The following is a 72,089-nucleotide window of genomic DNA, read 5'->3' on the forward strand; positions in this document are numbered from 1 at the left end:
TTTCTAGTGTGATTCCTTTCTATGAGAGGAGGTGCAGTCCCCATGGTTCTCAATCAAGCTATCTTGGTAGTTTGTGGTTTACCATATTTTGTACATTGAGGATAAGATAAAGGGTGGAACAGGTGAATTTTCAGTTCTGGGGATCAGAGTGAATGTGTGCAGCACAAGAGAAAACTTGGCTACTCATGGAATCTCTAAGCACAGGTCTCAGACGTGCAGCCTGGGGACACACTACTAAAGGAATGGCAGAACATTCTGTACGTGTGGTAGGTGAAATGATGCCAACTCTGAAGGGACAGACAACGTGGTTGGGTTCAAGGAAACAGGGGGAGCATCTTGACTGCAATGGAGTCGAGCATGCTGCTGGCTCTGCCAGGAAACAATGTCACATGACAGGGACCGGGAATGACTCCTGTGATCTACACTGCAGGGGGCAGAGGGGTCTGCTTCATTGTGAACAGATGGCAGAGACAAGCATGAGATGTGCTGCTTAGGTTGGTGTGCATCTGTCACATTCTTCTGGCAATGACTGAGCACTGGAACCTGAGTGACAAAGCCACACGAGGAATGGGAAGACAGCAAGGCTGGATGGGCCAACCACACCTGTGCAACAGACTGGTTGAAAAAGAACAGATGATGAGAATGTCTCAGACCCTCCCATGTCCAGGAGCCCTCTCAGTCAGGTGGGAGTGATGAGGGCAAGGAGAGTGTGGGCTCCTTGGCCAGCGGAGGGGGTTGTATCACCTCACAGTGGGGGGCTCACCATCTGCATCTGGAACAGAGAGCATGTCCTGATGCTCCAGGGGGCACCAGCTGCTCCACGTGGAATGGTCAGGCTCAGAAATGACCAGAGAAATCGAGGGAGTGAGGTAGCACTCATCCAGCGGGTCACCTGGGTCTTCCTGCTCTTGCTCCTCTGGGAGCTCCCTGCTGAGATGGGAGGGCAGAGACACTGAAGACACACACACAGGTACACAAGTGACTTTGTCATCAGACTACAGGTTAAAATATGGGAGGGATTCTCAAAGGGGGAATATAGAGGGAAACAATGCAAAAGGGAACGTTATGTACAGAGCCATTTCATCATTGGCTGAATGTTCCAAATGGCTCTAGTCACCAGTTTCTCCAGCATTTTGATTCCCTAGTAGTCCATGCTACACTGTCTACTGGGCTTCCCAGTTACCTGGAAGTGTAGGTGACATCTTGCTCTTGTACCTGCACTTCGTGACATAGATTTTCTGCAAACAAATTCAGAGAGATTGACCAGGTTAAGCAGGTTTTGGGTCAGATATGGGTATCCAATGGCCACTACTACCAAGGGGACAGATTGTTCTCGTGTGAGAACAGGATACTGTGATATAAATCCTGCAGGAGCACTAAGTCGACATCAGGAGATGTTCTGCTGAGCCATCCTGGGCAAGGGGTCCAATCTCCCTGTTCACAGTTGGATCACCATCTCAATGACCGTGGCCATGTGGGGAGCAGACCAGAGTATGCAAGAGTTACCTCTCTCTCTCTCCCTGTTTTTCTCCCTAATTCTGCCTTTCTTTTCTTTCTTTCTTTTTTTGACAGGCAGAGTGGACGGACAGTGAGAGAGAGAGAGAGACAGGGAGAAAGGTCTTCCTTGTGCCGTTGGTTCACCCTCCAATGTCCGCCGTGGCCGGCACACTGCGACCGGCACATTGCGCTGATCTGATACCAGGAGCCAGGTGCTTATCCTGGTCTCCCATGGGGTGCAGGGCCCAAGGACTTGGGCCATCCTCCTCTGCACTCCCGGGTCACAGCAGAGAGCTGGCCTGGAAGAGGGGCAACTGGGACAGAATCCGGCACCCCGACCGGGAGAAGAACCCAGTGTGCTGGCACTGCAAGGTGGAGGATTAGCCTATTGAGCCACGGCGCTGGGTAATTCTGCCTTACATTAGATAAAATCAAATGTAAAGTAATATTCTCTGGAGACGCTTGGTTTCTAGTGTGATTCCTTTCTATGAGAGGAGGTGCAGTCCCCATGGTTCTCAATCAAGCTATCTTGGTAGTTTGTGGTTTACCATATTTTGTACATTGAGGATAAGATAAAGGGTGGAACAGGTGAATTTTCAGTTCTGGGGATCAGAGTGAATGTGTGCAGCACAAGAGAAAACTTGGCTACTCATGGAATCTCTAAGCACAGGTCTCAGACGTGCAGCCTGGGGACACACTACTAAAGGAATGGCAGAACATTCTGTACGTGTGGTAGGTGAAATGATGCCAACTCTGAAGGGACAGACAACGTGGTTGGGTTCAAGGAAACAGGGGGAGCATCTTGACTGCAATGGAGTCGAGCATGCTGCTGGCTCTGCCAGGAAACAATGTCACATGACAGGGACCGGGAATGACTCCTGTGATCTACACTGCAGGGGGCAGAGGGGTCTGCTTCATTGTGAACGGATGGCAGAGACAAGCATGAGATGTGCTGCTTAGGTTGGTGTGCATCTGTCACATTCTTCTGGCAATGACTGAGCACTGGAACCTGAGTGACAAAGCCACACGAGGAATGGGAAGACAGCAAGGCTGGATGGGCCAACCACACCTGTGCAACAGACTGGTTGAAAAAGAACAGATGATGAGAATGTCTCAGACCCTCCCATGTCCAGGAGCCCTCTCAGTCAGGTGGGAGTGATGAGGGCAAGGAGAGTGTGGGCTCCTTGGCCAGCGGAGGGGGTTGTATCACCTCACAGTGGGGGGCTCACCATCTGCATCTGGAACAGAGAGCATGTCCTGATGCTCCAGGGGGCACCAGCTGCTCCACGTGGAATGGTCAGGCTCAGAAACGACCAGAGAAATCGAGGGAGTGAGGTAGCACTCATCCAGTGGGTCACCTGGGTCTTCCTGCTCTTGCTCCTCTGGGAGCTCCCTGCTGAGATGGGAGGGCAGAGACACTGAAGACACACACACAGGTACACAAGTGACTTTGTCATCAGACTACAGGTTAAAATATGGGAGGGATTCTCAAAGGGGGAATATAGAGGGAAACAATGCAAAAGGGAACGTTATGTACAGAGCCATTTCATCATTGGCTGAATGTTCCAAATGGCTCTAGTCACCAGTTTCTCCAGCATTTTGATTCCCTAGTAGTCCATGCTACACTGTCTACTGGGCTTCCCAGTTACCTGGAAGTGTAGGTGACATCTTGCTCTTGTACCTGCACTTCGTGACATAGATTTTCTGCAAACAAATTCAGAGAGATTGACCAGGTTAAGCAGGTTTTGGGTCAGATATGGGTATCCAATGGCCACTACTACCAAGGGGACAGATTGTTCTCGTGTGAGAACAGGATACTGTGATATAAATCCTGCAGGAGCACTAAGTCGACATCAGGAGATGTTCTGCTGAGCCATCCTGGGCAAGGGGTCCAATCTCCCTGTTCACAGTTGGATCACCATCTCAATGACCGTGGCCATGTGGGGAGCAGACCAGAGTATGCAAGAGTTACCTCTCTCTCTCTCCCTGTTTTTCTCCCTAATTCTGCCTTTCTTTTCTTTCTTTCTTTTTTTGACAGGCAGAGTGGACGGACAGTGAGAGAGAGAGAGAGACAGGGAGAAAGGTCTTCCTTGTGCCGTTGGTTCACCCTCCAATGTCCGCCGTGGCCGGCACACTGCGACCGGCACATTGCGCTGATCTGATACCAGGAGCCAGGTGCTTATCCTGGTCTCCCATGGGGTGCAGGGCCCAAGGACTTGGGCCATCCTCCTCTGCACTCCCGGGTCACAGCAGAGAGCTGGCCTGGAAGAGGGGCAACTGGGACAGAATCCGGCATCCCGACCGGGAGAAGAACCCAGTGTGCTGGCACTGCAAGGTGGAGGATTAGCCTATTGAGCCACGGCGCTGGGTAATTCTGCCTTACATTAGATAAAATCAAATGTAAAGTAATATTCTCTGGAGACGCTTGGTTTCTAGTGTGATTCCTTTCTATGAGAGGAGGTGCAGTCCCCATGGTTCTCAATCAAGCTATCTTGGTAGTTTGTGGTTTACCATATTTTGTACATTGAGGATAAGATAAAGGGTGGAACAGGTGAATTTTCAGTTCTGGGGATCAGAGTGAATGTGTGCAGCACAAGAGAAAACTTGGCTACTCATGGAATCTCTAAGCACAGGTCTCAGACGTGCAGCCTGGGGACACACTACTAAAGGAATGGCAGAACATTCTGTACGTGTGGTAGGTGAAATGATGCCAACTCTGAAGGGACAGACAACGTGGTTGGGTTCAAGGAAACAGGGGGAGCATCTTGACTGCAATGGAGTCGAGCATGCTGCTGGCTCTGCCAGGAAACAATGTCACATGACAGGGACCGGGAATGACTCCTGTGATCTACACTGCAGGGGGCAGAGGGGTCTGCTTCATTGTGAACAGATGGCAGAGACAAGCATGAGATGTGCTGCTTAGGTTGGTGTGCATCTGTCACATTCTTCTGGCAATGACTGAGCACTGGAACCTGAGTGACAAAGCCACACGAGGAATGGGAAGACAGCAAGGCTGGATGGGCCAACCACACCTGTGCAACAGACTGGTTGAAAAAGAACAGATGATGAGAATGTCTCAGACCCTCCCATGTCCAGGAGCCCTCTCAGTCAGGTGGGAGTGATGAGGGCAAGGAGAGTGTGGGCTCCTTGGCCAGCGGAGGGGGTTGTATCACCTCACAGTGGGGGGCTCACCATCTGCATCTGGAACAGAGAGCATGTCCTGATGCTCCAGGGGGCACCAGCTGCTCCACGTGGAATGGTCAGGCTCAGAAACGACCAGAGAAATCGAGGGAGTGAGGTAGCACTCATCCAGCGGGTCACCTGGGTCTTCCTGCTCTTGCTCCTCTGGGAGCTCCCTGCTGAGATGGGAGGGCAGAGACACTGAAGACACACACACAGGTACACAAGTGACTTTGTCATCAGACTACAGGTTAAAATATGGGAGGGATTCTCAAAGGGGGAATATAGAGGGAAACAATGCAAAAGGGAACGTTATGTACAGAGCCATTTCATCATTGGCTGAATGTTCCAAATGGCTCTAGTCACCAGTTTCTCCAGCATTTTGATTCCCTAGTAGTCCATGCTACACTGTCTACTGGGCTTCCCAGTTACCTGGAAGTGTAGGTGACATCTTGCTCTTGTACCTGCACTTCGTGACATAGATTTTCTGCAAACAAATTCAGAGAGATTGACCAGGTTAAGCAGGTTTTGGGTCAGATATGGGTATCCAATGGCCACTACTACCAAGGGGACAGATTGTTCTCGTGTGAGAACAGGATACTGTGATATAAATCCTGCAGGAGCACTAAGTCGACATCAGGAGATGTTCTGCTGAGCCATCCTGGGCAAGGGGTCCAATCTCCCTGTTCACAGTTGGATCACCATCTCAATGACCGTGGCCATGTGGGGAGCAGACCAGAGTATGCAAGAGTTACCTCTCTCTCTCTCCCTGTTTTTCTCCCTAATTCTGCCTTTCTTTTCTTTCTTTCTTTTTTTGACAGGCAGAGTGGATGGACAGTGAGAGAGAGAGAGAGACAGGGAGAAAGGTCTTCCTTGTGCCGTTGGTTCACCCTCCAATGTCCGCCGTGGCTGGCACACTGCGACCGGCACATTGCGCTGATCTGATACCAGGAGCCAGGTGCTTATCCTGGTCTCCCATGGGGTGCAGGGCCCAAGGACTTGGGCCATCCTCCTCTGCACTCCCGGGTCACAGCAGAGAGCTGGCCTGGAAGAGGGGCAACTGGGACAGAATCCGGCATCCCGACCGGGAGAAGAACCCAGTGTGCTGGCACTGCAAGGTGGAGGATTAGCCTATTGAGCCACGGCGCTGGGTAATTCTGCCTTACATTAGATAAAATCAAATGTAAAGTAATATTCTCTGGAGACGCTTGGTTTCTAGTGTGATTCCTTTCTATGAGAGGAGGTGCAGTCCCCATGGTTCTCAATCAAGCTATCTTGGTAGTTTGTGGTTTACCATATTTTGTACATTGAGGATAAGATAAAGGTTGGAACAGGTGAATTTTCAGTTCTGGGGATCAGAGTGAATGTGTGCAGCACAAGAGAAAACTTGGCTACTCATGGAATCTCTAAGCACAGGTCTCAGACGTGCAGCCTGGGGACACACTACTAAAGGAATGGCAGAACATTCTGTACGTGTGGTAGGTGAAATGATGCCAACTCTGAAGGGACAGACAACGTGGTTGGGTTCAAGGAAACAGGGGGAGCATCTTGACTGCAATGGAGTCGAGCATGCTGCTGGCTCTGCCAGGAAACAATGTCACATGACAGGGACCGGGAATGACTCCTGTGATCTACACTGCAGGGGGCAGAGGGGTCTGCTTCATTGTGAACAGATGGCAGAGACAAGCATGAGATGTGCTGCTTAGGTTGGTGTGCATCTGTCACATTCTTCTGGCAATGACTGAGCACTGGAACCTGAGTGACAAAGCCACACGAGGAATGGGAAGACAGCAAGGCTGGATGGGCCAACCACACCTGTGCAACAGACTGGTTGAAAAAGAACAGATGATGAGAATGTCTCAGACCCTCCCATGTCCAGGAGCCCTCTCAGTCAGGTGGGAGTGATGAGGGCAAGGAGAGTGCGGGCTCCTTGGCCAGCGGAGGGGGTTGTATCACCTCACAGTGGGGGGCTCACCATCTGCATCTGGAACAGAGAGCATGTCCTGATGCTCCAGGGGGCACCAGCTGCTCCACGTGGAATGGTCAGGCTCAGAAACGACCAGAGAAATCGAGGGAGTGAGGTAGCACTCATCCAGCGGGTCACCTGGGTCTTCCTGCTCTTGCTCCTCTGGGAGCTCCCTGCTGAGATGGGAGGGCAGAGACACTGAAGACACACACACAGGTACACAAGTGACTTTGTCATCAGACTACAGGTTAAAATATGGGAGGGATTCTCAAAGGGGGAATATAGAGGGAAACAATGCAAAAGGGAACGTTATGTACAGAGCCATTTCATCATTGGCTGAATGTTCCAAATGGCTCTAGTCACCAGTTTCTCCAGCATTTTGATTCCCTAGTAGTCCATGCTACACTGTCTACTGGGCTTCCCAGTTACCTGGAAGTGTAGGTGACATCTTGCTCTTGTACCTGCACTTCGTGACATAGATTTTCTGCAAACAAATTCAGAGAGATTGACCAGGTTAAGCAGGTTTTGGGTCAGATATGGGTATCCAATGGCCACTACTACCAAGGGGACAGATTGTTCTCGTGTGAGAACAGGATACTGTGATATAAATCCTCCAGGAGCACTAAGTCGACATCAGGAGATGTTCTGCTGAGCCATCCTGGGAAAGGGGTCCAATCTCCCTGCTCACAGTTGGATCACCATCTCAATGACCGTGGCCATGTGGGGAGCAGACCAGAGTATGCAAGAGTTACCTCTCTCTCTCTCCCTGTTTTTCTCCCTAATTCTGCCTTTCTTTTCTTTCTTTCTTTTTTTGACAGGCAGAGTGGATGGACAGTGAGAGAGAGAGAGAGAGACAGGGAGAAAGGTCTTCCTTGTGCCGTTGGTTCACCCTCCAATGTCCGCCGTGGCTGGCACACTGTGACCGGCACATTGCGCTGATCTGATACCAGGAGCCAGGTGCTTATCCTGGTCTCCCATGGGGTGCAGGGCCCAAGGACTTGGGCCATCCTCCTCTGCACTCCCGGGTCACAGCAGAGAGCTGGCCTGGAAGAGGGGCAACTGGGACAGAATCCGGCACCCCGACCGGGAGAAGAACCCAGTGTGCTGGCACTGCAAGGTGGAGGATTAGCCTATTGAGCCACGGCGCTGGGTAATTCTGCCTTACATTAGATAAAATCAAATGTAAAGTAATATTCTCTGGAGACGCTTGGTTTCTAGTGTGATTCCTTTCTATGAGAGGAGGTGCAGTCCCCATGGTTCTCAATCAAGCTATCTTGGTAGTTTGTGGTTTACCATATTTTGTACATTGAGGATAAGATAAAGGGTGGAACAGGTGAATTTTCAGTTCTGGGGATCAGAGTGAATGTGTGCAGCACAAGAGAAAACTTGGCTACTCATGGAATCTCTAAGCACAGGTCTCAGACGTGCAGCCTGGGGACACACTACTAAAGGAATGGCAGAACATTCTGTACGTGTGGTAGGTGAAATGATGCCAACTCTGAAGGGACAGACAACGTGGTTGGGTTCAAGGAAACAGGGGGAGCATCTTGACTGCAATGGAGTCGAGCATGCTGCTGGCTCTGCCAGGAAACAATGTCACATGACAGGGACCGGGAATGACTCCTGTGATCTACACTGCAGGGGGCAGAGGGGTCTGCTTCATTGTGAACAGATGGCAGAGACAAGCATGAGATGTGCTGCTTAGGTTGGTGTGCATCTGTCACATTCTTCTGGCAATGACTGAGCACTGGAACCTGAGTGACAAAGCCACACGAGGAATGGGAAGACAGCAAGGCTGGATGGGCCAACCACACCTGTGCAACAGACTGGTTGAAAAAGAACAGATGATGAGAATGTCTCAGACCCTCCCATGTCCAGGAGCCCTCTCAGTCAGGTGGGAGTGATGAGGGCAAGGAGAGTGCGGGCTCCTTGGCCAGCAGAGGGGGTTGTATCACCTCACAGTGGGGGGCTCACCATCTGCATCTGGAACAGAGAGCATGTCCTGATGCTCCAGGGGGCACCAGCTGCTCCACGTGGAATGGTCAGGCTCAGAAACGACCAGAGAAATCGAGGGAGTGAGGTAGCACTCATCCAGCGGGTCACCTGGGTCTTCCTGCTCTTGCTCCTCTGGGAGCTCCCTGCTGAGATGGGAGGGCAGAGACACTGAAGACACACACACAGGTACACAAGTGACTTTGTCATCAGACTACAGGTTAAAATATGGGAGGGATTCTCAAAGGGGGAATATAGAGGGAAACAATGCAAAAGGGAACGTTATGTACAGAGCCATTTCATCATTGGCTGAATGTTCCAAATGGCTCTAGTCACCAGTTTCTCCAGCATTTTGATTCCCTAGTAGTCCATGCTACACTGTCTACTGGGCTTCCCAGTTACCTGGAAGTGTAGGTGACATCTTGCTCTTGTACCTGCACTTCGTGACATAGATTTTCTGCAAACAAATTCAGAGAGATTGACCAGGTTAAGCAGGTTTTGGGTCAGATATGGGTATCCAATGGCCACTACTACCAAGGGGACAGATTGTTCTCGTGTGAGAACAGGATACTGTGATATAAATCCTGCAGGAGCACTAAGTCGACATCAGGAGATGTTCTGCTGAGCCATCCTGGGCAAGGGGTCCAATCTCCCTGTTCACAGTTGGATCACCATCTCAATGACCGTGGCCATGTGGGGAGCAGACCAGAGTATGCAAGAGTTACCTCTCTCTCTCTCCCTGTTTTTCTCCCTAATTCTGCCTTTCTTTTCTTTCTTTCTTTTTTTGACAGGCAGAGTGGATGGACAGTGAGAGAGAGAGAGAGACAGGGAGAAAGGTCTTCCTTGTGCCGTTGGTTCACCCTCCAATGTCCGCCGTGGCCGGCACACTGCGACCGGCACATTGCGCTGATCTGATACCAGGAGCCCGGTGCTTATCCTGGTCTCCCATGGGGTGCAGGGCCCAAGGACTTGGGCCATCCTCCTCTGCACTCCCGGGTCACAGCAGAGAGCTGGCCTGGAAGAGGGGCAACTGGGACAGAATCCGGCATCCCGACCGGGAGAAGAACCCAGTGTGCTAGCACTGCAAGGTGGAGGATTAGCCTATTGAGCCACGGCGCTGGGTAATTCTGCCTTACATTAGATAAAATCAAATGTAAAGTAATATTCTCTGGAGACGCTTGGTTTCTAGTGTGATTCCTTTCTATGAGAGGAGGTGCAGTCCCCATGGTTCTCAATCAAGCTATCTTGGTAGTTTGTGGTTTACCATATTTTGTACATTGAGGATAAGATAAAGGTTGGAACAGGTGAATTTTCAGTTCTGGGGATCAGAGTGAATGTGTGCAGCACAAGAGAAAACTTGGCTACTCATGGAATCTCTAAGCACAGGTCTCAGACGTGCAGCCTGGGGACACACTACTAAAGGAATGGCAGAACATTCTGTACGTGTGGTAGGTGAAATGATGCCAACTCTGAAGGGACAGACAACGTGGTTGGGTTCAAGGAAACAGGGGGAGCATCTTGACTGCAATGGAGTCGAGCATGCTGCTGGCTCTGCCAGGAAACAATGTCACATGACAGGGACCGGGAATGACTCCTGTGATCTACACTGCAGGGGGCAGAGGGGTCTGCTTCATTGTGAACAGATGGCAGAGACAAGCATGAGATGTGCTGCTTAGGTTGGTGTGCATCTGTCACATTCTTCTGGCAATGACTGAGCACTGGAACCTGAGTGACAAAGCCACATGAGGAATGGGAAGACAGCAAGGCTGGATGGGCCAACCACACCTGTGCAACAGACTGGTTGAAAAAGAACAGATGATGAGAATGTCTCAGACCCTCCCATGTCCAGGAGCCCTCTCAGTCAGGTGGGAGTGATGAGGGCAAGGAGAGTGTGGGCTCCTTGGCCAGCGGAGGGGGTTGTATCACCTCACAGTGGGGGGCTCACCATCTGCATCTGGAACAGAGAGCATGTCCTGATGCTCCAGGGGGCACCAGCTGCTCCACGTGGAATGGTCAGGCTCAGAAACGACCAGAGAAATCGAGGGAGTGAGGTAGCACTCATCCAGCGGGTCACCTGGGTCTTCCTGCTCTTGCTCCTCTGGGAGCTCCCTGCTGAGATGGGAGGGCAGAGACACTGAAGACACACACACAGGTACACAAGTGACTTTGTCATCAGACTACAGGTTAAAATATGGGAGGGATTCTCAAAGGGGGAATATAGAGGGAAACAATGCAAAAGGGAACGTTATGTACAGAGCCATTTCATCATTGGCTGAATGTTCCAAATGGCTCTAGTCACCAGTTTCTCCAGCATTTTGATTCCCTAGTAGTCCATGCTACACTGTCTACTGGGCTTCCCAGTTACCTGGAAGTGTAGGTGACATCTTGCTCTTGTACCTGCACTTCGTGACATAGATTTTCTGCAAACAAATTCAGAGAGATTGACCAGGTTAAGCAGGTTTTGGGTCAGATATGGGTATCCAATGGCCACTACTACCAAGGGGACAGATTGTTCTCGTGTGAGAACAGGATACTGTGATATAAATCCTCCAGGAGCACTAAGTCGACATCAGGAGATGTTCTGCTGAGCCATCCTGGGCAAGGGGTCCAATCTCCCTGTTCACAGTTGGATCACCATCTCAATGACCGTGGCCATGTGGGGAGCAGACCAGAGTATGCAAGAGTTACCTCTCTCTCTCTCCCTGTTTTTCTCCCTAATTCTGCCTTTCTTTTCTTTCTTTCTTTTTTTGACAGGCAGAGTGGACGGACAGTGAGAGAGAGAGAGAGACAGGGAGAAAGGTCTTCCTTGTGCCGTTGGTTCACCCTCCAATGTCCGCCGTGGCCGGCACACTGCGACCGGCACATTGCGCTGATCTGATACCAGGAGCCAGGTGCTTATCCTGGTCTCCCATGGGGTGCAGGGCCCAAGGACTTGGGCCATCCTCCTCTGCACTCCCGGGTCACAGCAGAGAGCTGGCCTGGAAGAGGGGCAACTGGGACAGAATCCGGCATCCCGACCGGGAGAAGAACCCAGTGTGCTGGCACTGCAAGGTGGAGGATTAGCCTATTGAGCCACGGCGCTGGGTAATTCTGCCTTACATTAGATAAAATCAAATGTAAAGTAATATTCTCTGGAGACGCTTGGTTTCTAGTGTGATTCCTTTCTATGAGAGGAGGTGCAGTCCCCATGGTTCTCAATCAAGCTATCTTGGTAGTTTGTGGTTTACCATATTTTGTACATTGAGGATAAGATAAAGGGTGGAACAGGTGAATTTTCAGTTCTGGGGATCAGAGTGAATGTGTGCAGCACAAGAGAAAACTTGGCTACTCATGGAATCTCTAAGCACAGGTCTCAGACGTGCAGCCTGGGGACACACTACTAAAGGAATGGCAGAACATTCTGTACGTGTGGTAGGTGAAATGATGCCAACTCTGAAGGGACAGACAACGTGGTTGGGTTCAAGGAAACAGGGGGAGCATCTTGACTGCAATGGAGTCGAGCATGCTGCTGGCTCTGCCAGGAAACAATGTCACATGACAGGGACCGGGAATGACTCCTGTGATCTACACTGCAGGGGGCAGAGGGGTCTGCTTCATTGTGAACAGATGGCAGAGACAAGCATGAGATGTGCTGCTTAGGTTGGTGTGCATCTGTCACATTCTTCTGGCAATGACTGAGCACTGGAACCTGAGTGACAAAGCCACACGAGGAATGGGAAGACAGCAAGGCTGGATGGGCCAACCACACCTGTGCAACAGACTGGTTGAAAAAGAACAGATGATGAGAATGTCTCAGACCCTCCCATGTCCAGGAGCCCTCTCAGTCAGGTGGGAGTGATGAGGGCAAGGAGAGTGTGGGCTCCTTGGCCAGCGGAGGGGGTTGTATCACCTCACAGTGGGGGGCTCACCATCTGCATCTGGAACAGAGAGCATGTCCTGATGCTCCAGGGGGCACCAGCTGCTCCACGTGGAATGGTCAGGCTCAGAAACGACCAGAGAAATCGAGGGAGTGAGGTAGCACTCATCCAGCGGGTCACCTGGGTCTTCCTGCTCTTGCTCCTCTGGGAGCTCCCTGCTGAGATGGGAGGGCAGAGACACTGAAGACACACACACAGGTACACAAGTGACTTTGTCATCAGACTACAGGTTAAAATATGGGAGGGATTCTCAAAGGGGGAATATAGAGGGAAACAATGCAAAAGGGAACGTTATGTACAGAGCCATTTCATCATTGGCTGAATGTTCCAAATGGCTCTAGTCACCAGTTTCTCCAGCATTTTGATTCCCTAGTAGTCCATGCTACACTGTCTACTGGGCTTCCCAGTTACCTGGAAGTGTAGGTGACATCTTGCTCTTGTACCTGCACTTCGTGACATAGATTTTCTGCAAACAAATTCAGAGAGATTGACCAGGTTAAGCAGGTTTTGGGTCAGATATGGGTATCCAATGGCCACTACTACCAAGGGGACAGATTGTTCTCGTGTGAGAACAGGATACTGTGATATAAATCCTGCAGGAGCACTAAGTCGACATCAGGAGATGTTCTGCTGAGCCATCCTGGGCAAGGGGTCCAATCTCCCTGTTCACAGTTGGATCACCATCTCAATGACCGTGGCCATGTGGGGAGCAGACCAGAGTATGCAAGAGTTACCTCTCTCTCTCTCCCTGTTTTTCTCCCTAATTCTGCCTTTCTTTTCTTTCTTTCTTTTTTTGACAGGCAGAGTGGATGGACAGTGAGAGAGAGAGAGAGACAGGGAGAAAGGTCTTCCTTGTGCCGTTGGTTCACCCTCCAATGTCCGCCGTGGCTGGCACACTGCGACCGGCACATTGCGCTGATCTGATACCAGGAGCCAGGTGCTTATCCTGGTCTCCCATGGGGTGCAGGGCCCAAGGACTTGGGCCATCCTCCTCTGCACTCCCGGGTCACAGCAGAGAGCTGGCCTGGAAGAGGGGCAACTGGGACAGAATCCGGCATCCCGACCGGGAGAAGAACCCAGTGTGCTGGCACTGCAAGGTGGAGGATTAGCCTATTGAGCCACGGCGCTGGGTAATTCTGCCTTACATTAGATAAAATCAAATGTAAAGTAATATTCTCTGGAGACGCTTGGTTTCTAGTGTGATTCCTTTCTATGAGAGGAGGTGCAGTCCCCATGGTTCTCAATCAAGCTATCTTGGTAGTTTGTGGTTTACCATATTTTGTACATTGAGGATAAGATAAAGGTTGGAACAGGTGAATTTTCAGTTCTGGGGATCAGAGTGAATGTGTGCAGCACAAGAGAAAACTTGGCTACTCATGGAATCTCTAAGCACAGGTCTCAGACGTGCAGCCTGGGGACACACTACTAAAGGAATGGCAGAACATTCTGTACGTGTGGTAGGTGAAATGATGCCAACTCTGAAGGGACAGACAACGTGGTTGGGTTCAAGGAAACAGGGGGAGCATCTTGACTGCAATGGAGTCGAGCATGCTGCTGGCTCTGCCAGGAAACAATGTCACATGACAGGGACCGGGAATGACTCCTGTGATCTACACTGCAGGGGGCAGAGGGGTCTGCTTCATTGTGAACAGATGGCAGAGACAAGCATGAGATGTGCTGCTTAGGTTGGTGTGCATCTGTCACATTCTTCTGGCAATGACTGAGCACTGGAACCTGAGTGACAAAGCCACACGAGGAATGGGAAGACAGCAAGGCTGGATGGGCCAACCACACCTGTGCAACAGACTGGTTGAAAAAGAACAGATGATGAGAATGTCTCAGACCCTCCCATGTCCAGGAGCCCTCTCAGTCAGGTGGGAGTGATGAGGGCAAGGAGAGTGCGGGCTCCTTGGCCAGCGGAGGGGGTTGTATCACCTCACAGTGGGGGGCTCACCATCTGCATCTGGAACAGAGAGCATGTCCTGATGCTCCAGGGGGCACCAGCTGCTCCACGTGGAATGGTCAGGCTCAGAAACGACCAGAGAAATCGAGGGAGTGAGGTAGCACTCATCCAGCGGGTCACCTGGGTCTTCCTGCTCTTGCTCCTCTGGGAGCTCCCTGCTGAGATGGGAGGGCAGAGACACTGAAGACACACACACAGGTACACAAGTGACTTTGTCATCAGACTACAGGTTAAAATATGGGAGGGATTCTCAAAGGGGGAATATAGAGGGAAACAATGCAAAAGGGAACGTTATGTACAGAGCCATTTCATCATTGGCTGAATGTTCCAAATGGCTCTAGTCACCAGTTTCTCCAGCATTTTGATTCCCTAGTAGTCCATGCTACACTGTCTACTGGGCTTCCCAGTTACCTGGAAGTGTAGGTGACATCTTGCTCTTGTACCTGCACTTCGTGACATAGATTTTCTGCAAACAAATTCAGAGAGATTGACCAGGTTAAGCAGGTTTTGGGTCAGATATGGGTATCCAATGGCCACTACTACCAAGGGGACAGATTGTTCTCGTGTGAGAACAGGATACTGTGATATAAATACTCCAGGAGCACTAAGTCGACATCAGGAGATGTTCTGGTGAGCCATCCTGGGAAAGGGGTCCAATCTCCCTGCTCACAGTTGGATCACCATCTCAATGACCGTGGCCATGTGGGGAGCAGACCAGAGTATGCAAGAGTTACCTCTCTCTCTCTCCCTGTTTTTCTCCCTAATTCTGCCTTTCTTTTCTTTCTTTCTTTTTTTGACAGGCAGAGTGGATGGACAGTGAGAGAGAGAGAGAGAGACAGGGAGAAAGGTCTTCCTTGTGCCGTTGGTTCACCCTCCAATGTCCGCCGTGGCTGGCACACTGTGACCGGCACATTGCGCTGATCTGATACCAGGAGCCAGGTGCTTATCCTGGTCTCCCATGGGGTGCAGGGCCCAAGGACTTGGGCCATCCTCCTCTGCACTCCCGGGTCACAGCAGAGAGCTGGCCTGGAAGAGGGGCAACTGGGACAGAATCCGGCACCCCGACCGGGAGAAGAACCCAGTGTGCTGGCACTGCAAGGTGGAGGATTAGCCTATTGAGCCACGGCGCTGGGTAATTCTGCCTTACATTAGATAAAATCAAATGTAAAGTAATATTCTCTGGAGACGCTTGGTTTCTAGTGTGATTCCTTTCTATGAGAGGAGGTGCAGTCCCCATGGTTCTCAATCAAGCTATCTTGGTAGTTTGTGGTTTACCATATTTTGTACATTGAGGATAAGATAAAGGGTGGAACAGGTGAATTTTCAGTTCTGGGGATCAGAGTGAATGTGTGCAGCACAAGAGAAAACTTGGCTACTCATGGAATCTCTAAGCACAGGTCTCAGACGTGCAGCCTGGGGACACACTACTAAAGGAATGGCAGAACATTCTGTACGTGTGGTAGGTGAAATGATGCCAACTCTGAAGGGACAGACAACGTGGTTGGGTTCAAGGAAACAGGGGGAGCATCTTGACTGCAATGGAGTCGAGCATGCTGCTGGCTCTGCCAGGAAACAATGTCACATGACAGGGACCGGGAATGACTCCTGTGATCTACACTGCAGGGGGCAGAGGGGTCTGCTTCATTGTGAACAGATGGCAGAGACAAGCATGAGATGTGCTGCTTAGGTTGGTGTGCATCTGTCACATTCTTCTGGCAATGACTGAGCACTGGAACCTGAGTGACAAAGCCACACGAGGAATGGGAAGACAGCAAGGCTGGATGGGCCAACCACACCTGTGCAACAGACTGGTTGAAAAAGAACAGATGATGAGAATGTCTCAGACCCTCCCATGTCCAGGAGCCCTCTCAGTCAGGTGGGAGTGATGAGGGCAAGGAGAGTGCGGGCTCCTTGGCCAGCAGAGGGGGTTGTATCACCTCACAGTGGGGGGCTCACCATCTGCATCTGGAACAGAGAGCATGTCCTGATGCTCCAGGGGGCACCAGCTGCTCCACGTGGAATGGTCAGGCTCAGAAACGACCAGAGAAATCGAGGGAGTGAGGTAGCACTCATCCAGCGGGTCACCTGGGTCTTCCTGCTCTTGCTCCTCTGGGAGCTCCCTGCTGAGATGGGAGGGCAGAGACACTGAAGACACACACACAGGTACACAAGTGACTTTGTCATCAGACTACAGGTTAAAATATGGGAGGGATTCTCAAAGGGGGAATATAGAGGGAAACAATGCAAAAGGGAACGTTATGTACAGAGCCATTTCATCATTGGCTGAATGTTCCAAATGGCTCTAGTCACCAGTTTCTCCAGCATTTTGATTCCCTAGTAGTCCATGCTACACTGTCTACTGGGCTTCCCAGTTACCTGGAAGTGTAGGTGACATCTTGCTCTTGTACCTGCACTTTGTGACATAGATTTTCTGCAAACAAATTCAGAGAGATTGACCAGGTTAAGCAGGTTTTGGGTCAGATATGGGTATCCAATGGCCACTACTACCAAGGGGACAGATTGTTCTCGTGTGAGAACAGGATACTGTGATATAAATCCTGCAGGAGCACTAAGTCGACATCAGGAGATGTTCTGCTGAGCCATCCTGGGCAAGGGGTCCAATCTCCCTGTTCACAGTTGGATCACCATCTCAATGACCGTGGCCATGTGGGGAGCAGACCAGAGTATGCAAGAGTTACCTCTCTCTCTCTCCCTGTTTTTCTCCCTAATTCTGCCTTTCTTTTCTTTCTTTCTTTTTTTGACAGGCAGAGTGGACGGACAGTGAGAGAGAGAGAGAGACAGGGAGAAAGGTCTTCCTTGTGCCGTTGGTTCACCCTCCAATGTCCGCCGTGGCCGGCACACTGCGACCGGCACATTGCGCTGATCTGATACCAGGAGCCAGGTGCTTATCCTGGTCTCCCATGGGGTGCAGGGCCCAAGGACTTGGGCCATCCTCCTCTGCACTCCCGGGTCACAGCAGAGAGCTGGCCTGGAAGAGGGGCAACTGGGACAGAATCCGGCACCCCGACCGGGAGAAGAACCCAGTGTGCTGGCACTGCAAGGTGGAGGATTAGCCTATTGAGCCACGGCGCTGGGTAATTCTGCCTTACATTAGATAAAATCAAATGTAAAGTAATATTCTCTGGAGACGCTTGGTTTCTAGTGTGATTCCTTTCTATGAGAGGAGGTGCAGTCCCCATGGTTCTCAATCAAGCTATCTTGGTAGTTTGTGGTTTACCATATTTTGTACATTGAGGATAAGATAAAGGGTGGAACAGGTGAATTTTCAGTTCTGGGGATCAGAGTGAATGTGTGCAGCACAAGAGAAAACTTGGCTACTCATGGAATCTCTAAGCACAGGTCTCAGACATGCAGCCTGGGGACACACTACTAAAGGAATGGCAGAACATTCTGTACGTGTGGTAGGTGAAATGATGCCAACTCTGAAGGGACAGACAACGTGGTTGGGTTCAAGGAAACAGGGGGAGCATCTTGACTGCAATGGAGTCGAGCATGCTGCTGGCTCTGCCAGGAAACAATGTCACATGACAGGGACCGGGAATGACTCCTGTGATCTACACTGCAGGGGGCAGAGGGGTCTGCTTCATTGTGAACGGATGGCAGAGACAAGCATGAGATGTGCTGCTTAGGTTGGTGTGCATCTGTCACATTCTTCTGGCAATGACTGAGCACTGGAACCTGAGTGACAAAGCCACACGAGGAATGGGAAGACAGCAAGGCTGGATGGGCCAACCACACCTGTGCAACAGACTGGTTGAAAAAGAACAGATGATGAGAATGTCTCAGACCCTCCCATGTCCAGGAGCCCTCTCAGTCAGGTGGGAGTGATGAGGGCAAGGAGAGTGCGGGCTCCTTGGCCAGCGGAGGGGGTTGTATCACCTCACAGTGGGGGGCTCACCATCTGCATCTGGAACAGAGAGCATGTCCTGATGCTCCAGGGGGCACCAGCTGCTCCACGTGGAATGGTCAGGCTCAGAAACGACCAGAGAAATCGAGGGAGTGAGGTAGCACTCATCCAGCGGGTCACCTGGGTCTTCCTGCTCTTGCTCCTCTGGGAGCTCCCTGCTGAGATGGGAGGGCAGAGACACTGAAGACACACACACAGGTACACAAGTGACTTTGTCATCAGACTACAGGTTAAAATATGGGAGGGATTCTCAAAGGGGGAATATAGAGGGAAACAATGCAAAAGGGAACGTTATGTACAGAGCCATTTCATCATTGGCTGAATGTTCCAAATGGCTCTAGTCACCAGTTTCTCCAGCATTTTGATTCCCTAGTAGTCCATGCTACACTGTCTACTGGGCTTCCCAGTTACCTGGAAGTGTAGGTGACATCTTGCTCTTGTACCTGCACTTCGTGACATAGATTTTCTGCAAACAAATTCAGAGAGATTGACCAGGTTAAGCAGGTTTTGGGTCAGATATGGGTATCCAATGGCCACTACTACCAAGGGGACAGATTGTTCTCGTGTGAGAACAGGATACTGTGATATAAATCCTCCAGGAGCACTAAGTCGACATCAGGAGATGTTCTGCTGAGCCATCCTGGGCAAGGGGTCCAATCTCCCTGTTCACAGTTGGATCACCATCTCAATGACCGTGGCCATGTGGGGAGCAGACCAGAGTATGCAAGAGTTACCTCTCTCTCTCTCCCTGTTTTTCTCCCTAATTCTGCCTTTCTTTTCTTTCTTTCTTTTTTTGACAGGCAGAGTGGATGGACAGTGAGAGAGAGAGAGAGACAGGGAGAAAGGTCTTCCTTGTGCCGTTGGTTCACCCTCCAATGTCCGCCGTGGCCGGCACACTGCGACCGGCACATTGCGCTGATCTGATACCAGGAGCCAGGTGCTTATCCTGGTCTCCCATGGGGTGCAGGGCCCAAGGACTTGGGCCATCCTCCTCTGCACTCCCGGGTCACAGCAGAGAGCTGGCCTGGAAGAGGGGCAACTGGGACAGAATCCGGCATCCCGACCGGGAGAAGAACCCAGTGTGCTAGCACTGCAAGGTGGAGGATTAGCCTATTGAGCCACGGCGCTGGGTAATTCTGCCTTACATTAGATAAAATCAAATGTAAAGTAATATTCTCTGGAGACGCTTGGTTTCTAGTGTGATTCCTTTCTATGAGAGGAGGTGCAGTCCCCATGGTTCTCAATCAAGCTATCTTGGTAGTTTGTGGTTTACCATATTTTGTACATTGAGGATAAGATAAAGGGTGGAACAGGTGAATTTTCAGTTCTGGGGATCAGAGTGAATGTGTGCAGCACAAGAGAAAACTTGGCTACTCATGGAATCTCTAAGCACAGGTCTCAGACGTGCAGCCTGGGGACACACTACTAAAGGAATGGCAGAACATTCTGTACGTGTGGTAGGTGAAATGATGCCAACTCTGAAGGGACAGACAACGTGGTTGGGTTCAAGGAAACAGGGGGAGCATCTTGACTGCAATGGAGTCGAGCATGCTGCTGGCTCTGCCAGGAAACAATGTCACATGACAGGGACCGGGAATGACTCCTGTGATCTACACTGCAGGGGGCAGAGGGGTCTGCTTCATTGTGAACAGATGGCAGAGACAAGCATGAGATGTGCTGCTTAGGTTGGTGTGCATCTGTCACATTCTTCTGGCAATGACTGAGCACTGGAACCTGAGTGACAAAGCCACATGAGGAATGGGAAGACAGCAAGGCTGGATGGGCCAACCACACCTGTGCAACAGACTGGTTGAAAAAGAACAGATGATGAGAATGTCTCAGACCCTCCCATGTCCAGGAGCCCTCTCAGTCAGGTGGGAGTGATGAGGGCAAGGAGAGTGCGGGCTCCTTGGCCAGCGGAGGGGGTTGTATCACCTCACAGTGGGGGGCTCACCATCTGCATCTGGAACAGAGAGCATGTCCTGATGCTCCAGGGGGCACCAGCTGCTCCACGTGGAATGGTCAGGCTCAGAAACGACCAGAGAAATCGAGGGAGTGAGGTAGCACTCATCCAGCGGGTCACCTGGGTCTTCCTGCTCTTGCTCCTCTGGGAGCTCCCTGCTGAGATGGGAGGGCAGAGACACTGAAGACACACACACAGGTACACAAGTGACTTTGTCATCAGACTACAGGTTAAAATATGGGAGGGATTCTCAAAGGGGGAATATAGAGGGAAACAATGCAAAAGGGAACGTTATGTACAGAGCCATTTCATCATTGGCTGAATGTTCCAAATGGCTCTAGTCACCAGTTTCTCCAGCATTTTGATTCCCTAGTAGTCCATGCTACACTGTCTACTGGGCTTCCCAGTTACCTGGAAGTGTAGGTGACATCTTGCTCTTGTACCTGCACTTCGTGACATAGATTTTCTGCAAACAAATTCAGAGAGATTGACCAGGTTAAGCAGGTTTTGGGTCAGATATGGGTATCCAATGGCCACTACTACCAAGGGGACAGATTGTTCTCGTGTGAGAACAGGATACTGTGATATAAATCCTGCAGGAGCACTAAGTCGACATCAGGAGATGTTCTGCTGAGCCATCCTGGGCAAGGGGTCCAATCTCCCTGTTCACAGTTGGATCACCATCTCAATGACCGTGGCCATGTGGGGAGCAGACCAGAGTATGCAAGAGTTACCTCTCTCTCTCTCCCTGTTTTTCTCCCTAATTCTGCCTTTCTTTTCTTTCTTTCTTTTTTTGACAGGCAGAGTGGACGGACAGTGAGAGAGAGAGAGAGACAGGGAGAAAGGTCTTCCTTGTGCCGTTGGTTCACCCTCCAATGTCCGCCGTGGCCGGCACACTGCGACCGGCACATTGCGCTGATCTGATACCAGGAGCCAGGTGCTTATCCTGGTCTCCCATGGGGTGCAGGGCCCAAGGACTTGGGCCATCCTCCTCTGCACTCCCGGGTCACAGCAGAGAGCTGGCCTGGAAGAGGGGCAACTGGGACAGAATCCGGCATCCCGACCGGGAGAAGAACCCAGTGTGCTGGCACTGCAAGGTGGAGGATTAGCCTATTGAGCCACGGCGCTGGGTAATTCTGCCTTACATTAGATAAAATCAAATGTAAAGTAATATTCTCTGGAGACGCTTGGTTTCTAGTGTGATTCCTTTCTATGAGAGGAGGTGCAGTCCCCATGGTTCTCAATCAAGCTATCTTGGTAGTTTGTGGTTTACCATATTTTGTACATTGAGGATAAGATAAAGGGTGGAACAGGTGAATTTTCAGTTCTGGGGATCAGAGTGAATGTGTGCAGCACAAGAGAAAACTTGGCTACTCATGGAATCTCTAAGCACAGGTCTCAGACGTGCAGCCTGGGGACACACTACTAAAGGAATGGCAGAACATTCTGTACGTGTGGTAGGTGAAATGATGCCAACTCTGAAGGGACAGACAACGTGGTTGGGTTCAAGGAAACAGGGGGAGCATCTTGACTGCAATGGAGTCGAGCATGCTGCTGGCTCTGCCAGGAAACAATGTCACATGACAGGGACCGGGAATGACTCCTGTGATCTACACTGCAGGGGGCAGAGGGGTCTGCTTCATTGTGAACAGATGGCAGAGACAAGCATGAGATGTGCTGCTTAGGTTGGTGTGCATCTGTCACATTCTTCTGGCAATGACTGAGCACTGGAACCTGAGTGACAAAGCCACACGAGGAATGGGAAGACAGCAAGGCTGGATGGGCCAACCACACCTGTGCAACAGACTGGTTGAAAAAGAACAGATGATGAGAATGTCTCAGACCCTCCCATGTCCAGGAGCCCTCTCAGTCAGGTGGGAGTGATGAGGGCAAGGAGAGTGCGGGCTCCTTGGCCAGCGGAGGGGGTTGTATCACCTCACAGTGGGGGGCTCACCATCTGCATCTGGAACAGAGAGCATGTCCTGATGCTCCAGGGGGCACCAGCTGCTCCACGTGGAATGGTCAGGCTCAGAAACGACCAGAGAAATCGAGGGAGTGAGGTAGCACTCATCCAGCGGGTCACCTGGGTCTTCCTGCTCTTGCTCCTCTGGGAGCTCCCTGCTGAGATGGGAGGGCAGAGACACTGAAGACACACACACAGGTACACAAGTGACTTTGTCATCAGACTACAGGTTAAAATATGGGAGGGATTCTCAAAGGGGGAATATAGAGGGAAACAATGCAAAAGGGAACGTTATGTACAGAGCCATTTCATCATTGGCTGAATGTTCCAAATGGCTCTAGTCACCAGTTTCTCCAGCATTTTGATTCCCTAGTAGTCCATGCTACACTGTCTACTGGGCTTCCCAGTTACCTGGAAGTGTAGGTGACATCTTGCTCTTGTACCTGCACTTCGTGACATAGATTTTCTGCAAACAAATTCAGAGAGATTGACCAGGTTAAGCAGGTTTTGGGTCAGATATGGGTATCCAATGGCCACTACTACCAAGGGGACAGATTGTTCTCGTGTGAGAACAGGATACTGTGATATAAATCCTGCAGGAGCACTAAGTCGACATCAGGAGATGTTCTGCTGAGCCATCCTGGGCAAGGGGTCCAATCTCCCTGTTCACAGTTGGATCACCATCTCAATGACCGTGGCCATGTGGGGAGCAGACCAGAGTATGCAAGAGTTACCTCTCTCTCTCTCCCTGTTTTTCTCCCTAATTCTGCCTTTCTTTTCTTTCTTTCTTTTTTTGACAGGCAGAGTGGACGGACAGTGAGAGAGAGAGAGAGACAGGGAGAAAGGTCTTCCTTGTGCCGTTGGTTCACCCTCCAATGTCCGCCGTGGCCGGCACACTGCGACCGGCACATTGCGCTGATCTGATACCAGGAGCCAGGTGCTTATCCTGGTCTCCCATGGGGTGCAGGGCCCAAGGACTTGGGCCATCCTCCTCTGCACTCCCGGGTCACAGCAGAGAGCTGGCCTGGAAGAGGGGCAACTGGGACAGAATCCGGCATCCCGACCGGGAGAAGAACCCAGTGTGCTGGCACTGCAAGGTGGAGGATTAGCCTATTGAGCCACGGCGCTGGGTAATTCTGCCTTACATTAGATAAAATCAAATGTAAAGTAATATTCTCTGGAGACGCTTGGTTTCTAGTGTGATTCCTTTCTATGAGAGGAGGTGCAGTCCCCATGGTTCTCAATCAAGCTATCTTGGTAGTTTGTGGTTTACCATATTTTGTACATTGAGGATAAGATAAAGGGTGGAACAGGTGAATTTTCAGTTCTGGGGATCAGAGTGAATGTGTGCAGCACAAGAGAAAACTTGGCTACTCATGGAATCTCTAAGCACAGGTCTCAGACGTGCAGCCTGGGGACACACTACTAAAGGAATGGCAGAACATTCTGTACGTGTGGTAGGTGAAATGATGCCAACTCTGAAGGGACAGACAACGTGGTTGGGTTCAAGGAAACAGGGGGAGCATCTTGACTGCAATGGAGTCGAGCATGCTGCTGGCTCTGCCAGGAAACAATGTCACATGACAGGGACCGGGAATGACTCCTGTGATCTACACTGCAGGGGGCAGAGGGGTCTGCTTCATTGTGAACAGATGGCAGAGACAAGCATGAGATGTGCTGCTTAGGTTGGTGTGCATCTGTCACATTCTTCTGGCAATGACTGAGCACTGGAACCTGAGTGACAAAGCCACACGAGGAATGGGAAGACAGCAAGGCTGGATGGGCCAACCACACCTGTGCAACAGACTGGTTGAAAAAGAACAGATGATGAGAATGTCTCAGACCCTCCCATGTCCAGGAGCCCTCTCAGTCAGGTGGGAGTGATGAGGGCAAGGAGAGTGTGGGCTCCTTGGCCAGCGGAGGGGGTTGTATCACCTCACAGTGGGGGGCTCACCATCTGCATCTGGAACAGAGAGCATGTCCTGATGCTCCAGGGGGCACCAGCTGCTCCACGTGGAATGGTCAGGCTCAGAAACGACCAGAGAAATCGAGGGAGTGAGGTAGCACTCATCCAGCGGGTCACCTGGGTCTTCCTGCTCTTGCTCCTCTGGGAGCTCCCTGCTGAGATGGGAGGGCAGAGACACTGAAGACACACACACAGGTACACAAGTGACTTTGTCATCAGACTACAGGTTAAAATATGGGAGGGATTCTCAAAGGGGGAATATAGAGGGAAACAATGCAAAAGGGAACGTTATGTACAGAGCCATTTCATCATTGGCTGAATGTTCCAAATGGCTCTAGTCACCAGTTTCTCCAGCATTTTGATTCCCTAGTAGTCCATGCTACACTGTCTACTGGGCTTCCCAGTTACCTGGAAGTGTAGGTGACATCTTGCTCTTGTACCTGCACTTCGTGACATAGATTTTCTGCAAACAAATTCAGAGAGATTGACCAGGTTAAGCAGGTTTTGGGTCAGATATGGGTATCCAATGGCCACTACTACCAAGGGGACAGATTGTTCTCGTGTGAGAACAGGATACTGTGATATAAATCCTCCAGGAGCACTAAGTCGACATCAGGAGATGTTCTGCTGAGCCATCCTGGGCAAGGGGTCCAATCTCCCTGTTCACAGTTGGATCACCATCTCAATGACCGTGGCCATGTGGGGAGCAGACCAGAGTATGCAAGAGTTACCTCTCTCTCTCTCCCTGTTTTTCTCCCTAATTCTGCCTTTCTTTTCTTTCTTTCTTTTTTTGACAGGCAGAGTGGACGGACAGTGAGAGAGAGAGAGAGACAGGGAGAAAGGTCTTCCTTGTGCCGTTGGTTCACCCTCCAATGTCCGCCGTGGCCGGCACACTGCGACCGGCACATTGCGCTGATCTGATACCAGGAGCCCGGTGCTTATCCTGGTCTCCCATGGGGTGCAGGGCCCAAGGACTTGGGCCATCCTCCTCTGCACTCCCGGGTCACAGCAGAGAGCTGGCCTGGAAGAGGGGCAACTGGGACAGAATCCGGCATCCCGACCGGGAGAAGAACCCAGTGTGCTGGCACTGCAAGGTGGAGGATTAGCCTATTGAGCCACGGCGCTGGGTAATTCTGCCTTACATTAGATAAAATCAAATGTAAAGTAATATTCTCTGGAGACGCTTGGTTTCTAGTGTGATTCCTTTCTATGAGAGGAGGTGCAGTCCCCATGGTTCTCAATCAAGCTATCTTGGTAGTTTGTGGTTTACCATATTTTGTACATTGAGGATAAGATAAAGGGTGGAACAGGTGAATTTTCAGTTCTGGGGATCAGAGTGAATGTGTGCAGCACAAGAGAAAACTTGGCTACTCATGGAATCTCTAAGCACAGGTCTCAGACGTGCAGCCTGGGGACACACTACTAAAGGAATGGCAGAACATTCTGTACGTGTGGTAGGTGAAATGATGCCAACTCTGAAGGGACAGACAACGTGGTTGGGTTCAAGGAAACAGGGGGAGCATCTTGACTGCAATGGAGTCGAGCATGCTGCTGGCTCTGCCAGGAAACAATGTCACATGACAGGGACCGGGAATGACTCCTGTGATCTACACTGCAGGGGGCAGAGGGGTCTGCTTCATTGTGAACAGATGGCAGAGACAAGCATGAGATGTGCTGCTTAGGTTGGTGTGCATCTGTCACATTCTTCTGGCAATGACTGAGCACTGGAACCTGAGTGACAAAGCCACATGAGGAATGGGAAGACAGCAAGGCTGGATGGGCCAACCACACCTGTGCAACAGACTGGTTGAAAAAGAACAGATGATGAGAATGTCTCAGACCCTCCCATGTCCAGGAGCCCTCTCAGTCAGGTGGGAGTGATGAGGGCAAGGAGAGTGCGGGCTCCTTGGCCAGCGGAGGGGGTTGTATCACCTCACAGTGGGGGGCTCACCATCTGCATCTGGAACAGAGAGCATGTCCTGATGCTCCAGGGGGCACCAGCTGCTCCACGTGGAATGGTCAGGCTCAGAAACGACCAGAGAAATCGAGGGAGTGAGGTAGCACTCATCCAGCGGGTCACCTGGGTCTTCCTGCTCTTGCTCCTCTGGGAGCTCCCTGCTGAGATGGGAGGGCAGAGACACTGAAGACACACACACAGGTACACAAGTGACTTTGTCATCAGACTACAGGTTAAAATATGGGAGGGATTCTCAAAGGGGGAATATAGAGGGAAACAATGCAAAAGGGAACGTTATGTACAGAGCCATTTCATCATTGGCTGAATGTTCCAAATGGCTCTAGTCACCAGTTTCTCCAGCATTTTGATTCCCTAGTAGTCCATGCTACACTGTCTACTGGGCTTCCCAGTTACCTGGAAGTGTAGGTGACATCTTGCTCTTGTACCTGCACTTCGTGACATAGATTTTCTGCAAACAAATTCAGAGAGATTGACCAGGTTAAGCAGGTTTTGGGTCAGATATGGGTATCCAATGGCCACTACTACCAAGGGGACAGATTGTTCTCGTGTGAGAACAGGATACTGTGATATAAATCCTGCAGGAGCACTAAGTCGACATCAGGAGATGTTCTGCTGAGCCATCCTGGGCAAGGGGTCCAATCTCCCTGTTCACAGTTGGATCACCATCTCAATGACCGTGGCCATGTGGGGAGCAGACCAGAGTATGCAAGAGCTACCTCTCTCTCTCTCCCTGTTTTTCTCCCTAATTCTGCCTTTCTTTTCTTTCTTTCTTTTTTTGACAGGCAGAGTGGACGGACAGTGAGAGAGAGAGAGAGACAGGGAGAAAGGTCTTCCTTGTGCCGTTGGTTCACCCTCCAATGTCCGCCGTGGCCGGCACACTGCGACCGGCACATTGCGCTGATCTGATACCAGGAGCCAGGTGCTTATCCTGGTCTCCCATGGGGTGCAGGGCCCAAGGACTTGGGCCATCCTCCTCTGCACTCCCGGGTCACAGCAGAGAGCTGGCCTGGAAGAGGGGCAACTGGGACAGAATCCGGCATCCCGACCGGGAGAAGAACCCAGTGTGCTGGCACTGCAAGGTGGAGGATTAGCCTATTGAGCCACGGCGCTGGGTAATTCTGCCTTACATTAGATAAAATCAAATGTAAAGTAATATTCTCTGGAGACGCTTGGTTTCTAGTGTGATTCCTTTCTATGAGAGGAGGTGCAGTCCCCATGGTTCTCAATCAAGCTATCTTGGTAGTTTGTGGTTTACCATATTTTGTACATTGAGGATAAGATAAAGGGTGGAACAGGTGAATTTTCAGTTCTGGGGATCAGAGTGAATGTGTGCAGCACAAGAGAAAACTTGGCTACTCATGGAATCTCTAAGCACAGGTCTCAGACGTGCAGCCTGGGGACACACTACTAAAGGAATGGCAGAACATTCTGTACGTGTGGTAGGTGAAATGATGCCAACTCTGAAGGGACAGACAACGTGGTTGGGTTCAAGGAAACAGGGGGAGCATCTTGACTGCAATGGAGTCGAGCATGCTGCTGGCTCTGCCAGGAAACAATGTCACATGACAGGGACCGGGAATGACTCCTGTGATCTACACTGCAGGGGGCAGAGGGGTCTGCTTCATTGTGAACAGATGGCAGAGACAAGCATGAGATGTGCTGCTTAGGTTGGTGTGCATCTGTCACATTCTTCTGGCAATGACTGAGCACTGGAACCTGAGTGACAAAGCCACACGAGGAATGGGAAGACAGCAAGGCTGGATGGGCCAACCACACCTGTGCAACAGACTGGTTGAAAAAGAACAGATGATGAGAATGTCTCAGACCCTCCCATGTCCAGGAGCCCTCTCAGTCAGGTGGGAGTGATGAGGGCAAGGAGAGTGCGGGCTCCTTGGCCAGCGGAGGGGGTTGTATCACCTCACAGTGGGGGGCTCACCATCTGCATCTGGAACAGAGAGCATGTCCTGATGCTCCAGGGGGCACCAGCTGCTCCACGTGGAATGGTCAGGCTCAGAAACGACCAGAGAAATCGAGGGAGTGAGGTAGCACTCATCCAGCGGGTCACCTGGGTCTTCCTGCTCTTGCTCCTCTGGGAGCTCCCTGCTGAGATGGGAGGGCAGAGACACTGAAGACACACACACAGGTACACAAGTGACTTTGTCATCAGACTACAGGTTAAAATATGGGAGGGATTCTCAAAGGGGGAATATAGAGGGAAACAATGCAAAAGGGAACGTTATGTACAGAGCCATTTCATCATTGGCTGAATGTTCCAAATGGCTCTAGTCACCAGTTTCTCCAGCATTTTGATTCCCTAGTAGTCCATGCTACACTGTCTACTGGGCTTCCCAGTTACCTGGAAGTGTAGGTGACATCTTGCTCTTGTACCTGCACTTCGTGACATAGATTTTCTGCAAACAAATTCAGAGAGATTGACCAGGTTAAGCAGGTTTTGGGTCAGATATGGGTATCCAATGGCCACTACTACCAAGGGGACAGATTGTTCTCGTGTGAGAACAGGATACTGTGATATAAATCCTCCAGGAGCACTAAGTCGACATCAGGAGATGTTCTGCTGAGCCATCCTGGGCAAGGGGTCCAATCTCCCTGTTCACAGTTGGATCACCATCTCAATGACCGTGGCCATGTGGGGAGCAGACCAGAGTATGCAAGAGTTACCTCTCTCTCTCTCTCCCTGTTTTTCTCCCTAATTCTGCCTTTCTTTTCTTTCTTTCTTTTTTTGACAGGCAGAGTGGATGGACAGTGAGAGAGAGAGAGAGAGACAGGGAGAAAGGTCTTCCTTGTGCCGTTGGTTCACCCTCCAATGTCCGCCGTGGCTGGCACACTGTGACCGGCACATTGCGCTGATCTGATACCAGGAGCCCGGTGCTTATCCTGGTCTCCCATGGGGTGCAGGGCCCAAGGACTTGGGCCATCCTCCTCTGCACTCCCGGGTCACAGCAGAGAGCTGGCCTGGAAGAGGGGCAACTGGGACAGAATCCGGCACCCCGACCGGGAGAAGAACCCAGTGTGCTGGCACTGCAAGGTGGAGGATTAGCCTATTGAGCCACGGCGCTGGGTAATTCTGCCTTACATTAGATAAAATCAAATGTAAAGTAATATTCTCTGGAGACGCTTGGTTTCTAGTGTGATTCCTTTCTATGAGAGGAGGTGCAGTCCCCATGGTTCTCAATCAAGCTATCTTGGTAGTTTGTGGTTTACCATATTTTGTACATTGAGGATAAGATAAAGGTTGGAACAGGTGAATTTTCAGTTCTGGGGATCAGAGTGAATGTGTGCAGCACAAGAGAAAACTTGGCTACTCATGGAATCTCTAAGCACAGGTCTCAGGCGTGCAGCCTGGGGACACACTACTAAAGGAATGGCAGAACATTCTGTACGTGTGGTAGGTGAAATGATGCCAACTCTGAAGGGACAGACAACGTGGTTGGGTTCAAGGAAACAGGGGGAGCATCTTGACTGCAATGGAGTCGAGCATGCTGCTGGCTCTGCCAGGAAACAATGTCACATGACAGGGACCGGGAATGACTCCTGTGATCTACACTGCAGGGGGCAGAGGGGTCTGCTTCATTGTGAACAGATGGCAGAGACAAGCATGAGATGTGCTGCTTAGGTTGGTGTGCATCTGTCACATTCTTCTGGCAATGACTGAGCACTGGAACCTGAGTGACAAAGCCACACGAGGAATGGGAAGACAGCAAGGCTGGATGGGCCAACCACACCTGTGCAACAGACTGGTTGAAAAAGAACAGATGATGAGAATGTCTCAGACCCTCCCATGTCCAGGAGCCCTCTCAGTCAGGTGGGAGTGATGAGGGCAAGGAGAGTGCGGGCTCCTTGGCCAGCGGAGGGGGTTGTATCACCTCACAGTGGGGGGCTCACCATCTGCATCTGGAACAGAGAGCATGTCCTGATGCTCCAGGGGGCACCAGCTGCTCCACGTGGAATGGTCAGGCTCAGAAACGACCAGAGAAATCGAGGGAGTGAGGTAGCACTCATCCAGCGGGTCACCTGGGTCTTCCTGCTCTTGCTCCTCTGGGAGCTCCCTGCTGAGATGGGAGGGCAGAGACACTGAAGACACACACACAGGTACACAAGTGACTTTGTCATCAGACTACAGGTTAAAATATGGGAGGGATTCTCAAAGGGGGAATATAGAGGGAAACAATGCAAAAGGGAACGTTATGTACAGAGCCATTTCATCATTGGCTGAATGTTCCAAATGGCTCTAGTCACCAGTTTCTCCAGCATTTTGATTCCCTAGTAGTCCATGCTACACTGTCTACTGGGCTTCCCAGTTACCTGGAAGTGTAGGTGACATCTTGCTCTTGTACCTGCACTTCGTGACATAGATTTTCTGCAAACAAATTCAGAGAGATTGACCAGGTTAAGCAGGTTTTGGGTCAGATATGGGTATCCAATGGCCACTACTACCAAGGGGACAGATTGTTCTCGTGTGAGAACAGGATACTGTGATATAAATCCTGCAGGAGCACTAAGTCGACATCAGGAGATGTTCTGCTGAGCCATCCTGGGCAAGGGGTCCAATCTCCCTGCTCACAGTTGGATCACCATCTCAATGACCGTGGCCATGTGGGGAGCAGACCAGAGTATGCAAGAGTTACCTCTCTCTCTCTCCCTGTTTTTCTCCCTAATTCTGCCTTTCTTTTCTTTCTTTCTTTTTTTGACAGGCAGAGTGGACGGACAGTGAGAGAGAGAGAGAGACAGGGAGAAAGGTCTTCCTTGTGCCGTTGGTTCACCCTCCAATGTCCGCCGTGGCCGGCACACTGCGACCGGCACATTGCGCTGATCTGATACCAGGAGCCAGGTGCTTATCCTGGTCTCCCATGGGGTGCAGGGCCCAAGGACTTGGGCCATCCTCCTCTGCACTCCCGGGTCACAGCAGAGAGCTGGCCTGGAAGAGGGGCAACTGGGACAGAATCCGGCATCCCGACCGGGAGAAGAACCCAGTGTGCTGGCACTGCAAGGTGGAGGATTAGCCTATTGAGCCACGGCGCTGGGTAATTCTGCCTTACATTAGATAAAATCAAATGTAAAGTAATATTCTCTGGAGACGCTTGGTTTCTAGTGTGATTCCTTTCTATGAGAGGAGGTGCAGTCCCCATGGTTCTCAATCAAGCTATCTTGGTAGTTTGTGGTTTACCATATTTTGTACATTGAGGATAAGATAAAGGGTGGAACAGGTGAATTTTCAGTTCTGGGGATCAGAGTGAATGTGTGCAGCACAAGAGAAAACTTGGCTACTCATGGAATCTCTAAGCACAGGTCTCAGACGTGCAGCCTGGGGACACACTACTAAAGGAATGGCAGAACATTCTGTACGTGTGGTAGGTGAAATGATGCCAACTCTGAAGGGACAGACAACGTGGTTGGGTTCAAGGAAACAGGGGGAGCATCTTGACTGCAATGGAGTCGAGCATGCTGCTGGCTCTGCCAGGAAACAATGTCACATGACAGGGACCGGGAATGACTCCTGTGATCTACACTGCAGGGGGCAGAGGGGTCTGCTTCATTGTGAACAGATGGCAGAGACAAGCATGAGATGTGCTGCTTAGGTTGGTGTGCATCTGTCACATTCTTCTGGCAATGACTGAGCACTGGAACCTGAGTGACAAAGCCACACGAGGAATGGGAAGACAGCAAGGCTGGATGGGCCAACCACACCTGTGCAACAGACTGGTTGAAAAAGAACAGATGATGAGAATGTCTCAGACCCTCCCATGTCCAGGAGCCCTCTCAGTCAGGTGGGAGTGATGAGGGCAAGGAGAGTGCGGGCTCCTTGGCCAGCGGAGGGGGTTGTATCACCTCACAGTGGGGGGCTCACCATCTGCATCTGGAACAGAGAGCATGTCCTGATGCTCCAGGGGGCACCAGCTGCTCCACGTGGAATGGTCAGGCTCAGAAACGACCAGAGAAATCGAGGGAGTGAGGTAGCACTCATCCAGCGGGTCACCTGGGTCTTCCTGCTCTTGCTCCTCTGGGAGCTCCCTGCTGAGATGGGAGGGCAGAGACACTGAAGACACACACACAGGTACACAAGTGACTTTGTCATCAGACTACAGGTTAAAATATGGGAGGGATTCTCAAAGGGGGAATATAGAGGGAAACAATGCAAAAGGGAACGTTATGTACAGAGCCATTTCATCATTGGCTGAATGTTCCAAATGGCTCTAGTCACCAGTTTCTCCAGCATTTTGATTCCCTAGTAGTCCATGCTACACTGTCTACTGGGCTTCCCAGTTACCTGGAAGTGTAGGTGACATCTTGCTCTTGTACCTGCACTTCGTGACATAGATTTTCTGCAAACAAATTCAGAGAGATTGACCAGGTTAAGCAGGTTTTGGGTCAGATATGGGTATCCAATGGCCACTACTACCAAGGGGACAGATTGTTCTCGTGTGAGAACAGGATACTGTGATATAAATCCTCCAGGAGCACTAAGTCGACATCAGGAGATGTTCTGCTGAGCCATCCTGGGCAAGGGGTCCAATCTCCCTGTTCACAGTTGGATCACCATCTCAATGACCGTGGCCATGTGGGGAGCAGACCAGAGTATGCAAGAGTTACCTCTCTCTCTCTCCCTGTTTTTCTCCCTAATTCTGCCTTTCTTTTCTTTCTTTCTTTTTTTGACAGGCAGAGTGGACGGACAGTGAGAGAGAGAGAGAGACAGGGAGAAAGGTCTTCCTTGTGCCGTTGGTTCACCCTCCAATGTCCGCCGTGGCTGGCACACTGCGACCGGCACATTGCGCTGATCTGATACCAGGAGCCAGGTGCTTATCCTGGTCTCCCATGGGGTGCAGGGCCCAAGGACTTGGGCCATCCTCCTCTGCACTCCCGGGTCACAGCAGAGAGCTGGCCTGGAAGAGGGGCAACTGGGACAGAATCCGGCATCCCGACTGGGAGAAGAACCCAGTGTGCTGGCACTGCAAGGTGGAGGATTAGCCTATTGAGCCACGGCGCTGGGTAATTCTGCCTTACATTAGATAAAATCAAATGTAAAGTAATATTCTCTGGAGACGCTTGGTTTCTAGTGTGATTCCTTTCTATGAGAGGAGGTGCAGTCCCCATGGTTCTCAATCAAGCTATCTTGGTAGTTTGTGGTTTACCATATTTTGTACATTGAGGATAAGATAAAGGGTGGAACAGGTGAATTTTCAGTTCTGGGGATCAGAGTGAATGTGTGCAGCACAAGAGAAAACTTGGCTACTCATGGAATCTCTAAGCACAGGTCTCAGACGTGCAGCCTGGGGACACACTACTAAAGGAATGGCAGAACATTCTGTACGTGTGGTAGGTGAAATGATGCCAACTCTGAAGGGACAGACAACGTGGTTGGGTTCAAGGAAACAGGGGGAGCATCTTGACTGCAATGGAGTCGAGCATGCTGCTGGCTCTGCCAGGAAACAATGTCACATGACAGGGACCGGGAATGACTCCTGTGATCTACACTGCAGGGGGCAGAGGGGTCTGCTTCATTGTGAACAGATGGCAGAGACAAGCATGAGATGTGCTGCTTAGGTTGGTGTGCATCTGTCACATTCTTCTGGCAATGACTGAGCACTGGAACCTGAGTGACAAAGCCACACGAGGAATGGGAAGACAGCAAGGCTGGATGGGCCAACCACACCTGTGCAACAGACTGGTTGAAAAAGAACAGATGATGAGAATGTCTCAGACCCTCCCATGTCCAGGAGCCCTCTCAGTCAGGTGGGAGTGATGAGGGCAAGGAGAGTGCGGGCTCCTTGGCCAGCGGAGGGGGTTGTATCACCTCACAGTGGGGGGCTCACCATCTGCATCTGGAACAGAGAGCATGTCCTGATGCTCCAGGGGGCACCAGCTGCTCCACGTGGAATGGTCAGGCTCAGAAACGACCAGAGAAATCGAGGGAGTGAGGTAGCACTCATCCAGCGGGTCACCTGGGTCTTCCTGCTCTTGCTCCTCTGGGAGCTCCCTGCTGAGATGGGAGGGCAGAGACACTGAAGACACACACACAGGTACACAAGTGACTTTGTCATCAGACTACAGGTTAAAATATGGGAGGGATTCTCAAAGGGGGAATATAGAGGGAAACAATGCAAAAGGGAACGTTATGTACAGAGCCATTTCATCATTGGCTGAATGTTCCAAATGGCTCTAGTCACCAGTTTCTCCAGCATTTTGATTCCCTAGTAGTCCATGCTACACTGTCTACTGGGCTTCCCAGTTACCTGGAAGTGTAGGTGACATCTTGCTCTTGTACCTGCACTTCGTGACATAGATTTTCTGCAAACAAATTCAGAGAGATTGACCAGGTTAAGCAGGTTTTGGGTCAGATATGGGTATCCAATGGCCACTACTACCAAGGGGACAGATTGTTCTCGTGTGAGAACAGGATACTGTGATATAAATCCTCCAGGAGCACTAAGTCGACATCAGGAGATGTTCTGCTGAGCCATCCTGGGCAAGGGGTCCAATCTCCCTGTTCACAGTTGGATCACCATCTCAATGACCGTGGCCATGTGGGGAGCAGACCAGAGTATGCAAGAGTTACCTCTCTCTCTCTCCCTGTTTTTCTCCCTAATTCTGCCTTTCTTTTCTTTCTTTCTTTTTTTGACAGGCAGAGTGGATGGACAGTGAGAGAGAGAGAGAGACAGGGAGAAAGGTCTTCCTTGTGCCGTTGGTTCACCCTCCAATGTCCGCCGTGGCCGGCACACTGCGACCGGCACATTGCGCTGATCTGATACCAGGAGCCAGGTGCTTATCCTGGTCTCCCATGGGGTGCAGGGCCCAAGGACTTGGGCCATCCTCCTCTGCACTCCCGGGTCACAGCAGAGAGCTGGCCTGGAAGAGGGGCAACTGGGACAGAATCCGGCATCCCGACCGGGAGAAGAACCCAGTGTGCTGGCACTGCAAGGTGGAGGATTAGCCTATTGAGCCACGGCGCTGGGTAATTCTGCCTTACATTAGATAAAATCAAATGTAAAGTAATATTCTCTGGAGACGCTTGGTTTCTAGTGTGATTCCTTTCTATGAGAGGAGGTGCAGTCCCCATGGTTCTCAATCAAGCTATCTTGGTAGTTTGTGGTTTACCATATTTTGTACATTGAGGATAAGATAAAGGGTGGAACAGGTGAATTTTCAGTTCTGGGGATCAGAGTGAATGTGTGCAGCACAAGAGAAAACTTGGCTACTCATGGAATCTCTAAGCACAGGTCTCAGACGTGCAGCCTGGGGACACACTACTAAAGGAATGGCAGAACATTCTGTACGTGTGGTAGGTGAAATGATGCCAACTCTGAAGGGACAGACAACGTGGTTGGGTTCAAGGAAACAGGGGGAGCATCTTGACTGCAATGGAGTCGAGCATGCTGCTGGCTCTGCCAGGAAACAATGTCACATGACAGGGACCGGGAATGACTCCTGTGATCTACACTGCAGGGGGCAGAGGGGTCTGCTTCATTGTGAACAGATGGCAGAGACAAGCATGAGATGTGCTGCTTAGGTTGGTGTGCATCTGTCACATTCTTCTGGCAATGACTGAGCACTGGAACCTGAGTGACAAAGCCACACGAGGAATGGGAAGACAGCAAGGCTGGATGGGCCAACCACACCTGTGCAACAGACTGGTTGAAAAAGAACAGATGATGAGAATGTCTCAGACCCTCCCATGTCCAGGAGCCCTCTCAGTCAGGTGGGAGTGATGAGGGCAAGGAGAGTGCGGGCTCCTTGGCCAGCGGAGGGGGTTGTATCACCTCACAGTGGGGGGCTCACCATCTGCATCTGGAACAGAGAGCATGTCCTGATGCTCCAGGGGGCACCAGCTGCTCCACGTGGAATGGTCAGGCTCAGAAACGACCAGAGAAATCGAGGGAGTGAGGTAGCACTCATCCAGCGGGTCACCTGGGTCTTCCTGCTCTTGCTCCTCTGGGAGCTCCCTGCTGAGATGGGAGGGCAGAGACACTGAAGACACACACACAGGTACACAAGTGACTTTGTCATCAGACTACAGGTTAAAATATGGGAGGGATTCTCAAAGGGGGAATATAGAGGGAAACAATGCAAAAGGGAACGTTATGTACAGAGCCATTTCATCATTGGCTGAATGTTCCAAATGGCTCTAGTCACCAGTTTCTCCAGCATTTTGATTCCCTAGTAGTCCATGCTACACTGTCTACTGGGCTTCCCAGTTACCTGGAAGTGTAGGTGACATCTTGCTCTTGTACCTGCACTTCGTGACATAGATTTTCTGCAAACAAATTCAGAGAGATTGACCAGGTTAAGCAGGTTTTGGGTCAGATATGGGTATCCAATGGCCACTACTACCAAGGGGACAGATTGTTCTCGTGTGAGAACAGGATACTGTGATATAAATCCTCCAGGAGCACTAAGTCGACATCAGGAGATGTTCTGCTGAGCCATCCTGGGCAAGGGGTCCAATCTCCCTGTTCACAGTTGGATCACCATCTCAATGACCGTGGCCATGTGGGGAGCAGACCAGAGTATGCAAGAGTTACCTCTCTCTCTCTCCCTGTTTTTCTCCCTAATTCTGCCTTTCTTTTCTTTCTTTCTTTTTTTGACAGGCAGAGTGGACGGACAGTGAGAGAGAGAGAGAGACAGGGAGAAAGGTCTTCCTTGTGCCGTTGGTTCACCCTCCAATGTCCGCCGTGGCCGGCACACTGCGACCGGCACATTGCGCTGATCTGATACCAGGAGCCAGGTGCTTATCCTGGTCTCCCATGGGGTGCAGGGCCCAAGGACTTGGGCCATCCTCCTCTGCACTCCCGGGTCACAGCAGAGAGCTGGCCTGGAAGAGGGGCAACTGGGACAGAATCCGGCATCCCGACCGGGAGAAGAACCCAGTGTGCTGGCACTGCAAGGTGGAGGATTAGCCTATTGAGCCACGGCGCTGGGTAATTCTGCCTTACATTAGATAAAATCAAATGTAAAGTAATATTCTCTGGAGACGCTTGGTTTCTAGTGTGATTCCTTTCTATGAGAGGAGGTGCAGTCCCCATGGTTCTCAATCAAGCTATCTTGGTAGTTTGTGGTTTACCATATTTTGTACATTGAGGATAAGATAAAGGGTGGAACAGGTGAATTTTCAGTTCTGGGGATCAGAGTGAATGTGTGCAGCACAAGAGAAAACTTGGCTACTCATGGAATCTCTAAGCACAGGTCTCAGACGTGCAGCCTGGGGACACACTACTAAAGGAATGGCAGAACATTCTGTACGTGTGGTAGGTGAAATGATGCCAACTCTGAAGGGACAGACAACGTGGTTGGGTTCAAGGAAACAGGGGGAGCATCTTGACTGCAATGGAGTCGAGCATGCTGCTGGCTCTGCCAGGAAACAATGTCACATGACAGGGACCGGGAATGACTCCTGTGATCTACACTGCAGGGGGCAGAGGGGTCTGCTTCATTGTGAACAGATGGCAGAGACAAGCATGAGATGTGCTGCTTAGGTTGGTGTGCATCTGTCACATTCTTCTGGCAATGACTGAGCACTGGAACCTGAGTGACAAAGCCACACGAGGAATGGGAAGACAGCAAGGCTGGATGGGCCAACCACACCTGTGCAACAGACTGGTTGAAAAAGAACAGATGATGAGAATGTCTCAGACCCTCCCATGTCCAGGAGCCCTCTCAGTCAGGTGGGAGTGATGAGGGCAAGGAGAGTGCGGGCTCCTTGGCCAGCGGAGGGGGTTGTATCACCTCACAGTGGGGGGCTCACCATCTGCATCTGGAACAGAGAGCATGTCCTGATGCTCCAGGGGGCACCAGCTGCTCCACGTGGAATGGTCAGGCTCAGAAACGACCAGAGAAATCGAGGGAGTGAGGTAGCACTCATCCAGCGGGTCACCTGGGTCTTCCTGCTCTTGCTCCTCTGGGAGCTCCCTGCTGAGATGGGAGGGCAGAGACACTGAAGACACACACACAGGTACACAAGTGACTTTGTCATCAGACTACAGGTTAAAATATGGGAGGGATTCTCAAAGGGGGAATATAGAGGGAAACAATGCAAAAGGGAACGTTATGTACAGAGCCATTTCATCATTGGCTGAATGTTCCAAATGGCTCTAGTCACCAGTTTCTCCAGCATTTTGATTCCCTAGTAGTCCATGCTACACTGTCTACTGGGCTTCCCAGTTACCTGGAAGTGTAGGTGACATCTTGCTCTTGTACCTGCACTTCGTGACATAGATTTTCTGCAAACAAATTCAGAGAGATTGACCAGGTTAAGCAGGTTTTGGGTCAGATATGGGTATCCAATGGCCACTACTACCAAGGGGACAGATTGTTCTCGTGTGAGAACAGGATACTGTGATATAAATCCTCCAGGAGCACTAAGTCGACATCAGGAGATGTTCTGCTGAGCCATCCTGGGCAAGGGGTCCAATCTCCCTGTTCACAGTTGGATCACCATCTCAATGACCGTGGCCATGTGGGGAGCAGACCAGAGTATGCAAGAGTTACCTCTCTCTCTCTCTCCCTGTTTTTCTCCCTAATTCTGCCTTTCTTTTCTTTCTTTCTTTTTTTGACAGGCAGAGTGGATGGACAGTGAGAGAGAGAGAGAGAGACAGGGAGAAAGGTCTTCCTTGTGCCGTTGGTTCACCCTCCAATGTCCGCCGTGGCCGGCACACTGCGACCGGCACATTGCGCTGATCTGATACCAGGAGCCAGGTGCTTATCCTGGTCTCCCATGGGGTGCAGGGCCCAAGGACTTGGGCCATCCTCCTCTGCACTCCCGGGTCACAGCAGAGAGCTGGCCTGGAAGAGGGGCAACTGGGACAGAATCCGGCATCCCGACCGGGAGAAGAACCCAGTGTGCTGGCACTGCAAGGTGGAGGATTAGCCTATTGAGCCACGGCGCTGGGTAATTCTGCCTTACATTAGATAAAATCAAATGTAAAGTAATATTCTCTGGAGACGCTTGGTTTCTAGTGTGATTCCTTTCTATGAGAGGAGGTGCAGTCCCCATGGTTCTCAATCAAGCTATCTTGGTAGTTTGTGGTTTACCATATTTTGTACATTGAGGATAAGATAAAGGGTGGAACAGGTGAATTTTCAGTTCTGGGGATCAGAGTGAATGTGTGCAGCACAAGAGAAAACTTGGCTACTCATGGAATCTCTAAGCACAGGTCTCAGACGTGCAGCCTGGGGACACACTACTAAAGGAATGGCAGAACATTCTGTACGTGTGGTAGGTGAAATGATGCCAACTCTGAAGGGACAGACAACGTGGTTGGGTTCAAGGAAACAGGGGGAGCATCTTGACTGCAATGGAGTCGAGCATGCTGCTGGCTCTGCCAGGAAACAATGTCACATGACAGGGACCTGGAATGACTCCTGTGATCTACACTGCAGGGGGCAGAGGGGTCTGCTTCATTGTGAACAGATGGCAGAGACAAGCATGAGATGTGCTGCTTAGGTTGGTGTGCATCTGTCACATTCTTCTGGCAATGACTGAGCACTGGAACCTGAGTGACAAAGCCACACGAGGAATGGGAAGACAGCAAGGCTGGATGGGCCAACCACACCTGTGCAACAGACTGGTTGAAAAAGAACAGATGATGAGAATGTCTCAGACCCTCCCATGTCCAGGAGCCCTCTCAGTCAGGTGGGAGTGATGAGGGCAAGGAGAGTGCGGGCTCCTTGGCCAGCAGAGGGGGTTGTATCACCTCACAGTGGGGGGCTCACCATCTGCATCTGGAACAGAGAGCATGTCCTGATGCTCCAGGGGGCACCAGCTGCTCCACGTGGAATGGTCAGGCTCAGAAACGACCAGAGAAATCGAGGGAGTGAGGTAGCACTCATCCAGCGGGTCACCTGGGTCTTCCTGCTCTTGCTCCTCTGGGAGCTCCCTGCTGAGATGGGAGGGCAGAGACACTGAAGACACACACACAGGTACACAAGTGACTTTGTCATCAGACTACAGGTTAAAATATGGGAGGGATTCTCAAAGGGGGAATATAGAGGGAAACAATGCAAAAGGGAACGTTATGTACAGAGCCATTTCATCATTGGCTGAATGTTCCAAATGGCTCTAGTCACCAGTTTCTCCAGCATTTTGATTCCCTAGTAGTCCATGCTACACTGTCTACTGGGCTTCCCAGTTACCTGGAAGTGTAGGTGACATCTTGCTCTTGTACCTGCACTTCGTGACATAGATTTTCTGCAAACAAATTCAGAGAGATTGACCAGGTTAAGCAGGTTTTGGGTCAGATATGGGTATCCAATGGCCACTACTACCAAGGGGACAGATTGTTCTCGTGTGAGAACAGGATACTGTGATATAAATCCTCCAGGAGCACTAAGTCGACATCAGGAGATGTTCTGCTGAGCCATCCTGGGCAAGGGGTCCAATCTCCCTGCTCACAGTTGGATCACCATCTCAATGACCGTGGCCATGTGGGGAGCAGACCAGAGTATGCAAGAGTTACCTCTCTCTCTCTCTCCCTGTTTTTCTCCCTAATTCTGCCTTTCTTTTCTTTCTTTCTTTTTTTGACAGGCAGAGTGGATGGACAGTGAGAGAGAGAGAGAGAGACAGGGAGAAAGGTCTTCCTTGTGCCGTTGGTTCACCCTCCAATGTCCGCCGTGGCCGGCACACTGCGACCGGCACATTGCGCTGATCTGATACCAGGAGCCAGGTGCTTATCCTGGTCTCCCATGGGGTGCAGGGCCCAAGGACTTGGGCCATCCTCCTCTGCACTCCCGGGTCACAGCAGAGAGCTGGCCTGGAAGAGGGGCAACTGGGACAGAATCCGGCACCCCGACTGGGAGAAGAACCCAGTGTGCTGGCACTGCAAGGTGGAGGATTAGCCTATTGAGCCACGGCGCTGGGTAATTCTGCCTTACATTAGATGAAATCAAATGTAAAGTAATATTCTCTGGAGACGCTTGGTTTCTAGTGTGATTCCTTTCTATGAGAGGAGGTGCAGTCCCCATGGTTCTCAATCAAGCTATCTTGGTAGTTTGTGGTTTACCATATTTTGTACATTGAGGATAAGATAAAGGGTGGAACAGGTGAATTTTCAGTTCTGGGGATCAGAGTGAATGTGTGCAGCACAAGAGAAAACTTGGCTACTCATGGAATCTCTAAGCACAGGTCTCAGACGTGCAGCCTGGGGACACACTACTAAAGGAATGGCAGAACATTCTGTACGTGTGGTAGGTGAAATGATGCCAACTCTGAAGGGACAGACAACGTGGTTGGGTTCAAGGAAACAGGGGGAGCATCTTGACTGCAATGGAGTCGAGCATGCTGCTGGCTCTGCCAGGAAACAATGTCACATGACAGGGACCGGGAATGACTCCTGTGATCTACACTGCAGGGGGCAGAGGGGTCTGCTTCATTGTGAACGGATGGCAGAGACAAGCATGAGATGTGCTGCTTAGGTTGGTGTGCATCTGTCACATTCTTCTGGCAATGACTGAGCACTGGAACCTGAGTGACAAAGCCACACGAGGAATGGGAAGACAGCAAGGCTGGATGGGCCAACCACACCTGTGCAACAGACTGGTTGAAAAAGAACAGATGATGAGAATGTCTCAGACCCTCCCATGTCCAGGAGCCCTCTCAGTCAGGTGGGAGTGATGAGGGCAAGGAGAGTGCGGGCTCCTTGGCCAGCGGAGGGGGTTGTATCACCTCACAGTGGGGGGCTCACCATCTGCATCTGGAACAGAGAGCATGTCCTGATGCTCCAGGGGGCACCAGCTGCTCCACGTGGAATGGTCAGGCTCAGAAACGACCAGAGAAATCGAGGGAGTGAGGTAGCACTCATCCAGCGGGTCACCTGGGTCTTCCTGCTCTTGCTCCTCTGGGAGCTCCCTGCTGAGATGGGAGGGCAGAGACACTGAAGACACACACACAGGTACACAAGTGACTTTGTCATCAGACTACAGGTTAAAATATGGGAGGGATTCTCAAAGGGGGAATATAGAGGGAAACAATGCAAAAGGGAACGTTATGTACAGAGCCATTTCATCATTGGCTGAATGTTCCAAATGGCTCTAGTCACCAGTTTCTCCAGCATTTTGATTCCCTAGTAGTCCATGCTACACTGTCTACTGGGCTTCCCAGTTACCTGGAAGTGTAGGTGACATCTTGCTCTTGTACCTGCACTTCGTGACATAGATTTTCTGCAAACAAATTCAGAGAGATTGACCAGGTTAAGCAGGTTTTGGGTCAGATATGGGTATCCAATGGCCACTACTACCAAGGGGACAGATTGTTCTCGTGTGAGAACAGGATACTGTGATATAAATCCTCCAGGAGCACTTAGTCGACATCAGGAGATGTTCTGGTGAGCCATCCTGGGCAAGCTGTCCAATCTCCCTGTTCACAGTTGGATCACCATCTCAATAACCTCTGTCCATTAACCTTAGAAACAGCCGGCCTTGGTCCTCAGGGATTCTAATCTCACAGCCCAAGAACTTTCTAGGAGGCAAACTGCTGTCTTCTGACTGCTCTCATTAAAGGACTCAGGCTGCTTACTGTGGAGAGGAGGTAGAACTGTGCGAGAGAGCTATGCATGGATTCTTCATGCCCTGGAATTGAAACCTGTTTGATGCCACACAGAATCTTGGCTATTCTAAGAGTGGCTCATGAATGATCTCCCTCTTGTCTATGGGAACAATACAAGCAATTCAAGAGATCTCTCCCCAGGCCCTTTAGGACTTATTGATCTAAAATCTATTAGTGTTGCTATAATACTGACTCATCCTATCAGACTGATCATGGTGAATAAGGGTAGAGGAGTTTCTATAGAAGGCTGAATGAACTCCATAACACCTCGCATAAATAAATCTATGCAGTTATAGAGAAACATTTAACATTGATTTTGTAGGGATGTTCCTGAAACCAGCTATGTTTTTTGGAACCATACAAGAAAGTGCACAATTAAAGACTTAATGTCCTGGTTTTGAGATGATTGCATAGCTAAGATAAGCTGTCTTAAAGGAGATAGAGACTAGGGATGGAAGTAGGGGAACTAGGATCACAACTTTGCCCCCACATGGGAAGTGTTACCAAAAGCCTGCATGGGGCTAGAACTCCTGGGATGCAGTAGGAGAACAGAATGATATCACTGCAGGTGACAGCAGGCATTATTTCTAAGTTAGAGTGTCTGAAAGGCACTTCCTCCACAGGGCCTCTGTATGTTCCTATAGGCTAGGGTGCAGTGAGACAAACAGCATTTGAGGGGAGGGAAGCTCCTTGACTTCCTGATGTCTATGTTCAGTGCCACAACCTGGACCCTCATTGAAACCAACTTGTGTCTGCAGGGCCTGTGCTCAAAAGTGACCCTCATCAACCCAAGAGCCACTGTGTACAAAGAATGGAGAGGCTACCTGGGAAAATGGTGACAGGTTCTTCTTTCTTGTGTGAACAAGCATGTTCCCCGTCTACACCTAGCACACCGTGGGTGTCCTCAGCATCAGGAGACATTTGCACAGTGCCCTCAGTGAGGCAGGAGTCACTCGGCAGGTGGTCAACAGCACCAGTGATAGATGTTTCCTGCTGTGAACTTTGTGGGGTTTCCATTTCATTTACTTCCAAGAGCTCCCTGAGAAGCCAGGTGGGATAAGGATGACAGAGATTAAACCAAGAAGGAAGAGACACCAGGGAGTTGGCTGGTTTGGATGAGGTGCATAAGGGATTGGGCATGGACAGCATAGAGGCGGTTCCCTCCATTCTGGACTCCGTGTGGCTGCCTAGGGGGGGAGGGCCTGGGCAGAGATCAGACTCTGATCATCACGGTCAATGCACAGCAGCTAATGACAAAGCAGCCTCCACTGTCGCTGCATGCTACAGTCACAGCACAAGCACACGTTGACAGCCGCCGGCCTGACACCCTGTGCTCAGCTTGAGTTGTTGCAGTGTCCTGCAGCCATGTGATCAAGGTTCTAGGGACTTGGCAGATTCCAGAGATGTGCTACCTTCTGGGCCTTCTCTTAACCAAGTCACAGGACAGCAAACATGGTTTTGTAGAGGTGCTTTTCTGCAGTTGAACTTGGCTGGATTCTTCCTAACTGCTCCCTTTGCATATTGCCTCTTTGCTAGTTTTCTCTGATGAAAACTTCAACTAACCTTATAGAGAGCTGATGCGCATCTTCCTCTGCTTTTCCAGAAAGCAGAGAACAGGGGTTCCCTTTGTGTGCAGGCAACACCTAAGGCTGTGAGTTCATGATGGATCCTATCAGCAACTAGGACCAGGACAACAGACAACCACTTTAGCAGGGGGATTTCCTAGTTAGCAAGGAAGGACTCAGCACAATCTGCAGTTGTGTTTATGTGTGCGTCTCAACTCCATGACTGTCTCAGCCCCTTTTTTGTTATTTAGGAGACCCTGTGCTTCCTTCATCCATTTGTTGCCAGCTCTTAATCATTCACTATTACCTGTCAGCAACAGGTCCTTGTGCTGGTGTTTCCTCCTCTTCAATATTTTCTGCAAACAAATTCAGAAATGTCCAATCAGATATTATCACCTCCCCCCCACTACAGTCGAGGTGGCCTCTGTGTGCATATGAATATCTACATATGGGCCACTAGTGGACAAAAACTTCAAATGTTCTGTGTTTAAAGAAACGCCTTGCCATTCTCTTGTGGTCCATCAGGCTTTGTGTCTCTGCACTTGGAGATCAGAATCATGGCAGATTCTGCCTGAAATTAGGCCACCATCCTTTGCTCCCATATCACTGGAAGCTTCTCAAGCTTCCCTGGGACTTCTGCCTGTTATCCCTCATCCTGCCACTAGTGGGAGTCCAAGCCATGGGTTCTATGTTCCCATGGGTCTCACAGCGAACCTCCATCTGTCTTGAAGAAGCAAAGAACCCAACTTCCATCCCTCTCTCACAGGCCCTCCAAGGTTTTTCTGGCTGTATCATTAGAGGAAATTCTCTCTTTGCTATGAGTTCCCTTCTCAACAGCTTTCCTCACTTAAGTTCTACTAACTCTAGTGCCTGGTCTGACACTCTCAGGGAGAGGAGGGCCTTTGTCCTATTGGGAAACATACAAGCAACAGCCACCTTTGATGGTTACATCTGCTCCGCACCCGATTTTTTGGTCCATTTAGTGAATGAGGAGAGAGAAATCCCAGATGGAGAAAGCAATCCCCTGTCTATACCTTGAAAACCACACTGAGCACAGAGCTGGAGACTTCCATTTTTACTTAGCTCGGTAACTTTGTTCAGCCTAACAGTGGCCTCACTTCACAAGGTCTTTCTGGTCTTGATATGAGGATGGACACTGCCTCTTGCCCCAAAGGACAACCACAATCAGGAAGGGAGGAGACCTTTGGGATACTGCAAGCTTGAAAGACTTATCTGCCCCTATCTGTTTTTCCCAAGCAGTGCTGACCTTCTCATGGCACACATGTTCAGCACCAAGAAGAGCTGAGGCATATGCCCATGATAGAGAGATGAATGCATCTGAACCCTCGAGGCTTTCTCAAATGACAGCCTGTGCCCAGCTTACCTGCTCCAAGCAGGTCCTCAAGGCACGCTGACAGCCGGACAGCCTCAGTGAGTAGTCGTCGGAAGCCCTGCCCCTTGCAGGTCTCAGGGTCATGCAGGGTGAGCACGTCCTTCAGGTACTGCTGCAAGATGTGGGCTAGATTTCTCCCCCTTTGGACCTTGGGACGTAACTGGGAAAGTTCTTGGTCCTGATCTTCAAGGATGCCACGGCAATGCCTAAGGTGCAAGAGTGGAGAAGGTTCTAGATGGGAAGGGATGAGTGTTAAGTTCTCTGTGTTTCAACAGATTTCCATAACAATGCCTTATAGAACCCTCCACCAGCATCACCACTCAGGCTTGGAGAAATACCTGTGCCAAGACAAGCAAAGGGCAAAACAAGGCCTTGCTCCCACTTTTAGAGAAAGATCTCGTCACAATTCCTGAGATTCCATTCGGGTCATGTTCTATCCACAGTGCAAAGATTCTTCCTTCCTCGCCTTCATAAAGGTGCTAATTCAGTTCCTCCTTCCAGCCACAGGCATTTCCATGAAGGAAGACACACAGTGTACAGTGCAGGGACTGGAAACCATGGTGCAGGCAGGGGTTACATGGCAAGAAACAAGAATGAAGGTCTGGCAGGGCCAAGCTAAGCATCAGTCTTCTATATCAGGAGATGATGGTGACTAAGGGTCAATGAGGATTGATTGCAAGATGACCAAACAGAGGAGCCCAGCATCCCCTCCACCTCCCCTGAGAAGGCCCAATGCAGCTCCATCTCAAGGTGAGTGCCCACAGAAAAGCACCTCCACACTAAGGGATCCCTGAGAACATGGGAGGAACAGAGAACAGGCATAGCACCACCTACAGAGGACCAAAGCTAACTGGTGACTGGATTCCCAGAAACACAGCCACGGGGATTTCCTGTTGCAGAAGAGAGAGTCAACAGGAGGGCCCCATGGGAGCCCATCCACCTGAACACCTTCCTTACAGACTCTCCACACTTGCAGCTCTGAATTCAGATTCCTCTGCTCCCTCCTTGTTTCAGAACATCTGAGACACGGGGCTTTGCTCTAACTGTCTGCCCTTGTTTGGCACAGGCTGCCTCAGTTTTTGATTTGGGCTGCCCACTAGTGAAACCCATCCCCCCCTGCCTGCCCTACACAGAGAGCCTTACCTGAGCAGCTCAGCAGACCTGGGCTGCTTTGGCAGGGGCTGTCAACGTGTAGCTTCTTGGTCAACATGGACTCCATACTGTCTTTTTTTTATTATCTATTCATACCATTTTATTTGAGTAATAAACAGTAATTGAGGAGGGAAAAATATATTTTCATTTTAATTTCTCCTAAACAGGAGAATTTTTTCAAAGTATCTATTCACTTTTACTTTCATTATAAAATTATTTTTTACCATTTCTTTTTAAAAATTTATTCATTCATTTACTTTAAGGAATATACATTTCATAAGACAACTTTAGGAATATAGTTATTCTCCCCATACCCAGGGTACCACCCACACTGCCAGCCCAGCATCTCTTCCCTCTCTACTTCTCAATCTCACTCTCCATTAAGATGCATTTTCAATAAACTTTGTACACAGAAGTCCAACTCTATATTAAGTAACGATTTCAACAATTTGCACACACACCCACACAAGAATAAAAACTGTTTGAGAAATATTTCACTGTAACTCTCTTACTACAACTCATTGAGGACAGAGGTCCTGCATGGGGAGTCAGTGCACAGTGACTCCTGCTGTTAATTTAATAATTAGCACTCCTCTGTATGTTGTTAGGAACCACACAAGGCTCATGACATGAGCTGATTAGGCTACAGAAGCAATTTGAAAACTCTGTCCGTATTTAGACAAGGCCATCAGCAAAGTGGAAGTTCTCTCTTCCCTTAGAGAAAAGTGCATCCTCCTTTGATGGCCACTTCTTTGTCTGGGGTCCCCAGTGATCCTACATGGAGAACATTGTCTGCCACAGTGCCTTGGCTTTCCATGCCTGAGATGCCTCAGTTCTCCCTTCTGAGCTGCCCCATTGGAGACACCCACATACCTCCCCACCTGCCTGCCCCACACAGAGACCCTTACCTGAGCAGCTCTGGGACTGTGGGCTTCTCTGCCAGCGGCTCCTCAATGTGGAACTTCTTGGTCAGTATGGACTCAATGATGTTTTTAAACTTCTCACAATCTGGGGAAAGACAGACACACAGAACTAAGGGAGGTGCTTTTGTAGTCAGTGACTGCTGGAGAGCAAAAGAACTCCAGGGTCAGGCTCCAGACTGGGGGATTCACATCTGTATTTCATCACCTCACTACATAGCATCTGAAATTTCCTATTTTTAAAAGATTTATTTATTTATTTGAAAGTCAGAGTTACAGAGAGACATAGGCAGAGAGAGAGAGAGAAAGAGAGAGATTGAGAGAGAGAGATTGAGAGAGAGAGAGAGAGAGAGAGAGACTCCATCACCTGGTTCACTCCCCAAATGGCTGCAAGGTTGGAGCTGCACCAATCTGAAGCCAGGAACCAAGGCTGTTTCTAGGTCGCCCATGTGGATGCAGGGGCCTAAGCATGTGGGTTATCTTCTACTGCTTTTTTAGGCCATAGCAGAGAGCTGGATTGGTAGTGGACCAGTAGAATTGAACTAGCACCCATATGGGATGCCAGCACTGCAGGCAGCAGCTTTACCTGCTAACCCACAGCGCTGGCCCTGCTATTTCCCAATAAAATGAGAAAAAAGGACTTCAAAGATAGAGAAAGTGACTTGACAAGGTGATTGCACCAGTGTTTACAGAATCAGAATTCCCAGCCCCGGAGCTCAGACTGAAACATGAGCCACTGGACTCAGCAAGCCTTGTAGCCTCTCAGGTCAAACACAAACCTGGGGCATGACGTTGTCACTCTCTGTATGTTTGGGAGCTTGATAAGGACTGTTTCCTTGCATTGGGAAAGATTTCAAGTGTTTGTTGTTTCAGACTTAAAGGACCATCTTTCATGGAACTGTGTAGAATACAATGTATAACAAAGTAAGACCCTGTGGCAATATGGCCCAATAAAAGTATAGTTCCTGCTAAATTAGAAACAGTACAACAAGGGCCTCATGGATACTGTTGATCCTGAGCAAGGAACCATCCTTGGAGTTGTATAGGAAAGAAGGAGCGCATTTGGTTGGGACAATCTACAGAGGCAGGAATTATGATAGCACCTATGAATGGGAGAGAAATCCAAGTTTCAGAGAAGGTGGGCAATGGGGGGCACCCAGGCGAGTGGCCCTGATTCCCCACCCTACACCCTGTGCTTGCTCCCACTCCCAGGTCTCAGGCACCGTCTTCCTCTTCTGGAAGAAGAACTTGTGCTCCAGGAGCAGGACTTTTTCTCCCAGTGGGAAGGCCGTGTCATGAGGGTGTTCCCATGGATACCAGAGTTCCAGTGCACAGGAGACTCTCTGTCTCTCTGGAAGCACATCCTGCTCACTCTGAACACACGTCCACTTCTGGACCTAGGACAGTGCTTTGCCAATGGGAACTCAACAGAAGCCTGAACTGAGTGACATGCGTTAGTCCCAGCAATGAGGCCCACAGGGATGGTATAAGGCTGCAGGAGCTGACACAGACAGGATGATCACAAACATGCACTCAATATGGTGGAGCCTGACCCTGAGGACAACAGGCAGCTCTATGCCTCATCAGGAATCCATGACAGATTTAGCACTCCTGTCACCCTACACCTCACTGCTAACTTGGAAAACTCATGAAACCCTGTGTGTCAGCTTGGGAGTGTGGACAGGAGGAAATTAAGTTCAGCAAAAAGAAGACAAAAATCAAGTAGTGAGGCCATTTAGTTCCTCAGGAGAAGATACAGGACAATCATCACTGTGGTGAAATGACCCAAGAGAACTTACTGTATTTTTTCAGCTCCTTGGCCAGGGCAAAGTTTGTGGCCTCAGCTATGAGAAACTTCTCCTGGAGCTCCCAGTAGTCCTGTTGGCTCTTTGCCAGCTGGGATCGCAATTGCTGGCATTCGAGGTCCACAGGATCTGATGCAGGGCTGTGGGATCCTGCCATGCTGATGGTGTGTCACAGCAGGACCACAGGGACTGGGGAGAGGAAACCCAAACAGAGGAGAGGTTGAAACAAATGACATCCAACAGTTTCAGGTAGGCTTGAGGGGTGACAATAACTGTCAAGCTTCACTTACTGATGTGAAACACCTGATCCACAGCCAGACAACACTGGGAAGTTCTTCACTGGACAAACAAGGATAAAACTGCCAAAGCCTAGATTGAAGGCACTGCCTGTAGCTCAGTCTCTGCTAGGACTGGCTGTTGTGTGGCAGCTAATGGTCTGCTGTTGCCATCACAGAATTAGAAGGTGGAGAGCATCACGGAATCTTTGGAACTCTGCCTTCCAGGGGCCTAAGCTAGGTTGAGGCACAAGACCCCCACTGGTGGGGACAACCTACCCATCTGCCAGTCTCATAGTTATAGATCCTGCGCTGACACCACAGATTGTGTCCCCAAATCACCTAAACATGTATCGCTCGTATGTATAGTCATGTATGTGTATGAAAATACCAAGGCAGAAAATGTGTCCCAACAAGCCTTCCCTTCTCAAGGCTGTTAGGAAGCACCCCTCCTGCTGTTTAAGAGATCACAAGGCTTTTCTGTTTGAAATGTTGAGTTTTATGTTTCCATGATAAATGGGTCATTTCATTTTTCTGAATGAAATTTTGAGAGCTCTTTTAGTTCTCTGAAAAGAATTGTTATATCAGGTATGTAATTTCAAAATGTTTTCTCCCTATGTTGGCCTGTCTATTCATCTTCTTATCAATGACTTTGAACAGGAAATTTGAACATATTGGGGCATTTATGAATTTATTCTTTTATTATGTATAGTTTGGGCATAATACCTAAAAAATGTAATCTAATTCAAGTTGAAAGACTTTGTACTGTTTTTTCTTCTAAGAGGTTGAAATTGGCACAAGCGTTTGGCACAGCAGTTAAGATGCCTCCTGGGGTACCCACACCTGGATCAGAGTGCCTGGGACCAAGTCCTTGCTGTGTTCCCCTCTCCAGCTTCCTGGTAGTGCACACACTATGAGGCAGCAGTGACGGCTCCAGTACTTGTGTCACTGCAGTCTATGTGGGAGATCCTGATGGACCCAGTCCTAGCTTCAGCCTGGCCAGGCCCAGTTTAGCTCAGGCCTCCTAGGTTCACACCAGTCAATGGGAGATCTCTTTTCTCTGTCTTTTTGCCCTTTGAATAAAACAAGTAATTTATAAGATGAAACATATTATGAAAATGAAAATTTTTTGTTTAATTATGCTTATTTGAGATATAGAGATGCAGATGTAGAGAGACATACACACAGAGAAACACAACCAAGGCTATGTGTTCCATCACTATTTCAGTCCCCAAATGCATGCAACAGTCAGGCTTGGCCAGGGTGACACTTGGTGTCCAGAACTCCAATTTGTTCTGCCAATGTGTGTGAAGAACCTAATGCTTTTTAATATTATATTTATATTTAATTATTGCAACTAATTTTATAATGATGGGAAACATATTTTGAGGAATATGGGTGTTACATATTTGAAGTAGTTTTTCAAATTAACTTCTTTATTTAATGCTGTATCTGTGGCATAAATGCAACATTCAGAACATAGTCCTTCTTCCCACTTACCTGCCCTCCCACCTATTCTCCCCCTCTCCCTCCTCCAACTCTCCTCTTTAGTCTAAGAAAGAAAAAAAGACAGAATGGAACAAGAAAACTAAGAGAACTGTTACTCAACAGCCTAGCAAAAGGCTGCCCAAGGGTATTGCTTCTCAACGATGATTTCACTTTTTGCCCCCTTCTGCTATTCCCTTCCTTCTTCCCCCTTCTTTCCTTTTAGAAACTTAATTGTCTTCAAAGAAGAACCCATGGATGATACATCTGTTGTGAGCTCTTAGACAGAACTATAACCTATGAGACATAAGAATATCCTCCATTTAATGCACTAAAGGGAAGTGATTCTGGAGAACAGTTCTGCTATTAAGTCCCTTGATACAGCTTTGAGGACAGAGGGCAGTGAACAGTGGCTCTCACTGTGTCTTTAACAAATCACACTCTTATGTCTGACATCAGTGCTCACCCAGGGCGCTTGTCATGAGCTGTCTCGGCTACAGAAGCCTTCTGGATCCACCTAGCTCGACAAGGCCATAAGCAAAGAGGAAGCTCTCTCCTCCCTTCAGGGAATGTGTATCCTTCATAGTGGCCACTTCTTTCCACTTCAGTCTCACCCACAGGTGTCCTATATGTAGGGCATTTTTTTTGCCAAAGGGTCTTAGATTTCCATGCCTGAAGTGCTCTTGTGGGCTTTCCAGCCAGACTGGAATGCCTTAGGGGGATATTTTGAGTTCACAGTGCTACTCATTCTAAGAGTCTGCTGTCTTTTCTTATTAGACTCTTCACTCCTTTGGAATTCTATTATTGTTTCCAAACACTTTGTCCTATTTAGATGATCACTTTAACACTTGATCCCATCTATATGTTCACTTTACCACTTAATCCTATCCATTTACTTTATAACACTGAAGCTGCTCTTTTTATCAGAAGCTTAAGGCAATTTGTTAAACTGTACCCTTAGAACTAAGAGATCTAATACTTGTTCCATCACATGCTGCATCCTAGGGTGCACATTAGCAGGAATCTGGACAGGAAACCCTTTGGTGACTCAAACCCCACCACTCAAATATAGGATGTGAGCATTGCAAAAGCCACTTAACTGCTGAACGAAATGCCAGTCCCCAAAGCTGCAAATTTTAAGGTTTCCATTTGAGTGGATGATCAACACTGGGATTTTTTTTGAAATTTTAAAATCTGATGTCTAAATAGATGTAGGAGTCTCCACTGTGTCATAGTTGGTTAAGCCACCACTTGAGACACTGGTCTCCTCTATGAGTGCTGGTGGAGTCCTAGTGGCTCTACTTTGAGCTGACCCAGCTCCTTGTTGATGTGCCAGGAAAAGCAGTGGAACATGGCTTATGTCCTTGGCCTTTAAGCTCTTGTGAGATACCCAGATGGCATTTTGGGCTCCTGGCTTTGGCCTGGCTCAGCCCTGGCTGTCACAGCCACTTGGGGAGTGATACAGAAGATGCAAGGGCTCTTCCTCTCAATGTGTAACTCTGCTTTTCAAATAGAATAATACATCTTTTAAAATAATTATTAAAATATTCAAAAATGATATTGTAATGTACATATCCATAGTGTAATGATGACTCTAGACCAGTAAATAAAATATTCATCATCTCACAGTTAGCCTTTATGTGCCTGCACATGGTAAGAACCCACGAAATCTACTCTCAGACTTTCTAATTCTAATGGAGAATAAAATGCTCCACGAATAACTCAGATTCTCGTGCTTAACTTCAGAACCCTAGATTTAGTTCTTCTCTATAACTACTACTTTGTACTCTTGGGTCAACATCTCTCTATTCTTCCCACCAGACTCCACCATCTTGATGACCTCTCTTATATTCTCTGTTTCAACATATTCAACAATTTTCTGTTTATTCTTTCAGACTCCACACATAACAGACTTCATGCAGTGTTATTATTTCTATATCTGGTTTATTTCACTTACCATAATGTCCTCCAATTTCATCCATTTTATCACAAATAACAGGAGTTCCTTTATCTTGTTTTGAACAGCATCCATCATGTAAATATATATAAGTATAATCATACATCTATCATGTATAATGTATTGTTACACTATATATATATACATACACAGAAATGTATAAGAATGATTCAAAATCTTCAAGTGATTCCAAAGTGCCATGGAAAGTCTGTAGTATCCTTTTATTAAAATATACTTTTCAAGCCATATGTATAGCTAGCAAGATTTCTTAACCAGCCTTCTGTTGATGGATATTTAGGCAGTTTGCATCTTGGCTACTGCGAATAAGGCATCAACTAGGGATTGCAGGTATCTCTACTAAATGCTGATACCTTTTTTTTCTTTCTTTGCACATATACCCATAAGGAGGATGGATGGGTCATTTGACAGTTCTAGTTTAACATTTCAAACATATTTCAATAGTGTTTTCTGTTTTGGCCATACCACTCAACATTTTCACACATAATGTAAAATTGTTTCCTTTTCGGCACACCCTTGCCCACATTTATTCTCTCTTGTCTTTGTGACAAAGCTAACCATATGGTTCTGAGGGGATATCCCTCTGTGGTTTGGAATGGTGTTTCCCTGATGAGTACTGATAATGGGCAACTTGTCATAAACCTGGTGGCAATGGGTATTCCTTTCATGGAGTAATGTCTACTCAGGTCCTTTGCCAATTTCTCAGATGAATGATTAATTATTTTGGCTACTGAGTTCTGTGAGTGCTTTCACACTATAGCACAGAGAAAGCAAAAGCATTGTGAACAATGTACATAGGTCTTGTCCCCATGTGGGGACCATGGGGATCCTTACTTTGGGGCCATGGGACTGCACCACTGCCATTTTATTGGATTGTGCAGTGTGTTGCATGGCAGAATTGAGCATGGGTGGAAAAATGTACCTAGCTGAAGAGGGCAGGAAGGCTGTGGTTTCTCTCTCTCTCGATCTCTAGTTTGCATGGAAAGCTTTTGTTCAGCATAAACCTACTCTGATTCCATCCAGGGATCTCACTGGCCAGGTGCACAGGTTCACTATGGAGTCAGTTTCTCTCCTGACCTCAGCGCTCATGGAAGGTGGCTCCTTCAGGGGCTGGACAGTGGAGTAGGCCTTTCTGAGTATCCCCTGAGGTTTCCAACACAATGTGTCCTTCATCTCACTCACAGTTGGTTTCACCCTAACATTACCTTGTCATTCTTTGGGTCATTCTCATGTCCCAGAGAGCTGCTCCTCTTCCTTCATCTGCACCTTCAGTTCTGGCTTCTCAGGATGTGGACTCAGCTCCAGATCTGGGAGGAGACACAGAGGAGGGACTAGGTCAGGTCTCAGCCTCAGTTCCCAGGGCACGTGTGGTTCCCCAGGGACTCCGAGGAACCTAAGCAGCAGGACCTCAGAGAGGAACAATACACACTTTACCTCACTGTTGAGGAACCTGAGGTCCATAGAGACTAAGAGGTTGTGTCAGCACCACAGCACTTGATGGAAGGAGGGCCACCCCATGAGCTTTGACCTCCAGCTTCCCTTTCCCAAGCATGGCTCTTGTCTTCCAAGAATGCATTGTTGAGTTTTGTGGACTTTGGATAAAGCACTGCTATTTCTGCTGCTAAAAACAAAGAAACAAAAGTATGAGGGTCATTCCTTGGACACAGCTTTTCCCACATTTCTATTGTCCCATTATTTATTCTCTGTCTGTTTTCCATCACTGGGTGATAGAATGGGAGCAGAGAACACACAAGGTGAACGAGTATTTAACACAGCCCTGCCTGTCCTGTGTGGTCCCTTACCTCTGGAATTCTCCCTCAGGCTCTCCCTCTGCTGCAGTGCTGGAGAGTGTCAGACCTCATGGAGGTCATTTCTGTGTGGAGACCCACGTTCTTCTTTTTATCCCCTGGTGCAGGGCGAGTAGAGATTCCTTCTGGACCTCTGTGGACCCAGCTTTTCTGCTAGGCAATGCTGCTAGTTGCAAAGATAAAAAAGTAAACTCCACAATGACCAATGGAAATCAGGTCAATAAAGATTTTCCAGAGGTTCCTGAGATCATGAGGACAGCCCCTGGTAGAAAGTGGTCAGAGCCTAGCACAGGGTGTTGGCAGGCTGACTCAGGTAAGGTGTATGTGCAAAGCAACCAAGAGAAGGCTGCTGACACCAGGAAGAATACACACATCAGAGGAGTGTGAGAAGAAAGGACAATTACTGGCTCAAATGAAGATGGAAGTATCCCAGGCTGAGACCCAGAAGCAAGGCCCCACATCACAGAGGATTAGTCCTCGGCCTTGAAACCTATCCCAGGAACTCCTGATGAACATGCCCATCTCAACTTGAAAACTTTTGGATCCATGACTTCCTTGTAGCCTCCATTTTTGCCCTTGCTGAATTAGAGTCACTGTCATTGTCCCCCTATGTCCCCTGTACATGGGGGCAGATAAGCAGTGTGTTTAATGTCAGAGTAGCACAGATGGAAGGAATCACACACAGCATCCACATGTAACAAATGCCTCCAACACCTCATTCACATCTCCCTTCATGACCCAGGGAAATCCCACATTCCTGCTGTGAGGTGTCTACCTGACAGGGGAAGTGTTTCCATTCCTCATATGTTCTGGATTATTAATTCTTTTTTAGCTACACAGTTTGGAATTCCAAAATCAATGGTCTTGTTATATACTCACAACTACCTTGATGAGAATTGGTGAGTGCTACCCAATTCTATACAGATACAAAAAATTAAATACCTTGTGATAAGTTCAACCAGGATGTGAAAGTCCTCTTCAATGAAAATTCAAACACATTGAATCTAATGAAAGAAAATGAAGAAGACACAAAATAATGGAATTCCCTAATATATTCTTGATTTGGAAGAATTAATATTATTAAAATATCAAAACTACCCAAAACAATTTAGAGATTTAATGTAGTCCTCATCAAAATATTGACGACATCCTCACAGAATAAGAAAAAATCTTAAAATTCTTATGAAAACACAAAAACCTAGGAATACTCAAAATATTCTTAACAGAATGAAGCCAAAGCTGAAGGCACCACAGTTCAAAATTAAAGATATGCCACAAGGCTATTGAGACCAAAACAGTATAGTACCAGCATAGCAATAGACACATAGGACAATGGAAAAAAAGAGAACCCCTAGAAATTCATGCACCTACATCCCATTTACTATTGACAAAGGAGTGGAAAACAATACCTGGAGATATGCACATCTGTTTTAATGGGACTGGGAAAATTGGATTTTAATTTACAAAAATCAACTCAAAATGGATCATGATCTAAATCTAAAATCTGTAACTATGAAACTAATAGAGGAAAACATAGCACAAATGTTCTAAGAGATAGGCAGCATCAACACAGTTTTTGGGCTAAGACCAAAAGAACATGGACAGCAAAAGCAAATTGTAAAAATCTGATGTTATCAAACCAAGAAGTTTCTGCCCAAGTAGATACATTTTTACAGGTTGGGTAAGTGCACCTAATGCTGTGAAATGCAAGGAACTGACTAAAGAAACACACTGGCAAAGACAGAGACTGTCTTTGGGAAAGGATGGGAAAAGTTGCTTATGCTAATGGATACTAGATGTGAGCAAGAGTACCTATGGTTGGATCAGATAAAATAGTTTTGGTGATAAAAACTGCAACAAGAGACGACGGTTGCTATAAAATGATCAAGGGTTTGATTCAACAAGAAAATGTGACAATGGTAAGTGCAAATGTACCCATTGCTGCAGCACCCTAATTTATAAAACAAAACTATTACATCTAAAGGACACATGAATGCTAATGCAGTAATAGTGGCGGACTTCAACACTCACCTTTCTTCAACAGAAAGAGATCACCTGGAAAAAAAATTAACAAATATCAGAGAGAAACTACTACAGACCAAATGGCCATAACAGATGACTACAGAATATTTCACTCCACAGCTCCAGAATACACATTCTTTTCATCTGCACATGGAACATGGATGCTATAATACAAGAAATAAACAACACAAGAACCCCCAAAGTTATGCAAATACATAAAGGCTGGACAAGAAACCAAGAGGGAAATTTAAAAATCCATGAATCCAATTAAAATGGAAGCACAACACACTGAATCTGATGGGAAATTCTAAAAGTAGTACTCAGAGGAATGTTTATGGGATTAAGTTCCTACATCAAATAATTAGAAAGACTTCAAATAACCTAACAAAGTATCTCAAAAATCCTAGTAAAACAGGAGCAGACCAATCCCAAGTCAGTGGAAAGAAAGAATAAGGATGCAAGCAGAAAGAAAGGAAAGAGCAACAGAGAAACGAGGGCCTCACACACAAAATCCAGAACATGGCAGGAACCCAACATGCAGGGGCATCCACCATGCAAGACTTGTGTGCTCGCATTGCTGTTGTCTGATTATCTCAGAATAGAACAGTCATCAAATACAAGAGAACACAGACCATCCCATTGATCGCAGCCTTTCCAGGCCTATTGAGTGTAATCTGAGTTGATAAAATCTCACAATAAAGAGTTAAGTGCTGGCAAAAGTTAACAGAAGGTAACAGGGGCTGTCTAGTTTCTGCAAGGGGGTATAGAAAAGAACATTCTCATCAGTGGCTGCGAATGTGAACAGGAAAATCTTCTTGCCAGGCAATGGGGCCAGAACAGCACCATCAGGAATGTACCAGAACTTTGATCTTGCAATTGCCATTACAGGATTACAACCTGGAGAAGTACTTTCACAATCAATAAGGGACATACCAAATAGATGTAGATGATGCCCCTTGAGACATTATTAATAATACCAAAGATTTGAATCATTTGAGGAACATTAAGATATGTGAGTAGAATGGTCCATTACACCATGAAGAGTTATCCATGTGTCTAAGGCAATGAGGAGATTCTGAAAGAGCAGATGGTGATGGACTGGTAAGAACTAATGTGACTGAGCAGTTACTGTGTGCTAGACACAGACAGACCTCAATGCTTTGCCCCCACATCTCATTAAAACGTTTGCCAAGCCATGTAGAAAGTACTCCTACTTGTCCATTTCTTAGTGTTTTCTCTACCATGACTATTAGGAAATATCAGTGAAAGAACCTGAAGCAGATAGAAAAACTAGAACGACATCCATGTCCATGAATTACAAGAATTAACATGATGAAAATGTCTACTCTATACAAAGAAATTTACAATTCAAGGCAACCCACACCAAAATATCATGCACATTATTCATATAACTAGAGAAAGCAACTAAGAATTTATGTGGAAAAAGCACAAAAGACACAGGTCTTGTTTTCACCCCTATTGGAGGTGGGATTCCTTCCCACACATCCCTCCAATCTCATTAATGTGAGCATGGGGTTCAGGCAGGATTTCTGCACATCTGATTTAAAGTAGAAGGAGATGGGTTCTGGCTGTGGTTTTTTTAGGGGAAGCCTCTGTCAGCCGGGCCAGGATCCTGTGTGGCAGCTGGTTTATGTCCCGGCTGCTGCTCTTCCAAATCAGCTCTCTGCTTATCACTTAGGAGAGCAGTGGAAGATGGCCCAAGTGCTTGGGCCCCTGCACCCGCGTGGGAGGCCCAGATAAACTCCTGGATTCAGATCAGCCCAGAGGAAGGCATTGAGGCCATTTCGGGGGTGAACCAGCAGATGGAAGCCCTTTTTCTCTGTCCCTCTCTCTGTAGTGCTAACCCTCAAATACATAAATAAATAAGTGAATCACACACACAAAACAAATAGTATAAGGATGGAGAGAACAGGTGCAGAACAAACTGAATGACTCAAACCCCGGGGCGGAGCTGGCTTGGGCCCAGCAACCTTTCAGGGAAGAGAAGAGTGAACTCATGTGGCCCATGGGAAAGGACAACGCCCTGCTTCTTCTTCTTCTTTTTTTAATAATTATTTTATTTTATTTGAAAGACAGAGTTACAGAGAGAGGTGGAGCCTGAGAGAGAGAGAGGTTCTTTGGTTCACTCCCCAGATGACAACAAAGGCCAGAGCTGAGCTGATCCGAAACCAGGAACCAGGTGCTTCATTCAGGTCTCCCACGTGGGTGCAGGGGCCCAAGGACTAGGTTGCTCCTCTACTGGTTCCCAGGCCCCAGCAGAGAGCTGCATAGCCAGTGGAGCAGTCCTCATGGAGGCCGGCTCTGCAGGCTGGGGCTCTAACCCGCTGTGCCCATCCCGCTGGAGCCTGCCCTTCATGCACGCCCTGTGGCCCCCACTCTGCAGCTCCTTGGCTCCTCTCCTTAGTGTGACTGCGCCAGCTCCAGAGCCTCTGAGCCCAAGACAGTGCGGGATGACTTGCAGCCACCTTAACCTCACTTCCTTAACTGCACTTTAGCCCTCAGAGACTTCTGCCGGCAACAAAGTTATAAACTACAAGCCTGCACGCAGGAGGCAAGGCCTCCTCTCTCTAAGAGAAAAGACAGCAGGATTCTAGCTCCTGGAGTCTGGGAAGTTTCAAGTCAGTTTCTGTGAACAGCACCGGAAAGGCCGTGGTCCGGGCCTGTGCTGTGTCCTGGTGGGCTAAGCCTCCGCCTGCAGGGCCGGCTTCCCCCATGGGCGCTGGTTCCTGTCCCGGCTGCCCCTTTTCCGTTCTGGCTCTCTCCTAATGGGCTGGAGAAGCCCTGGAAGACTGTCCGAGGGCTTGGGACCTGCTCCTGCCTGGGAGACCCCTTGTTGTGGCCATTTGGAGAGCGAACCAGAGCATGGAAGACCTTTCTCTCTGCCTCTCCCCTCTCTGTCATTCTCTCTCCAATGAATAAACACAACAGTAAGAATGAAACACGTGGAGTTAACAACACCAGGAGGCTGTGGCCCGGAGAGCGCCCCCTGCCGCCCGTGCTCCGCACCCCGCGGCCTCCTCCAGGGGTCCCGGCCCTGCCTGCCCTCCCTGGAGCTGTAGGTGCGGCTCCCCCATCCTCCTCCCAGGAGCGGTGTCCTGAGCCTGGGGCCGGCGCCATCCTCCTGGGAACCCTGTCCCTCGGCGCGGGTCCGCCCCGCGTCCGCGTTTCCCTGTCTTCTCCTCGGACTCCGGTTCCGGAAGGCGGCCCTCAAGTGGCCCCGCACCGCTGTCCCCGCTCCGGAGCCCTGGCCGGGGTCCTCCAGTGTCCACAGCTCTGTGTTCTGAAGCGGGGTCCGCATCCGGGTTCCCAGGGGGGCAGCAACCCCCAGGCCCTCGGCGGCCTGCAGGCCGGGCTGGGGGTTGTGATGGTGCCCTCAGGCCCAGGGGCCTGGGCTGTGTGAGGGGCGGGGCCCCGGGTGGGTGGGCGGGGCTTGCGGAGGGCGGGAAAGGCCAGGCCACGCGGCGGTGGGCGTGGCCTGTGGGAGAGCGGCGGCTCCGGAGGCTGAGGGCCGCGGTGAGGCCTGGGCTGAGGGCTCTGGGCGCTGTGGGCCTGGGGCGGAGCGCGGTGCTGGCTGAATGGAGCACGGAGCGGTTTTGTGTGTTTTCGCGCTTGCTTGTTTTTTGAAAAAGTCCGTGTTTCGGAAGCAGTCACTGTTCTGGCCCTGAGTGAGTGACAGGCGCTCGTCTCTGCTGTTGAAACAACTTCCCTGCACGAGGTGGTTTCCTGTGTGCACGCCTGGGTCACACTGTGCTGTGCGCTCAGAAGGCGCCTTCTGTGACCCCCCGGGGCCCCTACAGACTCAGTGATACTTTGGTTTCTTGGCCTCAGCTCCGTGTCCTCCTACCACAGGGCCCACTGGGCCCATCTCCCCCTTCCTCTCCTCTGTTTCTCCTGGAAGCTCTCTAGCCACAGTGAGTTGGAGCAATGACAGGGCTCACCCACTGCGCTCCTGTCACTGGTCTTTTTCCTAGCTGTCAAGGATCTTGAAAATGCTCTTTGTCTACTTTGTCTGTTGCTGTTATTTTTAGTTCTTTCAGGCAGGAGAGCTAATGCTTGTTGGTGCAGCACCCCTACTCCAAGAATTCAAAGTTGGGGGCCGTCACAGTATAGGGGATAAAGCTGCCGCCTGTGACACCAGCATCCTGTTTGGGCGCTGGTTCCTGTCCCAGCTGCTCCACTTCTGATGTAGCTCCCTGCTAATGGGCTGGGCAGAGCAGCAGATGTGCTTGGTCCTGCCACCCATGTGGGAGACCGGGCTAAAGCTCCTGGCTCCTGGTTTTGGCCTGGCCCAGCCTTGGCTGTTGCAGCCAATGGGGGAATGAACCAGTGAGTTCAACATTTTTTTTTTCTCTCTCTTTCTGAAACTCAGATGTTCAAATACATAAATAAATCTTAAAAAAAAAAATAAGAATTCAAAGTTGGAGAATGCCCATGTGGATTCTGAAAGGGGCTTTCACAGATGCAGAAAACAGCCACAGCCTGTGTGAAAGCTGTTAACTAGGAAGACTTTAAAAAGCACCTTGCTTGTTCTAAGGACATTTTCTGCTTGACCCTGTGTGTGTGTGTGGTGGGGAGGAGGTGCAGAAGCCCCACCAGCCCTGCCCCAGGAGCTGAGTAGATGTCCCTGTGAGATCCGTAGTGAAAGCCTGCCCTTGGGAGCCACCCCTCTATGAACCCTCAGCCTTGTTCATGGCTGCTGTCCTAGGGGAAGGAGGAACAATGACTACAGTGGCCCACATGGACATCTCAACCTCCTCTGAACTTTTTGGGAGATTTACATGAATAACAACCAGTGCTCAGCTGACCTGTGTTCCCTGGAGAGCCAGGCAAGCCACACCCTTTGCCTTAGGCTTCATCCAGGACCCTCACTGGGTACTCAGAGACCCCTAGAAGAGAAGGTTCCATCCTGAAGTTCTTTCTCTCTGTATTGGCAGGAACAATCAAGTGTGTTATTGGCTAAGCTGCAGACCCAGCACTGGGTATTGTCTGCAAGTCGGTGTGATTGCTGTGCCCATGACAGAGGGTCAGAACGGAAGGAGGAGGGAAACATGGCCAGGTGAGACGTCTGAAACATCTAGCCCAGGTGGGTGAAGACTTGGAGGTGTTTTGCCCCCTTCCACATACCAGGGAAGGTTGGGTGAGTGTGAGGAGGGGAGACCAGTGATGGGTGTGGTTACAGAACTCTCAAGGAACTGCAGGCCATGAAAATGAAATCACAATTAGAGAAGGAAGAAGGGTAGGAGTGTGGGTGGGAGGGAGGGTAGTATGGGAAGAATCACTATGTTCCTGAATTTGTATATATGAAATTAATTAGGTTTGTATATCTTAAATAAAAGGTTCTGTGGGTAGGGAGAGCCTATCATTTAAATAAGAAATGCCAGACAAGGGAAAACTCAGCTCCTCCACTACTACAAATTTTGCTGGCTCAGTCTGCACACTATGTCCCCTCACAGGTAAGGTCTCTCCTTCGCAGGCAGGAAATTGGAGGATTCTGACTCTCCCAGAGGACACACACACTCCCCTTCCCCCATATCAACTGTCTTGTTCATAGCCCCCAATTACTCCACACAGCTCTGCCTAGTCAAGTTCTAACAGCATCTCTGGCCTACTTCTACAGCTCTGGGATTATTGGCCATTAAGTGGCTGCCTAACCAGTAGCCCTGTGCTGCCTGGTCAACATCACCACTGATGATATCCAAGGCCTCTCATTTTCCCCAAGGTACACCCCGCCCTCCACCCACCTCTCCCCTCCACTCTGCACAGCTGCCCCTGGGGAGCACACACCCAAGGGGGCAGTGACATCAACATCTCCACCCACTTCAGGTGCCCAGGCATCCATGGCAAGTTAAAGAGGTTTCTTTCTCTCTTCTTTGGGTGCTCAATCTTTCTCCCAAGTTACACTCCAAGAAGAAGCATTCTAAGATCATCTATTATGCCCATACAAACCTTTTAAGTACAGAAAAAAGGGATGTGAAATAATGTATAAAAATTATCACATTTCTATGAACAGAATAAAAGTTGATGTGGGGGCTGACGCTGTGGCATAGCACGTAAAGCCACTTCCTGCAGTGCTGGCATCCCAGTGTGGGCAAGAATTCGAGTCCCGGCTGCTCTACTTTCAATCCAGCTCTCTGCTATGGCCTGGGAAAGCAGTGGAAGATGGCCCAAGTCCCTGGGTACCTGCATGCATATGGGAGACCCAGAAGAAGCTCCTGGCTCCTAGCTTTGGATCTGCTTAGCTCCAGCCATTGGGACCATTTAGAAAGTGAATCAGCAAATGGAAGACTGTTGCTTCTCTCTTTCTCTCTCTCCCTCTCTCTCCCTCTCTCCCCCCTTCCCTCCCTCCCTCCCTCTCTGTGATGCATGAAGGGACCTTGTATGGGTCCAGGGTTATTGCTCAGAGTACCTATGGGTACATTTTCTGTGTGTATCCTTCTTCCTTCTTTCAGTACCCAAGGAAGCATTTTTCCTTTTCTCACTGTATAGAACACAAGACATGAAGATTGAGAGAAAGAAGCTGCTGGCTGGAGAAAGGGATAGAGGGTGAGTGTTTGCAGAGTGAAGTTAGGGTAGAAAGCTCAGTTCTGTCTGTGCCCAAATACTTGGACCCCTGCTACCCACATGGGAGACCTAGATGAAGCTCCTGGCCTTGACTTGGCCCAGTGCTGGCCATTGGAGCCACCTGGGGAGTAAACCAGTGGATGGAAAATTCTCTCTCTTTCTCACTGACGTTCAAATACATTTTTAAAACAATAAAAGAGTAGTGATGTGTGCAGAGTGATTTAACTTATCATCAACACTGGATATCATCATGATGATTCTGGAAAAGATGAACTTACAAGCCATACTAACCTGTCCCTTTATTTCTCCCCCTGTACAAGTCTTAGCTGCAGTCCTCAGTGCACACTGAGCACACATCTCAGTCTCCCAGGGACTCAGAGAAAACTGAGCAGAAAAGGCCCCCAGACAGGTCCATTGCCTTATCATACTGATGAGGAATATGACTCCCAGAAAGAAAAAGAGATTTTCCCAAGCCCCTACCACAAAAAGTAAGGATTCTTATCTGCCTTGGTTACCCCATATCCTAGAGCCTCCACAGGAGACTGTGGGTAAATCAATTAATAATTGTCGTATTCATAGATGACAATCAGCAAGGATAACATACTTTTTTGTTTGAATAATAAGCATCCCTTTATTTGCTAATGCCATTACAAAAACAGGTTATATTAGCAACAAAAAAGTACTTTCTTGAATTGAAGTCAGAGGCAGTTACTCCCCAAAATGTTAAGTAAAACAGTGTACAACATCAGTATTAAAATGTGAAATTTTACATTGTCTTTACCGCAGGTTAAGCCACTGTGTGCAGTGCCAGCATCCTTTATGGCCACCAGTTTGACTCCTGACTCCTCCAGTTCCCATCCAGCTCTCTGCTATGCCCTGGAAAAGCAGTAGAAGATGGCTCAAGTCCTTGGGCCCCTGCACCCACATGGGAGACCTGGAAGGAGCTCCTGGCTCCTGGCTTTAGATCAGCCCAGCACCAGCTGTTGCAGTCATCTGGGGAGTAAACCAGTGGATGGAAGACCTCTCTCTCTGTCCACCTCTGCAGGACATGAATGTGGGTGAAGCAAGATTAAATTCATTAAGTGTTTATTTAATAAAAGGCAGAAGTGAAAACCAGTCACTTAGCAAAAGAAACATAAATCGTAGTCAACAAAACTGCCAAACGACTGTTTTAAAATTTACTGTAAATGAAAGAAGTTGAAAATATTTCCATTTGATTATTGTTTATGGGGCTAGCCTATTGTCCAGCTGAACTATGATCTTTGTACTTTTATTAGTTGACTCTTTCTTTGGTGGAACATTAAGCCTTTGATTATAATGTAAATTGAAAATATATTATCTCAAAGATATAAAATGATAAGTTGAAACTAAAACTGCCAAGAGAGAGCTACACATCCTGCTCATGGTCACGGATTAGTGACTGAGTTGGAATTGGAGTCAGGTCAGGCTGCCTGCAAAGCCCATGCTATCAGCTTCTGTGCTGTCATGCCATGCTGTTTAAGGGTGGCTCCAGGAAACACAGGTTACATTTCCAGGGCAGAGCACAGCAGGGGTGTGGAGACAGTGAGGGTGGCTTTTACTACCAGAAAAATGTGGAGAGCCCGTGAGGGTGCAGACAGGGCAGTTGGGCTTCCTGAGTTTCCTCCCTGTGACCCCACTCTTGTGGCTGTCATTGCCTGTCCTCCTGCCTTCATTACAAGTGCTTGGAGAACAGAAAACTGTTAGGACTTTATCATGCCCCTGAGGGAGGCCACAGCACAGGCGTCAGTTCAGTCCTTCAACATCCACAAGGGCCCCGGATGGACAGGGCTACTGCTGGAAGGTGAAAAAATCCCTAGGACCCGGTTCTTGTCAGTGGTTAGAGTTCTATTTTCAACAAACAATGCTGAGATTTGATGATTTAAAAAATCATTAATAGGGGCCAGCACTGTGGTACAGCAGATTAATGCCCTGACCTGAACCGCTGGCATCCCATATGGGCACCGGTTCTAGTCCTGGCTGCTCCTCTTACAATCTAGCTCTCTGCTATGGCCTGGGAAAGCAATGGAGGATGGCCCAGGACCTTGGGCCTCTGCACCCATGTGGGAAACCTGGAGGAAGCTCCTGGCTCCCGGCTTAAGATCGGCCCAGCTCCGTCTGTTGATCTCATCTTCACGTGATTACATCTGCAAGAACCTTATTTCCACATAAGGCCACAATCACAGATAGAGGTGTTAAGACTTTAACACATCTTTTTTCTTGGAACAGGGAGGGACAACTCAACTCACATGAAATGGTTTGTGATAGGACTCTAAATTGCGAGCTCATTGCTACAAAGAGAGGATGTTGATTCAGTAGGCTGTTGTACAGAATCCTCTATCTAAGGATGGAAACGTATGCAAGACCTTGAATGGTGATGCTGGCTGAGACCCTGCAGGCAGAAGAGGAAAAGCTGTACGTGCAGATCTCTTCAAAGGATGCTGCCAACCAGTGGGCTCAGCACTGGTCTCTCTGCCTGGGAAGTTGGTTTCTTAGGCAGCAGCAGGAACTAGATCCGTTACTAGACCAGTGTCGCTGAGAGGGAGCTCATGCTGGTTCACCTATGCATAGCTTTCATCCCTTCCACCATAGCTCCTCCGTGCTGCACTCAGGAGGCCAGCAACAGGGCTGGCTGTCACCAGTGGGCTCAGCCCTTCTATCTTCCGGGCTCTGTTCTGTGGTGAATATTCTCTGGAGTATGTTAAGAGTGAGAAAAAGATGCTCACACTTTGTGCTTCTTCCCTTTTGTTCCTCCATCTGCCTCTTTCACAGATCTCCTTCTTCCAAATCTTCCACCTTCCAGGCTGTTAGCACTGTTCATGAGTCTCTATATGTAAATATTCTTTCCTCAGGCCATTTCTTTTTCCACACTAAATGTATGATCACAGGTACCACCTAAAGCTATGCCCACTAGAGAATCTTCCCTGACCAGTCTCCCAAGGATATTCTAGAGTGGGACCATCAATCTTCTTTTTGAGCTGACCAACACACCAGACTGTCCTGTATGTGGACCACTCCCAGCTTCCCTCATGCCTCATGGGTTTGTCATGCAGCCATAGCTCTGAGCTGAGGGGCAGGTGCTCAGGTGGCAGTGGTTAATGACAGGGTGGTCTAGCCTACCTGCTGGTGGAACTTCTTACACACTTTGGCTCTGGTAGGTACACTTCTGTTTTATGTCACTTCACTGCTGGGCCCACCCCATCTTGATGGTAGGTCTGCAGTAATCTCATGGCTACATTTGCTCCATTGTCACTTAATGTCTCTTGCTTAGATGCTTTTCCTCTGCTGGAGCCCTGGTGTACACCAAACTGCTTTTCAAATGGTACAGTGTTTTCTACTGCCAATGGTGTGTCTTTGTTCCAGAAACCTTAGAGGTCTGAAGCTGTGGAGGTGGGTGCTATAGCGATCCTTAAAATACTCTACTTGCATTTGTACAGACTATATCCCTGGTGCACACACACACACACACTGCATTTGTAGAAGGTGGAACTTTTTGGTTGCAGGGAGGAGAGACTTTGCTCTGACACTTGTGTATCACAGAGATAATCATGTCATTCATCTCCAATGGATTATTTCCTTACCCATAAAATACATTCATTGCCAGTGGATTTCTCCCTTATCCATAAAATGAGGCATTTGTGCTACATACCTCTACAGGATCCAATCTGGCTCCAGTATTCCATGGGTCTGTAACACCCTTTTGGAACATCTGGAGAAGTTGGTGGCTGGGGGTACACTGGGGTTAGCACACTGAAAAAATATGAAGCTTCCTGCACTTACAGTAGGAATGTCCATGGAGGAAAGGGAGTGATGGGGGCCTGGCTGACAGGAAGAGTGCCACACCTCAAGCACAGCAGATTAGTGTTTATTCCAGTCCATGTTCTTCTTTGCAAGTTCTACCAAAAATATGCCATCTCCTAGGTGACTGTCATTTTGCAGCATCCTGATCTAAGAGTAAAGATGTTGTTTATAGTAGTGTCAGAGCTTGCCTTTGTTACCTGCTTCCATTGCTTTGTGGAACTACTTTCTGGGTTTTATTTCAATCTCCCACCTCACTGCACTTAGGCTGTCTGTGTGACTGAAAACTACTCCAGAAAAAGCTACAGGAGGAAATTAAAAATCCAGGATAAATGATTCCCACTCTCTTCCTTTCTCCCTGTCTTCATTTCTCCCTCTCTCCCTCTCTCTCCCTCTCCATACACACACACTACTTTGAGACATTTGTGGACAATGGAACTGTAAAATGTTTATTTGGGTGCAGTACACATGCTGATTTCTTTTTTCTCTCTAAAAGATCACTGTCTTATGTTTTTAAAAATGTTTTATTTACTTATTTATTTGGAGGGGTGAGGGTGAGAGGGAGAGAGGGAGAGAGGGAGAGAGAGAGAGAGAGAGAGAGAGAAGAGACCTTCTAGCCTCAGGTTCACTCCCCAGTGTCTGCAACAGCTAGGGCTGGGAAATGCCAAAGCCAGGAGCCAGGAACTCCATCCAGGACTCCCACACAGGTGGCAGGGATCCGGGTACCAGGGACATCACCTACTGTTTTCCATGATCACCATCAGGAAGGCTCAGATGCACGACTCAGGCTCTGGCCCTCCGGCCTCTGGCATGGGAAGTGCGGGTTCCATGTGGCAGCTTAACTTGCTGTGCTACAATGCCTGCTCCTGCCATATCACTTTCTTTTCTTTTTTCTTTTCTTTTTTTGACGGGCAGAGTGGATAGTGAGAGAGAGAGGAGAGACGGAGAGAAAGGTCTTCCTTTTTGCCGTTGGTTCACCCTCCAATGGCTGCTGCAGCCAGCGCATCGTGCTAATCCGAAGCCAGGAGCCAGGTGCTTCTCCTGGTCTCCCATGCGGGTGCAGGGCCCAAGGACTTGGGCCATCCTCCACTGCCTTCCCGTGCCATAGCAGAGAGCTGGCCTGGAAGAGGGGCAACTGGGATAGAATCTGGTGCCCCAACCGGGACTAGAACCTGGTGTGCTGGCACTGCAAGGTGGAGGATTAGCCTGTTAAGCCACGGCACCAGCCCAGATCACTTTCTAAATGAATCCTATGGCTTTGAGGCTGCCACAGGATCTAGGGTTCTGCATATAACACCAGGGTTGCCTCTGCCCTATGTTTTGCTGAAGAATTCATTACAAACCAGGCCTCTTGATTTCTCCATGGTAGTGGGTGTCAAAGCTTCTAGATACAGTTCTATCATAGCTCTGTCACCTAGGGAAACCATAATATTTCCTTCCTGTTTCTTTGTCTGCTGAATTTTATTCAAATACATTCTGAAGCCCTAACATGTCAGACATTGAGATGGGGACTGGTCTCATAAGATTAATCCAGATCCATCCCTCAACAAACATCCAGATTAATCTGGATCCTTCAGGGATATTGTGCAACAGATTTCCTCATTTCTGTTTGAACTACACCATGAAAACTACTGCTGTTATTGTCTTTTGACCTCATTTTTGTTGAAGTCACATGGCTAGTGTTTTTGATGTGTTCTCTAAAGGAATTTACCCAAATATTCTTTGAAATTACTTGAAATGATAGCCCCCCAGGTCAAAGATGAACAATAAGCAAGTTAACTAATTGTATCTCATGTGTAACTCAGGAGAAGGTAAAAGTTAATGGCTGCTACTAACATCTGTTTTTAGCTATAGACTGAAACTAAGTTTATTACCAAAGAAAGGTAATTGAACACATTAGAGTACAGTTAATAGTAATGCTTTACTACATAATAGTATAGTTGACATAAAAATACACATTATTATCCACACACAAGAAGATATTTCCCTCACAAAATAATAAAATGGATGTATATTTTCATTAAAATTATGTTTGACTTTTTTCTAATGATGTATCTTGCCTTTGTATTCCATAAAATTAGCTTAAGTGTTATGAGTAAACAATAAGCTATTTGTGCATATAAAAAGGCCTTTATACATCTGGAATTGGGGCAAACTTTTAAGGTTCCTTGTTTTAAATTTGTTGTTGTTTTTAGTTTCAGGTTTTAGGTTCTTTTAAAAGGCAAAATTCTGGGGGTCCAACATATTATATAATAGACTCAAATTCTTATACCTTATACTTTATTCAAAAGAAAAGAACTGTGCTACCTTAATGGGGAAAAATAATGTCAAATAGAAGGGCTGAGGTTAGTGAGGAAAGAGGAGAACTAGAAAGGTAATTTTGTCTATTTATACTAGTTTGAGTTGGGCTGTCTGGAATTTCAAATACATCATGTTCTACAAATATCAGCATCACAGATAAAAGGATGATTAGCTCTAAAATGAGCAAATGATCAGGATAATATGTTCTGTAACCAAATCAAAATTAATGAAAACTGTGATGATTACTCAATTTTTATATAAATTATATTTTGACAAGTAAAGTTTCTTATGAATTGCAAATTCAATGTGAATTCATTGAGAGTTTATTTTATTCTTCTTGAACAAAAATCAGCATCAGGTAAACTGAATGTCTCACAAATCCTAAATAATTCTAAATTTTACTTTTACATGATAAAACTTTCCAGGTTATAAATATCGGCCTAGGAATTACTTTGAAATAAAGGGACAATCTTAACTACACCACAACCGCTATTTTTCAGATCTTACTTAATTTCTGAAAACTCCATTGCAGAAAGTAAAAACTATTATTTATTCTAATAAATACCACATGGTCTACAAATACATTGTTATCTTGAAATTTGTTTCCTTCCACTTGTCCCTTGTTTTGCATATCCTCTCTTTCTATTTTAATTGAAACTTCAGAGTCCAAATCTGTTTCTAACATTTCTCATTCAGCCATATTATACTTTACTCTCAAGATGTTGCCTTGATAGACATGTTTTTTCAAATAAAACTCATTTTCCCAATGAGATTACAAAATATCATAGAAAACTAATGACTGCTTTTATAGTTCCTTAAATAACTATGCCTAAAAGAATTCAGTATTAATTTATGTTGTTGCTAATGTTAAATTAGAAAGGAACTCTGATTAAAATTAAATAAGTGTATTTATTTAGTAAGAATCATGCTCATTGTGAAATTATGAGACATGTATTGTGTGTGAATTTGGGTGTTGGATACTGGTAGAGAGATGGAGAGAGATTGAGAGAGACAACAAGAAAGGAAGTCCATTTATCATGAGACATAGAAGATAGATCATGTGCCAGTGAATGAACATTATTGCTATAAAAACACAACTCTTTTTTCCTGAAACCAATCTTTAAATAATTTGCAGTGAAAATGTTAATGTTTTATAAATATAATCCTATTTAGTAATGCAATATTAAAAACATAAACCTTTTAAGAAACGATTGTTAAAATTTTCCATTATTACGTCTCTCCCTCTCTGTCTCTCAATGCATAAGAGTACAAATATGCATTAACTGTGTGTTTTCTCACATAGGTGTGTATGTATAGTGGAATAGACATGGCAGCTTGCTATGTACCATTTCTTTTCATTGAGCAATGTGTGTACTTCAGATAGACTGTGAGCAGTATGTGATAATGCTTTTTGAAGATTTAATTTTTTGAAGGTCAGAGTTACAACAGAGGAGAGATGGAGAGATCTTCTATCTGCTACTTTGCTTTCCAAGTGGCCACAATGGCCAGTGTGGAGACAGACCAAAGCCAGGAACTGGGAGTTTCATCCTGGTCTCCCCCATGGGTGCAGGAGCCCAAGGACTGCAGCCACCTTCCGCTGCTTTCCCAGGTGCATTAGCAGGGAAATGGAGCAGAAGTGGAGCAGCTGGGACTTGAACTGGCACCCTCATGGGATGCTGGTGTTGCAGTCTGCAGCCTCTTGATATCTGAAATACAGCAGAAAGTTGGTTTAAATGAAGCACAGAATATCATTTATTTCTTTCATGGATCATGCCTCTGCTGTGTTGGGTCAGCACTTTTGTGTAGTGGGTAAAGCCACCACCTGCAGTGCTGGTATCCCATAAGCCAGTTCTGATTCCAGATGTGCCACTTTCTATCCATCTCCCTGCTAATGCACCTGAGAAAGCAGTGAAAGGTGGTCAAAGCTCTTGGACCCGTGCACCCACTTGGGAGACCCAGAAGAAGCTCCTGGCTCCTGGCTTCTGATAGACTCAGCTCTGGCTGTTGTAGCCATTGATTGCTGAATCAATGGATGGATGACCTCTCTCTTCTTTCTCTCACTTTCTCTCTCTCTCTCTATCCCCCCCACACACACACACTGTGTGTGTGTGTATGTCTCCCTCTATCT

The sequence above is a fragment of the Lepus europaeus genome, chromosome 5 (assembly GCF_033115175.1).
Source record: "Lepus europaeus isolate LE1 chromosome 5, mLepTim1.pri, whole genome shotgun sequence".
In the NCBI taxonomy this organism is placed as follows: Eukaryota; Metazoa; Chordata; class Mammalia; order Lagomorpha; family Leporidae; genus Lepus; species Lepus europaeus.